The 54,107-nt window shown below is 38.9% G+C and overlaps 1 protein-coding gene across 9 annotated transcripts; it reads right to left on the reverse strand.

Moving 5' to 3' along the window:
• Positions 1-740: 740 nt before the first annotated feature.
• On the reverse strand, positions 741-43,952 carry LOC119527911 (protein DDI1 homolog 2). 9 transcript variants are annotated; one of them, XM_037828436.1, is made up of 10 exons: positions 43,644-43,765; positions 38,749-38,867; positions 34,267-34,396; positions 30,802-31,041; positions 25,504-25,630; positions 21,913-22,040; positions 18,957-19,085; positions 9,708-9,811; positions 8,075-8,264; positions 741-3,185 (listed from the first exon to the last, which is right to left on the reverse strand). In XM_037828436.1, exons 2-10 carry the CDS (start codon positions 38,794-38,796, stop codon positions 1,291-1,293), a joined length of 2,991 nt encoding a protein of 996 aa, XP_037684364.1. In that variant the 5' UTR covers positions 38,797-38,867; positions 43,644-43,765; the 3' UTR covers positions 741-1,290. The 9 variants fall into 9 exon arrangements, with proteins under 9 accessions (XP_037684364.1, XP_037684363.1, XP_037684365.1 ...); XM_037828442.1 differs by lacking the exon at positions 38,749-38,867 and adding an exon at positions 5,767-5,829 and having other exon boundaries at positions 3,049-3,185; positions 43,644-43,952; XM_037828435.1 differs by lacking the exon at positions 38,749-38,867 and having other exon boundaries at positions 43,644-43,951.
• Between the last annotated feature and the right edge of the window lie 10,155 nt (positions 43,953-54,107).

A 54,107-nucleotide genomic window follows, 5' to 3' on the forward strand; every position in this document is an offset into this window, starting at 1 on the left:
GCACAGTGGGGCCCACAGGACAATGCTTTCCAAGGGCCAGTCCTCATATAAAAGGCCACAATAAATACACCCATATACCACGCCCCACTCTAACTCTACACGGTAAGCACAAATGTGATGAATCTTGCTTAAGAAAGAAACTCCTGAGGAAAGAAGGGATGGAAAACTCTACCAAGGCCACGTGAGTCAGAAACTGGAATTACTATTTCCGTTGCCGTGAAGGACACTCACCCAATAGACTGACCATTACAAGCACAAAGATGAACCGATGACAAGGTTATCACACAATATTTCACTCAGTTCACAGTTTAAAACTGGGAGTGTGAGGATTTCCTAGTAGATGAGTTTAGAAAGGAAATAAATTGTGACAATCAATCCTTTAGCTGAACTTGAAGTTCACTGTTAAGTCATTAAGGGTTGAGGTGTTATCAATCAGATGCTCGCAAACCCAATCTCTAATAAATTCCAGTGTGTAGGCCATTAATTTTCACTTACAGTTCTTGAAAATCACCAAGACATTTATAAATGGAATTAGTTTTCTTCTTTAATTTGGGTAGCACCATGTTTCACTCTAACGATAAATTCCCCAACAATATCCGACCCAGCGTATTAAGATATTTGGCAATCCATGCAGCAGACTGTGATGCAAAACGTAGCCCAAGTTTTAAACATCCCCATCACACTCATTCCATTAAAATATCATATTCTAAGCACACAAATAAAAACATACCACTCTAGGAGATATTATTCAATTATTCTTCAATTTCCTGTTATAATCGACGAGTCATAATACATAGGGCACTGAGTATAATTCCAAACACCAAATTAATGTGGTCAGAAGTTTGTAACTTGACAACTGAGTCAACAAGCCATACCTTGCCTATAGCATAGACACACAGCCAGTGTTAAGTTGATCCACTTTTAGCTGCATGGGTGGTGGGATTTTTCACTCTTATTCTAAAATGGTATGCCATACACAAAACTATCAATTTTATTCCAGAATCATCATCTTAATGAGAATAAAAAGCTTTTGTATGCACATACTGCCAATACATTTAAAAAGGCCCAAATTTTAACAATTAGAATAGATAAATTTATCTGACAAGAGATCACAAATTACTTTGGCTGAAAAAAATCTTAAAAAAAAATCTGGCTCAACATTCTGCTTGCAGGTTTCTACATATACCGTGTGTGTGTGTGTGTGTGTGTGTGTGTGTGTGTGTATGTGCACGTGTATGTCTACAGCTTTTCTTAAGGGAATGGAGTATGGTCTAGCCCACCTTTCCATGGTTATGTAGGAACTACAATGTTCTTTGCTAACAAAACAAGAAGAGCAAGGTCTGCATTTCCACCAACTCGATGCAAAGCCCCAAGAGCTTCCTGCAAAGTAAAGCCTGCACGGAGAATCCGGTCAATGTCTGCAGCAGGAAAAATTAATGGTGGAAGAATGGAGGGATTTGATGATGGATGGCTGATAGGTGGTTCAAATTCAAGGAATGGCCTTGCCGCTTCAGGACAGACATTTTCTCTGGTTACAGGTCTGTCTGTCATTGGATTCTGTATGCCCTGACTCAAGTCTTTAACCAATATGAAACTGGATGGCAAGGACTTAGTTTGCTCAGAAGTCTGATTGAGTGCATCTTCCTCACCTGCTAAAAGTCTGGGCGAAATTTCTGCACCTAAGGTGCAATGTAGCTGATCAGACATTTTAGCTGTGGTTGCAGTGACAGAACCGCTCTCATTTATTGACTCCCTAGACTTGGGGACATTTTCTTTATCAGTTGACATGCCATCACCAGTGCCCCTATAGTTAATATTTTCTATATCTTCTATTTCAGCACCATGTGAAGTACCTGTTAATTTTTCTGTTTTCACTGATACATGTACGGCTTGATGAAGGGAGACTTGTGGACACTGTTCATTCTGAATAGGTGTAAGATGCTCATTTTGGATCCATCTTTCAGAAAGGCTTTTAATACCTGTTTGGCCCTCAGCTACTGTTTCTGATTGACAGAGAACTTCTTCAGATGTATTTTCTGAACCTGGTTTATTACTAATGACCAAAAGTTCATGAAGTTCCTTCAAGGCTGCTGTTATAGATGAACAAGATTCCTCTGTTGACTCCACAGATGGCTGGCAATTGCCACAGATGCTTAAAGAGGGGGAGCAATTGCCATATTTTTTATTTGTTCCAGACATTTCAACATTACTGTCTGGGAGCTGTAAATCCTGAGTGAAAATGGAATTACTTAAACTTTCAGATGAAGGGTCACATTTTGATGCTTCTATTTCCATCAACGGATTATCCAAGGTGAGTTCAGTTGCACCAGTGTTAACCTTGGCATTCTGACTATCTGCTGACTTAAGCCCATCAACTAGGGATTGTTCAACTATATCTACTTCCATAAGTGTTTCTGAATTTGAGCAGCCCAAGCATCCTGAAGGTGGATTATTTTTCTCTATACCTGGAAGGTCCACATTCTGCTGTAGCCTGTCTCCTTTCATCTCAGCTTCTAAATCAACAATTTTTTGTTGGTTCTGTTGACTTTCTCCAAGAAGTTCAAGGTCCCCTGTGTTAAACAGATGTCCTCGGTCATGTGGAACATTCTGTTGTGCAACGTCATGCTGTTCATTCCTTGGTTCTTCGCACTGCTGCAGTCCATTAACTTGAATCAGATTCTGATACTCTGGATGCTCACCATTTTCACCTGGAAACATCTGTGACTCGTGCAACCTAGTAGTTGTGATGGATAAACTAGCTTCCCATCTTGTCTGGAGATGAAATTTGGGGTCCTGGGTGCTTTTTTCAGCAGGAATTTTCTTTAGATTGTCTGCAACAACTGCTTCTTCTGATGAATTCTGCAAAGGCATAGCTGGACTCTGGTGTGCTTGAGCACTGTCTGCTGAAGAAGCACAATCCGAAAGATCCCGTAGAGGAAAATGTTCTTTCCTTTCAGAGGTTATCTGGAATTCAGCTGAAGCCTTCGAAGCCTTGACAGCTTTAGGTTGAATGCTACCTGGGTCACTGGGCTTGATAGGGCAGACTGAAGCAGAGACAGAGCGAGTAAGACTCGTAGGATTACCAATCTCAGGACTTTGTCCTGAAGGATGGGCTGGATGGTTACATCCATCTGAAATTGGTAATGATGACATTCCCAGTGAGGTAGTTTCTTTACCACTTTTCTCTATTTGGAACAAAAGGGAAAAGAAAAAGATTAATTAGTTGGTAACAAAGGCCACTAAATTAGCAGGGGGATACAAATCTAAACAGGATAGAATAAAATCAGGTCCTTAAAGCTTCAGGTTTGTCTTATACTTGTAGACATGGTTAAAAAAATGCAAGAACCATTCTCATTGTGATGGACCATTCAACATTACAACACTGGAATAAAAGGTAGGCATGTTCTTAATAAAACACTTAATATTTAATTCAAAATAATTGTTCAGGTACAATTATAAACCCACATACTGGCTAGGTTAGTGCTCAGGAATGAAGGACACTTATGTATCTTTATTCCCCATGGATTTGGAACTCTAAGTAATGTTTCTCCAAGTGTGTTTTCTCCATCATTTGCTCTAAAATCACCTGAGATGCTTGTGAAGCGTACAGATTCTGGGCATCATTCTTGGGAATAAACCCATTAATCTGTCTTTTCAATAAACTCAGGTGATTCTTAAGCACATTGTAAATTTTGAGAGAATCTCTTCACTAGAATGATTCTCATGCCAAAGTACTTTTCATGTTTCAAATGTGAATAATGAGGTTATAAATGAGAAGTCTAAAATCAGGTATACCTGGAGAGAAAAGGAATTATAAAGAGATATAAGAATGTAATGCTCAGGGCCTCTAGAAGACAGACATGCAAGACATGCAAACATTCTATTTATTTTAATAATTTCAAACCAGGCTTCTCCCAAATCATGATAAAATTGCATGTGACTTAGAGAACAAAAGTAAGCTAAAGATCAAACAGATTAAATCTCAATCATCATCCTACCAAGTAATGCAACTTTAAAAGGATTATCAGTTACTTTATCACATTAAGAAAGAACACTAAGAAAGAACATTTAGGCACTTTAAGAACAAGGGAAGGTGGGGGCAGCAGAAAGAGACAGTTCATAAAAGGTATACAGTTCATAAGAGGTATTCAATAGGCAATGACTATTTCAATTCATTGCAACTTACTGACCACTACTCATACAAGATGGCAGGTGTAAACACTAGCTCAGTGTAAATATCATAATGATGTCATTAAACATCAGTTATATCTTTCCATTTTTCCATCAATCCAGTTAAAAGTTGCCCTCTATGCACTTATAAGATATTCAATGAATAAGTCAAGGCTGGTAGCAAAAATGATTTCCCAGTAGACTCTATTAGGTCACACGCAACTCAAATGCTTTGTGCTGAATGTTAACATCCAACATGGGGCATAATCTTGACTTAGGCAGTCATGAAGCAACGCAGTTAAGATTCAAAAGGCTCCAAATCATTCCAACCAAACACTAGTTAACAGCATGAAAAGATAAAGCACTATGTTAGGAAGTTATTGACTTTTTGTGAAGCAATCTTACCTTACTTTTAGTTCAGGGGTAAATAAGAAAACAGCACTTATCTTAGTTTAAACCATAGCCATTAGAGTCTAGACATAGTTTGTTTTATTTACCAATCCCTAAAGCTGACTTCCAAAGAGGTTAACTTTTAAGCTGATACTCACAAAAAAATGCATCACAGTGAAATAGCCACATTAGCAACACAGCAGGGCCTGCTAATGGCCTCCGGCATTCACATGTCAGTTTAAAGCAACCAGGTGTGGTCAAGGTGAACATGGCCTCCGTGGATTTTGTACTCACTATGAAAACAGCAAATAGTCCTCCTGTAGCTGAGATGGTCAGTTTCACTGGCCTAAGTTCTAAATGTGGGGGAGGACCGAGTCAACACTACAGGATAATTGGAGAAGAGGATGAGGGTAACGGATATTAAAAATAATTAAACTATGCCTGCTTTTAACCCATCCTTACAAGGAAAAAAAAGAAAAAGAAAGAAATTAAATGCTATGTATCTAATTACAACCAGCCTGCAAGCCTCTATGAAGTCTTAGGTGGACAGTTTTAAAAGACCACCTTTCCTCCTCTTGATAGATCAGCCAATATACTTGGGCTGACATTGACCATATTTACACCACACGGAAACAGAAGCAAAATGCTTCCTGTGGAAAAACTGTCAGGCCAGGGAGAGAGGGAAGAGCAAAGTCCCAGTTCTTGTTGTTGGGATAAAACATAAGTTAGTCTATGCAACTGACTCTATGACCATGGACAAGTCACATGTCCTCCTTGTCTTTCAATAGAATGGAAATTTCTGCCCCTATACAACTCCAAGTAGTCATGGGTAGTAATGTGACTACTTGGTTTCATCAGTCCAACTCATAGCAGCACAGTTATCTCCAACAACAAAATGCTATGGTGCCAATATTCTTGATTCGCTATTCATAATGGTGAGATGTAATAAGGATAACAGGAACTCTTTTTACTGGGATTTTTTTCCCTTGAAATGATCTAATAATGGATAAAATTTTAAAAAGGAAATTATACTTACATATGTATGTTTGCCAACATACAAATATATATACAGGCTAATTGTAATCAGATTAAACAAGGTGAAATGGTGAGTGGCAGAAGCTAAATTTCCAAACTGCTGCATGTACAGAGACTTTCCGACCACAGATGATGACTAGATGGAAGGCTTAACGTGGTGTCTATAAATACCTGGTCTGGGGCCCACTCCAGCTGCAGTACACACACACTACATGCATCATGGCTTCTGACGCTCTGTTTGAATTAGGAAACAGACAAGCAAACTTGGGTTAACAATGCAAACCACAGAGCATGCAGGGTTATAGTCTCCATTCCTTTGCCATCTTTAAAATCAGCAACTGATGGAATCGAAGTTGAGGAATGTTTCTGCAGTTTGGACATCAAAAGGTTTGTCAGTTGCTTCAATTCTCTCACCGTACATAAAGCAATGTGTCAACTTCAACAGATTTCAATAGAACTTGGAAAGAAATTAATTTTACACACCTACAACACAGAGAATTCATGGGCAAACACGTAAGACAGGTGAAAAAAGGGCCTCAGTAGACCTACCAGACAGAATTACGTGATATGAAAATATTCTTATGGAGTAAAGGTGAATGAACACATGTAGCAGTTATTTTCCAACTTTTTTTCTCGATTCAGATTTATTTTTAAAAGAAAACCCACCAAACCTGATTAAATTCTATCCTGGCTTATCTTTTTTATCCTGTTTTTATCTTCTTTACATTTTAAGCAGTTTTTAGAAAACATTTCAAATACAGCTCCTTTCTGAATTATTTTTCAATTTATAGAAAAGATAAAGACACTTTGATGTAAAGTATCCACTAAAGAAACAGCTTTCGGGAAAATACTTCCACCTACTAGGTCCAGAGTTTTTATTCTGATGATACTGAAAGTCAAGGTTCCCAACAAATAAGACCTGACAGTGTAGAGTTATTTCACTATTTATATATTTCAAAAATTAACCCAAGCCATACATCTCAGTAAGAAAAGGTCACGTGGGGAAAAAGCGACTTCCTTTTAATCCTTTAAAACTGGTACACCCCTTCACTGAGCCTGAAAATATCTAATTTAATCACCTAAACTTTTTATTGAAAGGAGGTAATTACCCAAAGAAGATAAATGTTAGAAAATATTACTAACATCAGCTAGTGGTTCTCAAATAAAAGCACCAAGACTATGGGGGGGTGGGGGTGGGGATGGAAGTCTCCCCCAATGGGCATATATCCTTGTTTTATTAACACAAAGTATTAGGATTAAGATGACAAATTGCAAAAAAAAAGGGGGGGTGGGGGGATGAGGAGAGGTAGTAAAACCTTGTAAATAGCTACATCAAACTTACTCAAGCTTACCTTACCTTGCAAAGATTAGAACTATTAAATTAGTTTCTCCCTGTCTGGTTGTTCAGAATTTGTCTCTTCCTACCAAATACTTAAGTCACAACCAAAACTGTACTTCATATATAAAACTGAGCCAAAAGGTGGTGGAGTAGATTCTGAACAAGGTCAGCTTAAAACACCCAAAGCTGTCCGTGCCCATTCTACAGGGTGTCAAGAATGGATGTTCTCCAGTAACAAACAAAGGTAAAACCTGGCTGCTTATTTTTAAAGACCATATCTCTTTTATCTTTAGAAGAAAGATATTCCCTGAACCTGTAACTCTAATACCTTTTATTCTAGCAGAAAAAAGCAATGTGTGATGTTAGTCATACTGATGATGAGTAATTCCAGCTCAAGACTTTAAAATAACCCAAACTTAGAAGTTAAATTATTTTCAGCTTCTAGAAAATGCATCCCAGAGTCTCCATTCTGTAACAGATGGGGGGAAAGTTATTCATGGAGGTTGCTCCATTTTATCCAGAAAACTTGGCTTAGTCTTTAGCTTTAAACAGGCCATAACAATCAAGACTTAAAACAATGTATAAGTAGCTTAATTTCAAGTTTATACTGTTCTAAAATGGCCCAATGATGCAGTACTGTGATCTCACTAATAGCAAAAACACTGCATTTTGATTAATGTTCAATTATGCTTCCTTCTTACTGTTGGTTCGTCTGTCTTTGGTGCATTTTCAGTAAATATTAAAAAGGTTAAGGCTGCTATCCTTTAAATAAATGGGTCTAAAAGAAGGAAAGAAATTTTCAAGGAAATACTGCTGAACTCAAAAGGAAGTGTGTGCTTACTGTCTTTAGATAACTTTCTTTAGGAAAAAAACATGATTGTTAGGAAAAGAGTCTATCAAAATGTGCCTAAGCGAATAACTCCCAATCTATTTTGCTCACAGCAATGGATTGTAGTCTCTTGATGTTATAAGGTTTTTCTTTATTGCATTAAGAAACAGGAGAGGAGGTAAGAGGACAAACAAAGAACATACCTACCACTGGACGAGACTGATTACTGTTTACCCCCTTCTGAAGTGTGCATTCCTGGCTCAACCACCAATAACACAGGTTTTACCCAAGAGTGCAGCCATTCCAAATACCTGCATCCTCTACAGATTTTTGAAGGGCTTCTGCTAATTCTTGGTCTGCGATATCTTCTGGCCGCATCTCTTCTCGCCCGGCACCATATGCCAACCTGGCACACTCTGGTAGTTCTCCTTCAGGGAGGAAGGTGGTCTGTGAGCCCGTGGTGCCGATCACGAGTACATTTTTTTTGAGGTCAATGGAACACTTAGATGGAAGAAATCAAAGAAAGATGATAGCATATAAAATGCCATGCAAAAATTATTATGATCCTGAATTTATTATACCATTCACATAGAGCAACACTGACAGGGAGAAAGTGAAAAAAAAACAAAACAAAACTACTTTATCTAAAAGTATTAAGACAGTAACCAAGTGATACTGTTAGTTTTGAATTTTTTTAATATTAAAATTTATAGTAGAATAAGCTTTAGAGGATATAGTTTAATTTGTCTTTAACAGATATTTTCATTTCTGATCATAAATTTAATACATGTTCATTGTACAAAATTTAGAAAAATGCCAAACAAAATCAGTAACTCCATCTTTTAGAAATACGATTTTTTTCTCACAAAATTGAGACCAGTGAATTTACAAAGCTTTTCAATTTGCTTCTTCCACTTATCATGTAAACTACAACTTAATATTTAAACTTTAAACCAGTAGTCTCTAAAGTGGTATATATACAAGGTAATCTCTAAAAAAGTATTTTTTCATATTTATGCTACTCTCCTTTTCTGTGTATTTTTATAATTACTTAATATAGGACAGTTGCAAACATAAGGGATTACATCTATAAAGCTGGAGACTGCTGGTCTATACATGACTGAAAAAGGATGCCCTGGGGAAAGATAGCAACAAGTTAATAAATTAAGTTTTACTGAGTTTCATTTATATATATATGCACTCATTCCTTCTATTTAGAATGCTGTACTTTGATTAAAATATCGATATAATCCATGTTATTTTACAGGAATTTAATATTTAAAAATTTTGAGGAGTATAAGTGACTTAAAAATACTGACTAGATATGAAATCTTGCTGTGAAAAATTTTATTGCCCCATGGACACTAATTGCTTTTTCAATGAGGGGGGTATATCTTAAAATAAAATATTATCCTTCAGAGAAGAAATATAAACATGACCACAAATTAATATATTTACAAATCATTCCCTCTGTACTAAATTAGACATTTTCACTCCCAACATCATATGCACATCTTCCTTAATTTTGAAGGTCTTCCTCCCAAGTAATGTTTGACCAGTATTAAGGATTACTAAGGATTTACTAAATCTAACACTTGCAGTAAAATCATCATTACGTATTATCTAAAGCTCTCTACAAATCCATCACCAAACTACTTGAAATCATCAGAATCTAAAATTAAAATTGCCCATTATAATTAATAATCTAAAATTGTCCATTACAATTTTGAAACAGACAGCAAGATTTAACAGATTCACAGATTTCACAAAAACAGATTCTATTTCTATTGATATATAATTTCAACCTTTGTATGACATCATAATCAATTAAGGACCTTTCCAGGTTTGAAAAGTTGGAAATTATGCAAAAAAACACAAACAAACCATATAACATACATCCCTCTCCAAAAAAAGGTGCAAAAAGAAAGTGAAGCTCAATATTACCTGATGCCGTTTAAGCATGTCCAGTCCCAGAAGCATGTCCATGGGTTGTTCCTCAAGTATAGAGAAGGAACATGCCAGGAAATCTCCTTCAATTTGAACCTGAGCTAAAGCATATGAAAAAGAACAGAGGTTACTGAGTTTTGCTTCAAGAGCCCCAAGCAAGCTTTGGAGGTATATCAATCATTCTGTCCTGCCCTCTGCAATCAGTCAAAGCAGATGCAAACCATGCAAACAGGTAAGCATGAAAATCCAGTGAGACCAACTAATAGTTTAAAAGCCAATGAAGGCACCACCTGATCTCATAAAGTGAATCTGGCAGAACTACTACCCAGGATGCCTGGCTTAACACATGCCCTTAGGACACATGCTCAGCTGGTGGGGAAAGCAAGCATTAAAAGATGAAAAAAAAAAAAAAAAAAAAAAAATCCAATATTAACTACTTATTTCCTACACATTCACAAGACGTTTTCTAAAAGATAAGTAAAATCTATTCATTTTGAACCTTTTTTATTAACTCCAAAAGAAAATCTGTTTGTTATAGCCTGTTATAATCAAGTTCCTACTTGCTAAACCAGAGTCAATCCCAAGGCCTGTGTTTGCCTGAAACCACCTGCCTTGCTTATTTCATCAAACACTCTTATTCTACATCAAAATTTTAAAAATTACTGTCTTATTACTAAAGATATCTTACCAACAGAAGATACATAAAATGCATGGTTAGTTCAAAGCATAATAAACAAACACCCATGCGTCTACTTCCCAGGTTAAAAAACAGAAAACTAGGAGTCCCCTGCACGCCTTACTTATTACCACTTATTCTCTGCCTCTTCTCAATTCTGGCTTTTGTATTAATCATTCCCAACTTTTCTTTACGATTTTTACCAGTTTTTGTATGTATTTTTCTAATAACTTCTTTGATTGTGTTTTGGAACTATGACTTGCTTCTTTTACTCAAAAAAATTCTGATACATCCTTCTAGATGCATGTGGCTAGATTTCTTTCACTTTACATCACCCCTTAAGAGTATTACAAGGTTTAATACACCACAATTGATTTATCCATACTACTACTACCGGACTTCTGACTTACTTCCAGTTTTTGCTGCCACACACCAGACTATCATGAACATTCTTGTACATGTCTCCCCAAGTGTCATCCAAGTGTCTCTAAGGTATATTGTAGTAAGTGGAATCACAGAGTGATAAGGGTATGCTCAACTCTGCTGGGAGATGGTGAATTATTTTCCAAGATTACCAGCAGTGTATGAGAGTTCTCACAGCTCCACAATCTCACCAACACTAGAAACTATTATATTTAACAATCTTTGCTAATCTTATATCTAATTTTGTATTTCCCTAATTAATAAAGAGGTTAAACAACTTTTCATATATTTATTACCCACTTGAAAACTCTGAGAACTCAGCCTGTGAAGCAACAAGTCTGTGGCATTCCTGCCCAAATCTCAGTTCTAATGTTTACAGGTAAGTATGAGTAAAGTACTATTTAATCTATCCTATGCTACACAAATCAATAAACACAATCCAATTAATAAATACACAAATATATTACAAAAAAAACAGAGAAAGAAAAAAAGGCAAATGGATTAAAAAAAAACCATCATTTGCTGTGAAAAAAAAAGTAACTTAAAATAAGAAAATACATTTTACCTGAAAATTAAAGGGGAAAAAACCAGTAATACTGAATGATAGTATAAGGACATTAAGATGAATAGTCATTCAGTGCTGCAGAAACCAGATGGGTACAATGTAGCAAAAGATATCAGGAGTCTCAAAGTATTACTGATCCTTAATTTAGTAATTTCACTTACAGGAATCACAGTTAAAGAATTAGGTCAAAATGTACACAAAATTACATGAAAATTCAATGCCATGTTATAATGACAAAATATTAGGGGGAAAAAATTCCGAAAGTTGGTTATTAACCCCACACTAACAGAATGCTATGCATTTATTTACATCATGCTTATGAAATTTAGTGACCTGGGGGAAATGTTATGAATGTCACTAAGGTATAAAGGCAGAGTATAAGATTCTATACATCACAAGACTACCTTTTTTTTTTAACTCTTCATTTTATTGAGATATATTCACATACCACGCAGTCATACAAAACAAATTGTACATTCAATTGTTCACAGTACCATTACATAGTTGTACATTCATCACCTAAATCAATCCCTGACACCTTCATTAGCACACACACAAAAATAACAAGAATAATAATTAAAGTGAAAAAGAGCAATTAAAGTAAAAAAGAACACTGGGTACCTTTGTCTGTTTGTTTGTTTCCTTCCTCTATTTTTCTACTCATCCATCCATAAACTAGACAAAGGGGAGTGTGGTCCTTATGGCTTTCCCAATCCCATTGTCACCCCTCATAAGCTACATTTTTATACAATTGTCTTCAAGATTCATGGGTTCTGGGTTGTAGTTTGATAGTTTCAGGTATCTACCACCAGCTACCCCAATTCTTGAGAACCTAAAAAGGGTTGTCTAAATTGTACGTAAGAGTGCCCACCAGAGTGACCTCTTGGCTCCTTTTGGAATCTCTCTGCCACTGAAGCTTATTTTATTTCCTTTCACATCCCCCTTTTGGTCAAGAAGATGTTCTCCATCCCACGATGCCGGGTCTACATTCCTCCCTGGGAGCACATGACTACCTTTTATACAAGAACAAAATGCACAGAAAAAAAAGACTAGAAGGAGATATGCCCACATGCTAATGACTGTTGATTCTTACTGAAGGGATTTAAGGTATTTTCACTTCTCACATTTCCATACTTTCAAATTCTCTATAACAAGCATCTATAAATGGATAATGAAGAAGAAAACAAAAAGAAAAAAAAAACTTATTGATCAGAGTTGAAGGACTAAGCACATGTATTAATCTTTATTTACTCCCAAGAAATTACAATAAAGTCTCTCTTTTTTTAAGGTCACAAATCATTAAAGGCAAACGTAATGGAAGATCCTCAAAGGACATACTTTTTGGAAGGGCTGAGGAGGGCGAGAGATGCACGAACAACTGTAATGCAATGGTTTAGAACAGACGTGATTTGGGATTTCAGTGGGAGTTCAGAAAAGGGGCTGATTAGTTCTACCTTGCGACAGAGGCAGGTTTTCAAAAGGAGAATATTTAGCAGGGACTTCAAAAATGAGATCTTTGCCCCATCTCCAGGCAGGGGAAAAGAATGAAAATACTAGTACGCCTTGTGCTCCTTCATCAAGCCCTCTAAAACTTGTCATTTCTAGAAATGTGAGAGTCTTATTATAACAAATCTAAGATTTTAGAATTTCCTTCTTTGTTTCTTTACATGACCATGAAGAAACCTAACAGCTCAAAAGCCTGAGAGGTGACATATTTTACACCAGATGTGTAAAACTGAATTAGAGCCTGGATTATAGCTGATAGCATATCAACAGTCTCCTCAACTGTGTGTTTTGTTCCCAAAACTTGTTATGAATTAGCAAAATGACTATTTCACATCTTTTGTTTAACACCTGCCACAGAAAGCAAAGAGTGAAAGGAAACAAAAAGTCTGCATAATTCCAGACATCATAAATCCCTGTTAAATTGCAATGAACTCAGATAATGTCTCCAGTTAATTGAGCTAGTGCCATTTGTGAGCCGGAAGACATTTCATGAATTGCTGTTGAAAACTGCACAGAATTACCTGTTTATTTGCAGAGATCATTTGGAAGCAAAAAACAATAACAAGTAAGAATAAAATAAGGTTGTTGGTGTGACCTTACGAACTCATGCATTTATGTAAAAGGAAACACAGAAGTGAAGATTGTTGTTTACTTTGCTGTTGTTGTTTGAAGAGCACATACAAGGAATTTTCTTTTGAAGGCAGAAATGTGATATCTGATGGTTTTACTGCCATGCACATACAAGCCTGCACAGCAGTAGGGTGATGCCATAAACTGGTTTAGCAGTTGCATTTCCTTACAAATGATATCATTATGACTATTTGCTAAATAAAGTTCCTCTCTTTTACTTCAGGTTTTGGGGAAGAAAAAAAATAATAATGAAAGAGTCAATAGAAACAAAATTATGGAAATAGAAAGCAGATGACAGTGAGGAAAACTGAGAAGCAGCCCAAATTACATCACAGAATTCCCAAGAGGTATAGAAATTGGTCACAACTACTTCTGCAAATAGGGATAGAGGCAGGGCCAAACAAGAAGGCTGGCTAGAAGTCTATGTCGGTGCATTTAGGCCCTGGGGTTCCCCTCCTGATTCTGCTCACCCAGGTGACTACTCCCTTCGCCCCAGCAGAAAACCTACAGTTATTTTCTGTAGAGGGGAAAACAGAGGCTCTCCTAATAGAGGGGGTTATGAAGAAAGACAGGGACAACACAAGCAGCGAAGGGAAACCAGGGGGATTAAGTAAAAGTTTACAGAGTCTCTCGCCTTTTTCTCCCTCCCAAGCCCCAGATTACCCTACGTGAAGACCACGATCAGTGTGGCTGCCCATCCAAGTGGTCTTTCAAACAGACTTTGGCATCACACTCTTTAGTCTAAGCAGACACTGAGGATTACCAGACATTTGAGCAAAACATTGAAAATGAAAGACAAACAAGTACAAATCAACAGAAAGCATGGAAAACAAAGTTGAGGAAATTTTGCTAACAAACACACATACACACCAGAACAAAATGAAAGGAAGAGAAAAGAAAATTAGAGAACAAGAACAGGATAGACGATTATTCTACATGAATAACAGACATACTAAAGGGGAGGAAATCATTATCAGAATAATTTTTAAAAAGTCCCCAGAACTGAAGGACATGAGTTTTCAGAATGAAAATGTTACCAAGTACCCAGCACAGTAGATGAAAAGAGATCCACACCGAAGTACATCGTTGCGAAATTTCAAAATCAAAGAGAAGATGCTATAAGCCTCAGGGATGGAAATCTTTCACATACAAGATCAAGAATCAGATATCACCCAGCTTCTCCCCAGCAACAATTAGAGTAAAAGGTTAAAGGGTAATGCCTCAAAATTGTGAAAGAAAGAGATTTCCAACCTAGCTAGACTGTAGAATGTAGGGAAAAAAAGACGTTCTGATATTTAAGGTCTCAACTTACTCTATGCACCTTTCTCAGGAAGTCACTGCAAGATACACTCCAGTAAACTGAGGAACAAAACAAGAAGGAGGAAGGCATGGGATTCATGCAATTCAACACAGGACTAGGTGAAGGGAATCTGCAGGACACAGTCAAGGGTGATTCTAAAATGACAGCTGTGAAGCAGGCCTATAGCTAATAGTCCAGGTTGTGGTAGGACAGAAGGTCCAGGAAGAAGTATCATTAATAGGATGAAATGTATAGGATACCTGATGTGTTTGAAATTGTTGAAAGGAGATTTACATAATTAGGGAAATGTCTGGGAATGAATAAGCACATAAAAAAAAAAGACCAAAAAAAAAAAAAAAAGAGAGAGAGAGAGATGACTACTAATTACAAGAAAAAAAAATGCTAGCCATGAAAGGAAAATCAATACATTCAATTAGATGGCTCACCTCTCAATAGCATTTAAATAAGCATATCAGGAAATAGAAATATAAACATGTTATTTAGAAATATGGAAGAAAGTACCAAAAGAAATCATCTAAAATAGTTGAAAGGCATACCTCTGAGGAGCAGAAATGGAAGTATGTAGGGAACAGAAGTTTTTGGGTAACCAGCTAAAACATACACACGTATGACTCTGACAGAATATAGTACTTAAATTTCTAGGAATTAGGCTTGCTAGAACAGATGAACTACCCTAAAGAAATAATAATTTTAAGAAAAATTTAAACTATTACCCTAGTAGGGAGGACTATGGGAAGATGGTGGAGAAGGAAATGCCAGGAATCAGTCTCTCCACCAAAACAACCAGTGAACTGGCAGGAGCTGTCTGGATCGACTATTTTGAAACTCTGGAATCCAGTGGAACTCTCTGCAGCATCTAGGAAGACCTGGAGGAAGAGGCTGGTAAACTGCAGTAAATATTGGTGAATTTCACCCTCCTTACAGTGGCTACCGTCCCCTAACCCCCAGTTGCATGGTAGACAGCAGCTGGGAATGCTGCCTGGGATCCTGGTGCAGCTTGTTGGCGAGCCAGAAGGACACAGAGACTCCAAAATCCAGATGTGTATAGTCTGTCTGAACAGGGATCAAGGCTTTCAATCAGCTACTTCAGATCACTGGACGGCCAGCTTTGAAAGGGTTACTGTTCCAACCCCCACCAGGCAAAAGGAGCAGAAAAGTCTTAAAGAGGCAGTAACTGTTTTGTTTTTTTCTCTTTCTATTCCTATTTGGGAGCAAAAATAGTTGGGGAAAGTCACAAATTGACAGCACCAGACCTCATCACCACTACCACCAACAACAAAAAACAGCAATCACAGAGGAGTGGGAGAACTAGATTTCCAAAGTTATAACAACATGATACTCAGCATGTCCAGGGCACAACAAAAACATACAAAATACACAAAGAAACAGGAAAATATGGCCCATTCACAGGAAAAAAAAGAATCTGCTAGAAATCATCCTTGAGGAAGGTCCTACATTGGAACTGTTAGTCAAGGACTTTAAATTAACCGTCTTAAATATGTTCAATGAGCTAAAGGAATTCATTTACAAAGAACTAAAAGCAATTAAGAAAACATTGTCTGAACAAAAGAAAGAGACAGAAATTAGAAAAAGGAACCAAACAAAAATTCTGGAGCTGTAAAGCAGTTACTGAGATGAAAACCTCATTAGATGGATGGATCAACAGCAGATTTGAACAGGAAGAAGGGCCACAGAACTTGAAGACAAGACAACTGAAACTATCCAGTGTGAGGAGGAGAATGAATTATGAAGAAAAATGAATCGAGTCTGAGTAACCTGTGGGACCCCATCAAGTGGACCAAAATATATATCAGCGGAGTCCCAGAAGGATGTAAGAAAGAAAGAAAAGGGGAAGAAAAAGTATTTGAAGAAATAATGGCTGAAAACTTCCCAAATCTGATGAAAAACATAAATATACATACCCAAGAAGCTCAATGAACTCCAAGCAGAATAGACTCAAAGAGACTGACACCAAGACACAGTATAGTCAAGCCATCAAAATCTGAAGACAAAGAGAGGATTTTGAAAGCAGCAAGAGAGAAGCAATTTGTCACATACAAGGAATTCCCAATAAAATTAACCACGGATTTCTCATCAGAAACCATGAAGGCCAGAAGACAGTGGCACTGGCCTTAAAGGAAACAAACAAACAAAAAAACTGTCAACCAAGAATTTTATATCCAATATTGAAAATTATTTTTCAAAAATGAAGGATAAGTTAAGATATTTACAGATAAACAAAAGCTCAAAGAGTACATTACCAGAAGACCTGCCCTAAAAGAAATGCTAAAGAGAGTTCCTCAGGTTGAAATAAAAGTATACTAGGGGACAAAAAATCTCAAACATCCTTTTGTTACTCCTTAAATATAAACCCAAGTATCTTAACCGGGAAAAAAAAAAAAATTACTAGGCAGTAATTCAAAGCTCTAAGAAGAAATAAAGACCATTCATTTGTAAAGGTAACTACATAGGTAAATATAAAATCTTGTTATTTATGTACTTTTGGTTTGTAACTGGCCCCCCCCCGCCATATGATTTAGGCAAATGTATCCAATAACATTTAAACTCTATCTTAATGGGCATATAATGTAGAGATGTAATCTGAGACAAGAACAATATAATGGTGAAGGGTCAGAGATACTTAGGAATAGACAGTGTGTATACTACTAGGGTGATACTAGTTGAACTAGGTTGTTGTCAGTTTAAGATGTTAATTGTAATTACAAAAGTAACCACTAAGGAAAGAACTAAAAAGCATACAGAAAAGGAAAGAAGAAGGGAATCAATACAGTGTACTACAAAAAAGCAACTAAATACAATAAAAGGCAGCAATGTAGTAATTGAGAAACCAGAAACATACAAGACAAAGAGAAAACAAACAGCCAAAGGCAGAAGTACACTCTTCTCAGTTATTACCTTAAATGCCAATGGATTAAACTCCCCTATTAAAAGGCAGAGAATGGCAGATTGGATGAAAAAGCATAATCCATCTATATGCTATCTATACAAGACATACTTTAGCTACAAACATAAAAAGAGGCTGAACTTAAAACAGTGGAAAAAACATTCTATGAAAACAATAACCAGGAGAGCAGAATGGCTCTATTACTCTCAGACAAAACAGACATGAAGTCAAAAAGAGTATAAGAGATAAGGATATTATATATTGACAAAAAGCTTAATCCAGTAAGAAGAGATAATTATACACATACATGCACCTCACAACAGAGTCCTAAAATATGAAGAAAAAAATTGACAGAATTGAAGGGAGAAATATATAGTTTACAATAACCTCTGGAGATTTCGAGACAACACTCACAGTAATAGATAGAATAGCTAAGCAGATCAATAAGGAAATAGAGAATTTGAACAACCCTATTAACCAATTAGACCTAAGGGATATATACAGAACACTCCACCCAACAATAGCAGAGTACATATTCTTCTCAAGGACACATGGAACATTTTCAGGACCACAAATATATTAGGTCACAAATCAAATCTCAATAAATTTAAAAATATTGAAATCATACACTGTATCTCCTTGGACCACAACAGAATAAAGAAAAAAATAGAAAGCATGGAGTTGAACAGATATCTGTACACCAATGTTCATAGCAGCATTATTCACCAGAGCCAAAAGATGGAAGCAGCCTAAATGTCCACCGCCAGATGAAGGGATAAACAAAATGTGGTACATCCATATAATGGAAAAATATTCAGCCATAAAAAGAAGTACTGGAACATGCTATAACATGGATGAACCTTGAAGACATCATGTTGAATGAAATAAACCAGAAACAAAAAGGCAGTAATTTCTCTCACATGAAATACTTAGAATAAGCAGATAGAAAGCAGAATAGTGGTCCTGGGGTAAGGAGAGGGAGGAATGGCGGGGTTATTGTTAAATGAGTATGAGTTTGTGTTTGGGGTGATAAAAATAGTTTGGAAACAGATAGTGGTGACAGTTACACAGTATTGTCAATGTACTTAATGTCAAAGAATTGTTCACTTAAAATGGTTAAAATGGTATTTGTTAGGTTTATTTTACCACAATTAAAAACAATTTTTTAAAAAATCTATTACTCTACAAAGATACATTAACTTGCAGTGTTTTTCACTCACCTAGATGTACTCTTCCAATAATCTTCTGGGTGCCCACTCCTTTGGCAATCCCTGCCCACCGACGGTCTACCAGCCTCATTATATTACACCTTTCTGCACAAGCTTGGCTCATAATAGTCATCTGTGCACCTGCATGGGGAGGAAAATATCAGATAATAAAAATAAAATCCACATTTGTGGTACAACTCAAATTACAGCACTAAGAACAGGGCAGAAAGCAAGTACACCCCAAGGCTTTTTCCGTCTAAAATCATTCCTACCTGGCAGGCTTCCTGCCATGCTTAATTCAACTTTTCAGTTCCACGTTGGGATCTGAAGCATAGTGTGGAAATTTGACATTGGGAGAAAGAATATTTTGTTGCAATATTATTAAATATTTTAAAACTTTACCAAAAGAAAACAAAATGACCTGGAAAGGACTTTCCTAAAGTTCAAATGATGAACACTTTGTCTATAAATGCAATGCTAAATTAAGCACTACTTTATGCTCAGAGCAGTTTTTACTGAGTATCTCTAAACATTTATCAAGTCATTTTTATTTCAAACTTAGGGGCACTATAGTCTACTAATCAAAAGATACAGTGGGTTCCCCATTCTCTGTTCCAACAATTCAACCCTCTTCCCTGGAAGGGTGAGAGCATTTAGGTAACCTCTCTCCCAGTTACATGTACTCACTCACACAGAAGGAGTCAGCCTTTGCAGAAGATGACACTTCTCTAATCTTTATCCACAGTCCCAACCTCTTCGTCAGACTTGAGTTCCACATTCCCAAGTATTGGACATTTCTATCTCAAAGTCCACAGAATAAAACTCTTTATCCCCCAATAATTCTCACTTGGGACTTTTCTATCTTTGCTGTTGGAATCAGTTTCTCAGAATTGTAAAACTCAGGTAGTGTTCACTTTCTATTGCTCTTCTCTTAGCCTTCTCCCTATTCTCAAACTCTGTCCCAATTCTGTTAATAAATTCTATCCAATTTCTGCCATTTCTGACCTTCCTTCTTCTGACGATAGCAACCAGCCTAATCTCCCTGTAAGAGGACAATTTCTCTGGCTTCTAAATCACCCTGTGGATGTACAATTTAAAGCAAGGAAATCGTTCTGACCCTTAGGGGTAAGGAATTCTCCAGATATGTTCCTGTCCTCAGTCTTCTCTAAGGTATCACCTTGTTTAGGTCACTTATTCATCTGCTCACAAATTTTCAATAGGTCTCAATCTTTATAACATCAGTTTCAAACCACATCACCACAGCTTCAGATCCCACCTATTTCTGGCCCCACTGTTTATTCCCAGTCTTACATTCTAACTACTCTACACCCGTCACTTTAGCAAAAGGAATGCGTACCCTTCAACTCTTACTCACTTAGACACAGACCATGCCCCTCCGGTAAACTGCCCTTACCCCCTCCACTTTCTCTGAATTTCTCCTCAGGCTCAGCTCAAGACCCACTTCCCCTATGACTGACTGTCCTTTCCCAGTGATCTCTCCTTTAATTCAAATCCAAATCATATTACCCATTAGGCACCTAATGAGTAAAGGGCACTGAAAGCTTTTAGCATTTGAGGAAGGTTAGATTCAAGAAGGCCCAGAAATAATAAAGGAAAAGGGAACTTGGAGAGGCGATTCTTTCTTTTCTCCCTCACCCCCCCCCAACTCCAACCACAAAAGTTGGCTCTGATGTAATTAAAGTAATTGACCAGGATGAAGGGCTTCTTTCACTGCTTTCCTGTCTTTTCTCAAGCCTTAGCTTGAAGCCCCAATCTCTGTCTGTGAAGGCAGCTCAGTTCAAATGCCCTCTTGAGGGAAGCCACTCCTGAGCACCCTGTCAAAGTGATAATGTGGCCTCTGTGTCCATCTAACATTCATCTGATTTTTGCACAGTGGTTGAGAGTTCTGGCAACAAGCGAATATGGGGCTGAATCCGAAGTCCTCCAGTCATGTCTCTGCTTACCAGGAAGTGACGTCACCTATCTCACAGAGATGTGCTGAGGACTAAATAAAACTGAGTAAGATGGTGTATATTAATCACTACTTAGCATAATGCTTAGCACACAGTGAGTGCTCAATAAATGCAGAGTGCTGTATTAGGGTCTCTTATGTATTTGTCTTTCCCACTGTTGTAAGAACTGTATGAAGCCTGAGGTGCCCAGAACTAGACACTGTCCTCAGAAATGAATAATTAACAGATTTATTTCTCCCAGGAATACTCTCATCCCAAGACACAAACTCAAAGACGGTTGAAACCTGGCATGTACTCAAATATTTGTGGATGAACAAATAGAAAAAAATATTATTTGACTGGAGAGCTTTTTCTACTCTAGGAAACTTACCATATCTTACAGCCGCAAATAAGAAAAAGATATCCAGAATAAACACACATAAGACCACTCAGTCACACACCCTCTACCATCCACTGTGTTCTTACTCAAAAGTAAAGAATTGTTACTGAAAGAAGAGGTACATTATTAGTTAGTACAGGGATTTTCTGAATCCTCAAGTGGAGAAACTACTTGTCTCCTTACCTGGACATTATGTTCCTTAAGGGCAAGAACCATACCCCATATATCTTCGTATTCCTCATAGCTCCTGGCAAAGTGCTGGCACAAAGAACAGGCTAAACAGCTGTCTGATCTATACTCCACACAACTCCTTCTTATAGCTCCTTATTCTAAACCTATTTATTCCCATTTTTTACAAAAGTATTCTAGAAATCCACGATGGAATATAAGAAGTAGGAAGAAAGGAGAGACCACAAAATATAAAGCTGGGTAAAAAGTGATTACCGAAAAAAAACCTATTACAAACAAGAGAAGACTGGCAAATAAAACAATAACCCCCAGGCTTGTTAGCAGTCCAGAGGACAACCACTATCCTTAATGGACACCGGAGAATTTCCCCTTCCACCTGTGTCAGATCAGAAAGGGGAGACTGAGACACAGAAGATGGATGCATCACCTGAGTCAACAAAGGCTTTCACGGGATGTCCGTTCACTTTGCAGTTAATATAAAGCATCACTACTTGGCCAAAACTTTCCGGAGCCTCTTCCATAGCTATTGTCATATTTTCCTCAATGTTCTGTTGCCTGTAACAAACCAAAATCAGGTACTAAAAGCATTATTTCCACAAGAAATCTGTTTTAACACCATAACATTAAAAACAGATCTGGGCATATCTTTTGTCCCCATTACAGCTGCTGAGTCATGGGAATGGAAACTGGTGCTCCATCCTACAATAGGAGACTTAGCAGGAGGGTAAGGAGACACAGTTGCAGAAAGCATCAAGGGACAAAAATTATCCTCGGTAAAACCATGATGATCCTTTACAAGCTCAGAAATAAGCAAATAAACTTGTGGAGAGCAAGGGTCATGATTCTTTTAATTATGTAGAATGTCAGAACTTCATGAAGACTCCAATTTTAATTGAGGATTTTCTGAATATCTGGGTACACTTCTATGTTTGGCATAGAAAATAGTTGCAAACATAATATGCAGATGCTTCAATTGCTTTTGTTTAATGAAATCACATGTACTTAATATCAAGATGTCAAAGGAGCTCTAGTGTAAAGGTAAGGAACGTGGGTGCTAACATTAGACTTGAATCCTGGCTCCACCAATTCCCACCAACATGATCTTTGGCAAATGACTTAACCTCTCTGTGCTTCTTTTTTACCATACCCACATAGGGTTGTTGTGAGGATTAAGATAATATTTGTAAAGGTATAAGAACAGTGTCTGGCACACACTGATTAATAAATGTTAACTGCTTTTATATTAATGTTATAAAATAACACTTGAAGTCAAATGCATCCGCCATTTCATCTCCAAGACTGGGTTTTCAAATCTGTGAAAGGAGGATAATAATTTGTATTATAGGGTTGCTGAGAGGCATAAAGCACCACATATACAATGCTGATGTAAGAGGAGATGCTCAAAAAAATGCACAGGTCTACCTATCTACCTAACTTAAATTTATACACACATTTATCATAGTTCACTTGGTCCATCAAATCATTTCTTAAAAAATTCAACATATTCTAAACCTTATACAACAAAAGCATATAAAAGGAGTATTAGCTAACTCAAACATTTCATGTCTTCATTACCAAACTCTTTTTAACTATCCAATACCCCTAAAAATAAAATATTACCAACATGTATTTGTGACCTATGGAGACTAAGGTAGAGACTGGGCAACTTGCCTGAAGCCTGAGACAATGACAGAACAGGGTTGAAGACCTGGGGTAAAGGACACTGTAAACCAGAGGCTGGCAGACTACAGCCCACCACCTGCTTGTGTAAATTAAGTTTAATGGGAAAACAGCTGCCCTCATTGATTTACATACTGCTTCTGGCTGCTTTTGCATTACAGTGGCAGAACTGAACCCTGGCAACAGAGATCACCTAGCCTGCAAAGCCTAAAATATTTACCACCTGGCCCTTTACAGAAAAAGTTTGCCGCCCCCACTCTCAACTACAGTGCCTGACTTTTTGCAACAGTATTCTAGCTCAACTGGATTGATGGCTTTATTAGCCTTGCTGTAATAATATGTCTCAGAAAGTCTCAGAAAGGCACACTTGTTTAATTTAGTCAGGCAAATATGCAAGCTATTATAACTCAGCATGCATATAACCTGTGTAATCACTGGTGTGATGCACCAAATAAAACTTTGACAGGCATCTGATAGAATTACACAGCTCTGTGCCAAAGCTACAGGATGAAATTTAGAAATAACCTAAAATTAGTTCTGCAACTCTGACCTAGCAATGACTCCAACCAAGATAAATTTCAGTAAAAAGTCCTCGGGAATAACACCAGTCACTTTAGAGGCACGAGGTTTTCTCTTTTAAAAGAATGGATGCATTATCTCCACTCTAGGGAAGAAACATGAGCCATATGGGTATGCCCTGTTTCACTTCTATTCTTCCAAAGATTCAGAATCATGGTTTGGCTATGATGCCCCCCACTGCTTCCTGGAAAGAACACAACTAATCTTGAAAAGTCTGTCACTTCTCCCTTATAGCAGCTGTAACAGGATCTACTTCAGTGCACACAAATATCTTCCTATTTCTCTGGGTAGATTTAACTAACGTGATGTTTCTCCAAGATATTCACTAGTATTTGACAGAAACACTTAATCAAAAGGAGCACAAGTGAATGGTTTAGGCTGGCGATCGATTCTGGTGTACAATTTATAGTTCTCTGATTTAAAATGCAGTCAGACAAATAAAAAAAGCATGATTTGATTGCCAGGTTGATAGTGTAAAATAATGACCAAGTTAGGCTTCATTTAAGTAACCACAAAGATGTTGACACGGTCCCTAAAAGGCTACTAAGGCTAAAAGTAGTATCATCACAGTTACATGTTCATCTTAGTTATACTGAGGCCTTCACGATCAGCAACAAAATTTGAAAGGGGGGGTGGTGGAGGTGGCAGCTGTTCTTTTATTCAAAGGGACTGACAGAACAAGTTCTTGCTTATGACTTTTATACTGACCAAGGTTGGCATTAGAATCATTGGATTTGCTTAGGCCCCAAGCCTGAAGATTCTGATTATTTCTAAAAGCTTCTCACGGGATTTTAATGCAGCCCCAGGGGAGAACTGCTGCATCACAGAAAGTGGTGCTGAAAACGTGTTTAACAACGAGTTTACCCACAGAAGGTGGTACAAATACTGTGGAAGGCAGACACCATTCATGGACAGCCGTTTCTCTAATCCAATCATTCCTGAGCCCTGGATTTAATCAGGACTCACACACCCTATCTAAGGTAAGAGAATCAAATCAGCCTATGTAGTCAGCCTAACTGTCTCACCGGACAGAAGCTTCTGCTCAGTCTTGGAGTCCTCTACCTGGAGCTGCTTTAATCATGCTCTCTCTGCTTGTCAGGGAGTCCTTTATTAAAAATTTTGGGAGAATGGAAAGTCATTAAGTTAGGTACCTATATCTTTGTAATGTTGAATTGAAATGTGAGGAAAATGGAAGAGGAGAGAATAACCTAAAGACTGAAGTCACTATCCCATCGCAAAACAGAGAAGCTACCTCAAAGCAGATTCCCACCTAATGCAAGATTATCTGTAGTTTGGGAAACCTGCATTGTCTGAGTCTTGCTTGGCTGAAGGGGTCTGTTATGGGTTGAACTGTGTCCCCAAAAAGATATGCTGAAGTACTAAACCCCAGTACCTCAGAATATGGCCTTACTTGGAAATAGGGTGGCCTTTACTCCAGTATGACTGCTGATCTTATAAAAAAGGGAGAAGAGGCACCGCACATGAACGGAGAACACCATGTGACAGCGGAGGCCAAGACTCAAGTGCTGCAGCTGCAAGCTAAGAAACAGCGAGAACTGCTGGCAAACCACCAGAAGCTAGGAAGAGGCAAGGAAAGATTCTCCCCTACCACTTTCAGAGGGAGCATGGTCCTGCGAAAACCTTGATTTGGGGATTTCTAGCCTCCAGAACTGTGAGACAATAAATTCCTGTTGTTTTAAGCCACTAAGATTGTGGTACTTTGTTATGGCAGCCACAGGAAACTAACACATGTCATTACCTTATGTCTTCTTCTATCTTTGCCTGAGCTTCAAGATCAAAAGGGTCAGCAGAAAAAAGACGAATCCTTTCTTGCTCTCTCCGGGCTCGATCCTGCTGCTGTTCCACCAGGACCCTGGAAAATTTCTCTGCAAAAGTAAAGGGGAAAAATAACTAAGTACTACCCTAATTTCATTCTTTATTAGTACTTTTCCATACCAAACAATTTCTCAAAATGCAACTTTTAAGCGGTACAGAGAGGATGCCTAAAATTTATTTGGAATGAGAAATTACATTTAATTTCTATTCTATGAGGCAAGACTATTTCATTAAATGCAGTGTAAAAAAATAAAGTATTTGCAAAGATTCTTTATTCTTTTAAGTTACCCATATTATTTCTACTCAGAGATAATGACTTTGCAGTTTAAATCAGTGCGGCAAATAAATATCCCCCACTCCTCTCCTTGCCATTGCCCTCCATCATCCTATTAACTAGGAAGAAAACAGAGCACTACAATACCCCCCTTTCCTCTTCTCATTTCCCTTCTTTTATAACACTGTCTGACTTAAACCAGACTAACTAAATGCAAACTACCATTAGCCTATATTTTGCGTGTCCTGATGGACAATAAGTAGTAATATTAGTAAGGCAAAAACCCTGCCTGCTATATAAGATAAACGTTACAACAAGAATCTTTTTTTTCTTTTAAAGAAATTTTGAGATAAATTCAAACTTACAGGAACAGTTGCAAAAACAGTACAAACCCCATACATATAACTCCAGCATACCCTGATCCACCACCTTTAACATCCTGTCATACCACCATTTCTTTCTTTCTTTCCCTCCCTCCCTCCCTATCATCCATCATCTACTGCTCTGACTTCTGAACATACGAGAGCAAGGTGCCCACATCCTTGAAAAAACAATATAATTCACATATACATTTCCCATGAACAAGAACATTCTTTTATGCAATCCCATTAAACGCAGCTAAGAAGTTCAAAAAATTCAACCTTGATACAAAGCTTACATTCTATATTCCCCTTTTTTTTTTCCCCCTTATGTCCCATCTGTGTCCCTTTGAGCCGCCTCTCCTCCATCCTCAGATCCCATCCAGGATCATCCTTGGCATTCAATTGTCATCTATTTAGACTGTCTTTTTTTTTTCAGCTGTGGAAACATATATACAGCCTAAATCTTCCCATTCCACCCCCTCCCTAGCATTCCATTAGTGGGATTAATCACATTTAGAATGTTGCAAAGCTATCACCTTCCCACCATCCCTTTCTAGAAGTTTCCCTTCACCCCAAACAGAAACCCTACACTCATTTCTTAATTCCCCATTGCCCCTTCCACCACTTCTCGGAACCCCTACTTTACTTTTCATCTCTATGGTCATATTCTCCGACACTTTCTTTGTGTTTACCATGGGGCTTAAATTTAACATCTTAAATCTATAACAATGTTGTTTTTCTTTGAAACCAACTTAACTTCAAAATGACACATAAACTATGTTCCTATACTCCCTCATTCCCCCACTTTTATGTAGTTCTTGTCAAAAATTACATATTTTACATTGAGTCCAAAACCACTGATTTATCATTACATTATTATTACAGATTATGTATTTTAGATCCTGTAGGAAGTAAATAGTAGAGTTACAAATCAAAAATACAATAGTATTGGTATTATATTTACCATGTGGTCTTTAGTGGTACACTTTATTTCTTCATGTAGTTTCAGTGAATTGTTTACTGTCCCTTCCTTTCAGCCTGCTCAACTCCCTTTAGCATTTCTTATAGGACTAATCTACTGGTGGTGAAGTCCCTCAGCTTTTTTCTCTGTCAGTAGGGCTCCCTTTAGTATCTGAAGTAGGGCAGGTCTTTTATTAGCAAAATCTCTCAGCATTTGTGAAAAATTTAAGCTCTCCCTGAAATTTGAAGGAGAGTTTTGCTGGATAAAGTATTCTTGGTTGGCAATTTTTCTCTCTCAGAGTTTTAAATATGTCGTGCCACTGCCTTCTCACCTCCATGGTGGCCGCTAAGTAGTCATTACTTAGTCTTATGTTGTTTCCTTTGTATGTGGTGAATTACTTTTCTCTTGCTGCTTTCAGAACTTGCTCCTTCTCTTCAGTATTTGACAGTCTGATCAGAATATGTCTTGGAGTGGGTTTATTTGGATTTATTCTATTTGGAGTTCGCTGGGTATTTATGCTTTGTGTATTTATATTGTGTAGAAGATTTGGGAAGTTTTCCCCAACAATTTCTTTGAATACTCTTTCTAGACCTTTACCCTTCTCCCCTTCTGGGACACCAATGAGTCTTAAATTTGGACGTTTTCTTTTATCTATCATATCCCTGAGATCCATTTCGATTTTTTCAATTTTTTTTCCCCATTCTTTATTTTGTTCTTTCATTTTCTGTTCCGTGGTCCTCGAGGAGGCTGAGTTGTTGTTCAGCTTCCTCTAATCTTGTATTATGAGTATCCAGAGTCTTTTTAATTTGGCCTACAATTTCTTTTATTTCCATAAGATCTTCTATTTTTTTATTTACTCTTGCAATTTCTTCTTTATGCCCTTCTAGGGTCTTCTTTATGTCCTTTATATCCTGTGTCATGCTCTTCTTCATGTGCTTTATATCCTGAGCCATGCCCTTGTTGCCTGTCCGTAATTCTTTGATTAATTGTGCCAAGTACTGTGTGTCTTCTGATCTTTTGATTTGGGTGTTTGGGTTTGGGTTCTCCATAACGTCTGGTTTTATCATATGCTTTAAGATTTTCTGTTGTTTTTGGCCTCTTGGCATTTGCTTTACTTGATCCCTAATTTGACAGAACTGCAGTTTGGTGGCATACACTTAGTCTCTAACTAACCAGCAGATGGCGTCCGTGAGTCACCTGTTCCCCTCAAGTCAGTTCTCCCCCACTTTGTCTTTGTGGTGTGTGGCGGTCTGATTCTTGTGGGGTCCGATTGGTGCACCAAGTTTGGGTGTGTTGCTGGTGCTGTCTGCCCTGAATGTGGGGCGTGTATCTGGGTGGTTAGAGAGACAGGACAGCTTTAATAATCAAACCTCCCAGGTGTTTCCAGAGATTTAAGGCTGTTACCGGAGCCTAAGCCTTCATTTCAGTCTTTCCACTGATTGTCTCTGCTGCTGACCCACAAGTGCTTGGTATTCGCATAGGGTCCCTGGAATTTCCGAGCAGTTCCCCCTTCCCAGCTGTGCTCTTCCAGGACCTCTGCTGAGGGAGGGCCGCGCCATGTCACTAGTGCGTGCCGGCCCGCCAGGGAAGCCCTGGGTCGCTAGGCCGTGCAGGGGTGCTCCCAGCTCGCTTCAAAGATGGTTGAATGGGACGCGTTAACTTCCCCCTTTTCGCACAGGTCCGCCCTCCCAGCTCCAGGACAATCAGCCGTGGGTGTATTAAAGGCCACTATCCACGGCCGATATTATGGCTTGTGTGTAGTGCTGCGGGAAAGATTCCCTGTCACACTGGGTTTCTTGGCGCGGTTCTGGGCTGTGGGTCTGGCCCTGGGCAGGAGCGTCCCCCGCCCGCTGGGGAGATGCCTGCAAGGAATGCAGTTTTTTTCTCCTTTTGGCTCCCCTCTGCTCCTCCGGTCTCGAGACAGTCAGCAGCAGGTGTGGGAAGGGGTATACTTCACACCAGACACCGAGCGTTAGCCCAGCCTGCTCCCGCCGTGCTTCATTGAGCGGCTCTACCCGTCATATCTGCAGCCGCTCCCGGGTTTTTGTTTTTTTTTTAAAGAACTAGTCCATCTCCAAACGCCAGTTCACTGTTTCCCCACACCGCAGCGTGGCCGCGGGACTTTCAGCCGACTCACTCACTTGTTTTAGAAGACAGTCTCCTGGTTTCACCAAATGCACGTTCCCTGTAGATTTAGCAGACCTTGTCCGGCTGATGCATCACTAGCAGTGGTGTTCTGGGTCACTTTCTGGTTTTTATCTAGTATTTTTCATGGAGGTGTTTTTTTGCCCTGTCTCACTTAGCTGCCATCTTAGGTTCTGCCCAACAAGAATCTTTATTGTAGTATTTTTTAAATAGTGATGTATTTAAGTGTGTAAGCTTAAGTGTGCCATCATCACAGTCTTTGGAACCAGAAATACTAACATAAGAAATTTAAGAAATCAAGATATCAGTCATATGAACTGCTAATATATACAGCAAGAATAAATAAAAAAAACACTATGTTAAGTGAAAGAAGCCTGACACAAAAGAGTACCTCCTATATAATTCCATTTATATGAAGTCTAAAAATGGGCAAAACTAATGTATAATGATTATCTGAACAGTGGTAGCCTACGGGGGAAGAAACTGACTAGAAGGAAACATAATGGAACTTTCTAGAGCAATAGAAATGTTCTATATCTTGACTGGGCTGGTAGTTACTTGAGTGTTTATGTTCATCAAAAGTCATCAAACTGTACACTGACAATTCTGAAAGTACAATCTGTGGGTAAATATTATCTCAATTTAAAAAAAAGGTCAATTCAGAAAAGAATTGAGTGTCTGTTATCTTTTAAAATAGTCAGTGCAACCAAAGATGATTGTATGGTATGTGAATATATCTCAATAAAACTGAATTTTTTAAAAAAAGGAAGAAACAAATCACAAGATTAAAAAAAAAAACCAACAACCTTCAGTATAATATAAAACACAATATGTTAATTCTATAAGCTACAGCAATAAAAATTGGGAGGGGGAAAAAAAAAAAGTCAGTACAGCATCATAAATCCAAGAGTGAAATGGGAGACATTTACAGAGAAACCTTTATCCATAAAGATGACTAGAAAAATAAATGTTATGTTTAATAAAAGAATGGCTCAAATGCAGCTCCAAACAAATTGCTGGCAACAACCTCATCATCATCTTCAAAACCAAGGTTGGATGAGAATAAAGGAGCTCCATTTTGCCAAACAGGTTGATGGTACTGGACCTATTTCCTGCAATAAAAGCATTTCAACTGGCATCAGCTGGCTTACTGGTCCTATCTTTAATTAAGGCTCAACTGAATAGGCCAGAAAATTAGTACCTGGGTTGTGTGCTAAAAACAACTAGAAAAAGATGTAAAATGAGGGGTTGTTCTACATGAATTTGAGGGATCTATGCAGTCCTAAAAGTCTATCACTGTCACCAGTTAACTCAGCCTTTGACATCACCTCTGATTTACCACTCACAGACCAACTGGTATGTTCAACAATCACATGACAGTGAACCGAATACACCAGTTGCTTGAGTCTCTCCACATTTGTTGTGGCACAATTACTTCACTTCAGGTCAGCCTGACAGTCTTCCAAGTTTATAGCTTACCAAGATCTCCACTGAGCAGAGCTTCTGCCAGGGGTGGATTGCGTTCCTTCAGCAAGGACAGCTCGTGGGGGTTGGCCAGCAACATGTCTCGGAGCAAGGCTGGATTGTCCAGGCCCTGAGGAGAAGCAGCGATTTCTCCAGGAGATGGGTGGGACTGCTGTGCGCCTGGTGGCTGGCGCTGCTGCTGGGAGCTCGATGTGCCAGGCACAGCTATACTACTGAAGTCTATTCGGGGTAAGTCTGTTGGGGAAAATCAATTCAAAATTTATTCCAAATGACTCTTTAAAAACAAACTTTTGAAAGAAACAGCGCATGTACTCATAGAAGAACCCATGATATTAAACAGTAATCGTTGACACTCTAATGCCTCTCCCCTTGCTTTCTCAGTACCCTTCTCATGATGACTTAAGAGTATAAAGATTGGAGTCTATGTGAGTGAACCGAAAGGAAAGGACAGAAAGGGACGGAAGGATGGTAGTAACCCTAAATTTTTGGCTTATAAAATATCTCAGAATGGACATTAACTTTCAATTTTATTTATGTTGTTAAAAAATTAAACCTAGTTTCAATGAACCTAATTTCATAAATCTGGATGTGGTTCTTCAGAAAACACCTAGTCTGGTTTGCCATATACCTCAAAAAGCCCTGATATCTTAAAGAATACTACCCTATTGTTGGAGACTGAATCATACACCCCACAAAAGGCATGTTCAGATCCCAATCCTTGGACCTGTGGGTGTGAATTCATTTGCAAAAAGGAACTCTGAAGATGTTACCAAGGTGTCGTCAAACTGAATGAGGGTGGGCCTTCATCCAAAATAGTTGCTTACAAACAGAAGAAACTGGACACAGAGAGAGAAGCCATGGGGAACAACCAGAAGTTGGAAGCCAACGGAACCCAGAAGAGAAAGGAAAAGCTGCTGCTGTATGCATAGCCATGTGACAGAAAAGCCAAGGATCCCAGAGATGGCCAGCCAGCCAGAAGATACTGAACCAGGAAGAAGGAAGCCTCTAGCTTTTGAAACTGTGAGCCAATAAATTTCTGTTGTTAAGCCAATTCATCGTATGGTATTTTTCTAGCAGCTAGGAAACTAATACAACACCTATCAAGTGAGCAGCACAAATGCTAGATGTTAAATTCTGTAAGGTTCTGAACAGTGCTTTGAAAGGGCAACTTCCATCTGTGCATCACTGCACATGCTCCTGGACAGAGCGGGTGCAATCATGTTACAGGAGAGAATGACAGAAGAGAAGGGACTAGCAAAGGTTCTTAGTGCTGAGTGCAACAAAAGCCACAAAAGGTTTAGGGAGCTACAACTCCCAGATTCTATAATCCAGGCTGAGTTGATCTTATTACAATTAAAGGAAAATAAAAGGAAGTTTTGGTCCTTCTAAGAGTTTTATTACACAAAGGACCACATACTGTATGATTCCATTTACATGAAATGCCCAGAATAGGCAAATACATAGAAATAGAAAGAAGACTGGTGTTTGGATGCCTAGAGCCAGAGGAGTTGGGGGGAAATGGGGAATAGGTACAGGATTTCTTTTTTAAGATGATGAAACTGTTCTGAAACTGAGTATGGTGATGGTTACACAACACTGCAACTATATTAAAAGCCACTGAATTGTACCCTTTATATGGATGAACTGTATGGTATGTGAATTCTATCTCAATGAAGCTGTTATTTTTAAAAGTGTTTCTTTTCTTTTCTTTTTTTGGAAAAAGAAAAGTAAACAATAGAGCCAGAGTAAGAGGCTAGGCTTGAGTGAATCCACATTCCTTCAACCTCAAAAAATATATGCTTGATAGTCACATTTGTCCCACATCTGGGGCTAGCCTAAAGCCTTTTAGACCTCAAATAGAAGGAAATGCTTAAACTCAGGTGTAAGGTTACTGCCTCTTGCATGGGTTTAAACAGCCTCTTTCTTCCAAGAGACTTCAGCGAGCAGCTAGTATATACATACGAACTACCAACCAGTGGAAAGGTGACTTGCACGGCATGATCTCTCTGAGGTAATTATTTGATACCAACCAAGGGCAGGCATTCTTTGCTGGTTGACAAATTTTATCAGTACCCCTGTTAACAATTATCTTGAGAGTCCATTCACTTCAGAATAATTCTGAAAAACTTGTTTACCTTATAAATCAAGTTTTTGTTTTTGTTTTCACCTACTGGCTCTCTTGTCTGTAACGAACAGTACAGGGGGAAAAAGGCAAATCCCAAGAACAAACAAGCTCACTAAATTAAATAGTGGAAGATTTGGTTACCACCTCTGCTAGTCTTTATTTATTGGCATATTTTCACCACTACTCTTTCTAAAGTTTAGCAGCAGCCCCAAGAGACTAATGTAATGCAAACCTGGTAAGATGGGTGCTTGATGGTCTCTTATAGCTCCAGTTTTAGGCTGAATAGAAGCACTGTGTTATAGCCGAAGCCTGTCATCACCCAGACACCTATCATCTGTTACTATAAACTTTAAAACCAGGTGACCTCGAAACTAAATACTGTTTAAAGAAATCTACCAGAATCTGGTAGGGAATGGAAAAAAGAATACATTTCATTAAGTAGTTACACATTAGAAACTCATAAACTTTTTGTGGATGATGAACCTGTTTGAGTCTCTGAAGAAATCTATGGGCCCTCTCCCCATCACTCACATCCACACACACACACACACACACACCTGCAGATTACTTCAGGGACAAGGGACACAGACCTCTCAAATCCTAATGCACAGATTCTAGAGTATAAACATCTGTTCTGGATGGAACATTGAATACATGTAAGTTTCTTTTTTGCATGATTAACACAGCTGAAAGGGAAGAACAGGACATTGGTGGTTCAGCTACTTAATATTCATGAAGTTCAGTGCAATGGAGAAAGCAGCAAGAATGAATTCCTGTGCTATTACTTGTTGGCTATTTAACTTCAAAGACATCATTTAAAACCTGAACTTCATCTGTTAAATGATAAAAAAAAACTGTAAAGCAGAATCTCCCCATAACAGGTATGACATCACATGAAATGTGGGTCCAAGTGTCTGGCTGATGAAAAAATGCACCAAAAAGGCCTGCCATTGAGGGCCAGACACAAAGTAACAAAAGTTGTCAGTCAAAAGTCAGGCATTTGTAACTTGCAAATTCTTCCCAAGGATAAAGATTATTGTATAATTATCATCGATAACACAGAAGCTAACATTATGAGGGCTTTCTATGAGGTAGAGGTTTTTCAAGCATTATTCCTCACAACAAAGGTAGGAGTTGGGGTTAATTATGGTCCCAACCTTACAGATGAGGAAACATTTATTTAGAAGTTAAATAACTTGTCCACAGTTTCACAGCAGGAGTCAGGATCTGTCCCTTGGTAGTCTGACTCCAAAGCCCTGCACTCTGCACCACTAGGCTGTGCTACCTATGGATGTCTGTGTTAGGAGCTGCTAACCGGTTATGAGATATCTTACTTGGGAACTGTACTGGAGGTCGAGGGTCTGCATTCTCCTTCTGTCGTAAAATCACAACATCCCCATCTTTCAAGCCATAAGAAGCCAGTGATCTGTGGTTGTCTGTGAGAGGTCTTTCAGCATAGACAATCTACAAGAAGAAAAAACATAATAGCATAAAGCACTGAGAAATAACATGGTATAAAGCAGAAAGACCACAGGCTTCTTCTTAATCAGATGTCACTCCCTGCTCAAAAACCTTCAATGGTTTCCCGTCACACCTAGAATAAAACCCAAAGTCCTTCCCAGCACCTACTAATCCCAGGTGATTTGGCCCTGGCTCCCTCTCTGACTTCATCTCCTACCATGATTGCTGTTCCTCAAATAACAGGGCTGTCAGGGCTGTTTCACTTGCTCTCCTCTCCACCTGAGGACGGTGCTTTCCCCAGTCATTTTTACTGATCAAACATTACCTCTTCAGAGCCCTTCCCTAATTTGAAATGTATCCTCACCTGACATACTATGTATTTATTTGTTTGTTTATTGTCTTTCTGCCTCACTAAAATGTAAGCTACTTGAGGACAAGGACTTTGTTTTGTTCACCATATCCCCAATGCCTAGAACAAGGCCTGTTATATAACTGATACTCAAATATTTGTTGAATTAAAAGATAAATGAATCTATGCAAGTAGTGGCTGTAACTTTAGGCTTTTATTTTGAGCAGGCAGGGAAATGAGAATGCTTTACTCTGGGTATGCTAACTACGGAAATGTTAAACAACGTGTACAGTTTTAGAAGGACAAGTATATAGACCAACAGAAGAGAGTTCAGAAATAAACCGAAGCATAATGGTCCATCATTTTTGACAAGAGCGCCAAGTCCACTCAAATGGGGAAAAACAGTCTCTTCAACAAATGGTGCTAGGAAAACTGGAATCTATATGCAAAGGAATGAAAATAAGACCCTTACCTCATATCATATGTATAAATTAACTCAAAATGGATCAATAACCTAAATATAAGAGCTAAAACTATAAAACTCTTAGAAGGAAAACACAGAATATCTTCAGAATCTTGTATTGGGCAATAGATTCTTAGATTTTACACTAACAGCACAAGCAACAAAAGAAAAAAGAAACTAGATTTCAACAACATAAAAAACTTTGTGCATTAAAGGACATTATCAAGAAAGTGAAAAGAATCTATAGAATGGTAGAAAATATTTGGAAACTATATATCTGAAAAGGGTTTAATATCAAGAATATATAAAGAATTCCTAAAACTCGACAATAAGAAGACAACTCAATTAAAAAATAGACATTTCTCCAAAGAAGACATACAAATGGCCAATGAGCACAAGAAAAGATGTTCATCATCATTAGCCATTAGGGAAATGCAAATCAAAACCACAAGATGCCACTTCATACCCACCAGAATGGCTATTAAAAAAGAAAAAGGAAAAAAAAAAGAAGTGCTGTCAGGATGCAGGAACATAGGAATTCTAGTACCTTGTTGGTGGGAATGTAAAATGGTACAGCTGCTGTGGAAAACAGTTTGGTGATTCCTCAGAGAGTTAAATATAGAATTACCATCTGACTTGAAAATCCCACTTGTAGGTTGTTCTAGTTTGCTAATGCTGCAGGATTGCAAAACACCAGAAATGGATTGGCTTTTATAAAAGGTACCTTCAGGAGGATGGCCAATGGTGTCCGGAAAACCTTTGTTAGCTGGGAAGGCACGTGGCTGGTATCTGCTCCAAAGTTCTGGTTTCTTAATGGCTTTCTCCCAAGACATTCCTCTCTAGGCTTCAGCTTTTCTCCAAAATGTCACTCTCAGTTGCTCTTGGGGTGTTTGTCCTCTCCTAGCTTCTCTGGAGCAAAAGTCTGCTTTCAACAGCTGTCTCCAAAATGTCTCTGTAAGCTGCAGCTCCTCTCTCAGCTCTCTGCATTCTTCAAAGTGTCCCTCTTGGCTGTAGCTCCTCTTCAAAATGTCACTCTCAGCTGCACTGTGTTCCCTCTGTTTGTCAGCTCATTTATATGGCTCCAGTGATTTAATTCAGACACACCCTGAATGGGTGGGGACACACCTTGAAACTATCCAATCACAGTCATCATCCACAGTTGGATGGGGCACATCTCCACAGAAACACTCAAAAAATTACAATCTAATCAACACTGATAAGTCTGCCCACACAAGACTACATCAAAGAATATGGCCTTTTCTGGGGGACATAATACATTCAAACCAGCACACAGGTACATACCCCAAAGAACTGAAAGCTTAAACAACAGATACCTGTACACAAATGTTCACAGCATTATTGACAGTAGCTAAATGGTGGAAACAACCCAAATGTTCATCAACAGATGAATGGATAAACAAAATATGGTCTATCCATACAATGGTGTGTTATTCAGCCATAAAAAAGAGTGATGTTCTGATACATGCTACTACATGCATAAGCCTTGAAGCTATAATGTTGAGTAAATAAGCCCAACACAAAAGGACAACTATTATATAATTTCACATATATGAAGTAAATAAAATATGCAAAGTCAGAGACAGAAAAGGTATCACAGGTTATGGGTGGTAGTGGTGGGGAACAGAGTTAATGTGTAATGGGTGCACTTTCTGTTTGGGATGATGAAAAAGGTTTGGTAATGGATGGTGGGAATGATGGCACAGCATTCTAAGTGTGATTAATGCCACTGAATTATACAATTGAAGGTGGTTAAAATGGGAAATTTAAGTTTTATATATATATGTCACCACAATTAAAAAAAATGTACACTTTTAAATGATCTTTGCACACTGACAGGTCCAAAATGTTCCCAAATACCACTCTTCCTACATTCTTCCTTCTCTTCTTCCACCCCCAAAGTTTTATTACTCTTATGTGTATGACTGAAAGAAAAAAGTGGAAGAAATCCAGAAAAATAACGATTAAATACAGATGCAACAGGATCAGGAATGTACTACCGATAAAATATTTTTATGATGTGTAATCAAACACTGAAGAAAAACCAAGAGCATAAACATAGATGAAATAATGTGTTGTGAAAAGAAAAAAAGAGAACATAAAAAGGCACACTATAATTCTACCATGAAGGAACATAAAACCTGCCCTGCATTACCATATGCTCCAGAGGGGTGTTCACAATAAACCTCAGGCTTTGAAAGGTTTTCTTCCTAATGATTCACTTTTTTAGGGTATAGAACACCAGGCCACATGCAAACCAAGGAACCTGAGTTCCATCCGGGCTCTGTTACTCAGCTGGTCCAGGCCTCACATTTCCCCGTTTTTCAAACAAGCAGCTGGGGCTAATCATTGCAGTTGTCCTTTCCAGTTCTTTTTGCTATACCAGCATTCCACAGTGTTTCTTCATGTGTCCTCAAAGATCTCATAGCAAGGTTGCCTGGCACAGAACTGAAAATGCAGCATTTAAACTGGAAAAAAAGTGACTCTGTCTTATCTGTTCTCAGGATTTGCACTAACACGAAGAACAGAACAGGAAACTGAATTTAGTTCCCTCCAAAATTGAATCCTTCTGAAGATGAACAAAAAATTGATTTGCAGAGTTTGTAGGTCCAACTATACTTTACAAGGTCTATACGTGACTAGAAAAGTATTATTAGTTCTCACCTTCAATTTACACCAGTCGCTCCACCATCCCAATCACATGTCCTTATTTAAGCACCTATCTCATAGCAAAACTACACTATAATCAACACAGATTTTTGCAAAGCAACAAGAGTCACATTATAACTTGGGGGCTGCTTTGGAAAAAAAATCCATAAATCTCAAGTGCCACAAGTTGAGGTGTGCAGCAAGAAAGATGACACTGTAATGAAGTCACCAGTAGTCCAAGTACTCCTTCATTTTCCAAGTTCAGAAACTCAGCTATCAGTATATTCAGAGATACATGACCAGTCTCTTGGGGAATGACATATTCTAACTGTACTTATGAGAGAGTGTCAATTTATTTATTTACAACAAGGAACCAAATTTGGGAGAATGAGAATGTTCCTACCACACGACCAGTGAATTCTCTCCATGCAGGAAATGCAACATGGACAACCAAATTCAAATAGCAACCACCATTAGTGAGCCAGGACCCTACCAGGTTCTTACAGTCTCCCACTTAATCCTCATATCATCTCATTTAAGGCTCACAATCATTATATGAAGTAGGTATTATTAGTTCCATTTTATGGACAGGGAAACTGAGATGCAGAGTTAGGTGACCCAAGGTCACATAGCTATTAAAAGAGCTGGGATGTGGAACCCCTTTGTTTGACTTTAAAGCCCATACTTTTCTAGTACCATGTACAAGTTCCCCAAACATAACCCCAAAGTGGCCTGGTGAATTAACTGGGTGGCTTTAACAAGAGCTATTAAGACATCCATCACCACTAAGGGGCTATATCTGCCAAGGAGATCAAAATACTGTCCACTGCTCAATGCATCCCCTGCTCCAAACGTAAAGAAAGGAATACTACCAACTCCTTGCTGTTGGGACTTCCCTTTTACAGATGCCATACGTCGCTCCATCACAGTTTGGTTGCCACAATACTTTCTCAGCAGACAATATATATATATTTTTTTGAGGAAGGAAGTATGATCTACAAATAAAAATGTAAGATCCAGTTAATCACAAACACCAAACATGTTTTTGAAACATGGAATATTGCTTTCTACCCCCAGTTTCCTAGAAATACTGGGGAGTGTGGATGAGGAAAACACTCTTTATACCGACAAAACACGTGTACTTCATTTTAGTCCAAGGACACAAATGAGATCAACAAAAGCTTAGCTGAAATTATACTTGCCACGAAGAACTGATTTTTGTTAGAATAGGCTTAGACTTTAAGAAAGACAATTAGTTGGCAGCTTAAATGTTAAAATAAATGTGTGGTGATTTTTAAACTTAATATGTGTATCTTTTGAACTAATGGTTTCAAATCTTTACCAATCAAAACATTTGGGAATGGCATTCCAGACTTAGAGGTGACGCTTTCCACAATTCAAATTACCCAACCAAAAGGCTACAATGCTCAAAATTCACATTTTGCCACTTACGAGAACATACAACAAATAGGAAAATTTATACAGCTAGAAGTCTTAATCCGCAGAATTGGCACAACTACTAGTACTTACTCCAGAGGAGGCACCCTAGAGACTGAATTCTAATCTTAATCAACATTTAACAATAGACTGATAAAACTCCAAAATCTTTAAGCATGATGTCAAATGTTTTCTGGCTCTGAATGAGAGCCTTCAATTAACAGAAATCTTAACAATGCATTTCTAGCATTGAGGACCAAAAACTGGTCACAAAACTTCTGGAATCACTCCAAACAGCTGTGTGTATCCACCATTAGCTGATTGTGCTCTGCCTATACTTGCCCATGTAATATAGCCAGGTTCCCTTCTGAAAGGCAATTTCATAATATTTACTAAAAGTCTTTCAAACAGTTTATAACTTTGACCTGGTAATTCCAAATCAAAAAGTTGTCCTGAGAAAATAATCAGAAATGGGGACAAAGCCTTAAGTATATGGATGTCCATGGCAATGTTACTTATAAGTGCTTCCAATTTTCTCCAATTCAAAAAATAGCAACAGAGAAATTGTTAAATAAATTATAGCACACTTACACAACAGAATATGAGGCAGCTGTTAAAAATTATAAATTTGAAGAACTTGAAACGTAATGGGAAAATGCTGACAATGTAGTGTTGCCTGAAGAAAGATAGGACATTGTATATACTATTCAGGCCCTATTATATTTAAGAGTTACATTAACTATATAAAGGGGAAAAGTTTAGAAAAAACACAATAAAAATAACCACATGCATTTTATAGATATCCCTTTTCAGTTATTAGTATATTAGAATAGCTAGAAGGAAATACCTGAAACTGTTGAACCGTAATCACTAGCCTTGATTCTTGAAGACGACTATATAACTATATAGCTTATATGATGTGACTGTGTGATTGTGAATACATTGTGGCCCACACTCCCTTTATTCAGTGTATGGACACACGAATACAAAAGAGGAGGACAAAGAGTAAATGAATAATGAGGGGAAAAGGAGTATGAGATGTTTTGGATGTCCTTTTTTACTTTTATTTTTATTCTTATTTTTATTTCTTGGAGTAATGAAAATGTTCAAAAAACTGTGATGAATGTAAAACTATATGATGATTCAACTGTACACTTTGGAAGATTTTATTGTATGTGAATATATTTTAATAAAATTGCATCTAAAAATATATAAATAAATAAATATTATCTCTGGGTTATGAGGTAGGAAGTGATTGCTGACATTCTTTATACTTTTCTATACATTATAAGTTTTCTGTAATGAATATGTATTATTTATCAGGGGGAAAAAAAAACAACACATGAAACTTACCTGCAAAATAAACATACCAAAACTGGCTACAAAGGAAAATTTCAGTTTCCACTAGTTTAAAATAGTGTTTTACAAACCACAAATCACGCTGTGTGCAGAGTTGCATTTGCAGGATCATACAATTACTGCTATTATTTGACTCTTAAATATGCCTTTCATCTGAGGGTCCTTACATATTCTGCACACATTTTATCACATGCCACCTACAGAATTAAATTATAATGATGCTTCAAAAATTTGAAGACTAATTTAAACTGAAGCCAAATTCTAATTGTTTGAAGTTCACTCAATCAAGTCTGCAGCAAAGCATCAAACAAAGCCATAACTGGCTTCCAAGCCCACACTTGTATTAAGAGATGGAACACTCCCAGCTTTAATCACATGTAAAAGTAGAGATGGTTTCTATTCTAAATGTGTTCTCATGCTCGACACTAAAATCAGACTAGAGCTGTTAAAAATTATCACCTTTCTAAGCATATGCTCAAGCACAATTGACACTGATATGAAAGACTGAATTCTAAACCAGTGAACCCCAATGTGGGGCAGGCATGGAAGACAATTCTTTAAGGGTGGAGAAGAAAATTAAAAATCTTAGAATTTTCAGTTCAATTTATTTTATGTATCCCTCCTTAATTCTATTTTGTGCCTAAATATAATACACATGATGTATTACTTCATGTATATAATGTAATTCATGCATATAGTATATTACATATGCCTATACAACACATAGAACATATTAGTTCATATATATACTGTATTATATATCTAACAAGGATGCATGTTTAAAAACATTTTACGATAGGGGTACATGACTGAAAAACTTTGAAGACCATTGGTCTGGACACACAGTGGCCAAAAAGATTAGCCAAGAGCATAAAAAATATATACTCCTTTGAAGAAAAGGAAGGTGAAGGAATGAGAATGGAGAAGGTGAATGAGAAGAGTGAAATAAAGAGACCAGGGGAATCACAAGAGGAAGGGAAGATGAGTAATGAGGGAAAACCTTGGGAGGTGAAGGGGGGAGGGGACTCAAGTAAGGGATGATATATTTGTGGATAAAAACTATAATGATGTTTACTATTGTGATTTGATGAAAGGAAATGACTCAAGTGTCTAGGATGGATCCTGTTCCTGCCGGACAGGCAAGCAAATTAAAGACAACAGACCACCAGACATCTTAAAATAGATACTGTGTTGTCAGGTTACAATGGAGCCAAAAGTACAAACTTGAAAAACAAGAGCTGTTTACAGCCATGTAATACAGGCCTGAAACTAGTGGGAGCCCATATTTCTATACAGTAACATGGCTTGTGAAGGAAGTCAATACCAAAACATTGACAAAATGACCAAGAATGAATTTGGAGTTATCTAACTGTTCAATTAGTAAGGTCTTCCTATCCTAAGAACTGGCAGTGCCTGCCTTCACCATAAATCATTTGTCTTTCAATCTGACACCCCTCCCCCTTACCTTATTTAAATTTTCTGTTACAGTCATCTTAAAAAGTACAGGAATAGACTATCTCAATCTTTCTTTTTCTAAGCCTCAATAACAAAATCAATTTACATCTTAACTCTCTATTCCTCTTACCAGTAGGTGATTATACCCAGGGTAATACAGCAGCTAGAGGGAAGAAAACAATTGAAAAAGCCACCTTCAAAAATTTAAGAATTGATTTTCTCTCCCTAAACTCATTCTCCATATGAGGGATTCATCAACAGGAACCGGTTCCTGAGTTTTTGTAGACCAACTTTTTATAGAAGTTGCAAAAAAATCCCTTTCAACACTTTTTTGTACCTATTGCCAATGTACCTATTGAGTGACACTTTGTACCTTGAAATAAATTCTTCTTTGATATTTAGCTCTATGTCAAGGTTCTAAAGTTCACAAAGTGTAGTAACACTCACTTCTGAACAAAATATTGACACATCTGTTTACCCTAACACAGGGCAGAACAAGCAGCAGTGGGGTGATGGTTTGGGGAACTATTTCATAATTGCAGTACGAACTCAAGATTTACATTCTGGGGCCTTGGAGGACATCTATAATTTCCCTCAATGTTTAGACTATGTACAAGTCTCACATATCAAGTTAAGATTTAAATGTTTTAATGTGAGGGCTACAGAGTTAGTGTCGCCAATTGTGTTTGACAAAGGCTAGCAGCAGTCTTAGAGCATTTTGTGAATAAATTACTTCACTTATTCAAAATGTGAGAGGAGCTGAACTTCTTTCCAGCAGGGTAGGGAAATGAAACAACCAAATCACACTAAGGAGAAAATACTAGATCACTGTCAAGCAAATATCCTTATAAAGCACCGAGCTTTGAACTGACCCAAACTCTGAACTGTCACCTGAAAGAAAGACGGCTTTTGAACCAATACATATTTTTTAAAGAACTGAGCCAGAAACGCGTGTGATAGGGAAAAGAGAGCCCCTTCAAGGACCTCAAAATGAGGTAGTGCAAGTCTCAAACTTTCCCCTTTATCTAAAGTACAAACCGGGACATTTAAAGGTAAATTACATATACTTAGGCAGCAACCCTCTCCAAAAGCAGATGACCCCATCTATCTGCCACAGTGATCCAAACTGGTATTTCTGGTTGGGGAAGCTGGATGTATGAACCCTTGCAAACTCATGGCTCCTTCTCAGGTCCCGAAAGACATTCCAAACTAAGATTAGAGAGAAGGGACTAAACAGCCAGAAGGTGGGGAGGGCCCCCCAACAGAGTCCACTCGCCCCTCACGCTGCAGTGGGTGCGTCTGCGGCGGGGTTCTCCGCTCCCTCCCCTCGCACTCCACACCACGCTTGGGGTGCGTGGGGGCAGCTACCGATTCCGGATCCCTCCCGGATGCGGGGGCGAGCTGGGAATGGCCAGCCCGCAGGTTCCCCTCCCATTCTCCATCGGTAGCTCAAGGAGGGTTGAGCCCCCAGGCGGGGAGGGCTGACTCCGGACCGAGGCCCCGCCCGCTGCCCAGCGTACCTGGCTCTCGGCTGCGGGGATGCCGGACTCGAGCTCGCACAGCGCGCGGAAGTTGTGCAGCTCGAAGTCGGCGTCGACCTGGAGGGAAAAGGTCACCTCGGAGAGGTCCCTCCGCACACAGTACACGGTGAGCAGCATGGCCCGGGCCCGACCCAGCTCGGCTCGGCCCGGCCTCGGCACGGGGCTGAGGGGAGGTGGTGACGGGGCCTGGCTGGTGCTGCGGACGGACGGCGCGGGCTGGTCGCTCGCCCGCTTGCTGTCTCCTTCCCTCCCTCACACACACTCAGTGACTCCCTCCCTCCCGCCCTCACTACCGAGCAGCAGAGCCACCAGCAGCCTGCAGCTCCGACCGCCTATCTGCCGGCCTGCCTCCCACCGCTGCCGCCAAGCGCGCCGGCAGCCCAGAGCCCCGCCCCGCCGCAACCTGCTGCCGTAAAGCCTGCCCGACCCGCTCGGCCTTCGCGTCGCAGTGGAGGGGCGGGGCCGAGGAGGGGAGGCGGGAAGCAAGGGGAGGGTAGCGGGGAGCGTGGGACAGAAGAGGGAGGAAAGGCGAGAAAAGGGAAAGGGAAGGAAGGGAATGCGGCGAAAGAGAAATCTATTTATTGGTTGATTTAATAACTGATTTCATTGCAGGATTCCACAACCTAACTTATTCATCCAACAGACATTTTATTAAGCGCCAACTATGTGCTAGGCGCTGGGTATACAAAAGTGGCTAAAAATGCAGGTGCTAGCCCTTAAGGAACTCTTTATCTAGTAAAGAAGACTGATAACTAACCAGATAATTCAAAAACATATTTTCCGAGATAGAAAATTGAGACTCAGATTAATTCACTTTCTGTCCAGGTGATTTAGGGTTAAAACCAAAATTACCCTGCCTCCCCTACAGAAGCCTACTGGGTCTAACCCTAGCCTACCTTTCCAGCCTGACTTCCTGAACCCTCCCCTCACACTGTCCTCAGCCACCTTGTCGATTTTCAGTTCCTCCAAGGCTCCATTCCCCCGCCCCCACCTCTTAAATACAGTTTTCTCTCTACTTGGACTGTGTCTGTTTTCTATCTCTCGCTGCCCCCAGAACCCAGCAGAGTGCCTTTATTGGACACGGCTTAGCACCTGCTCAACAAACAGGGTGAAATTCCTGTTCAAGGCCACATAGCTGACTAATGGTAGAGGCCCAGGAGTGAGGATGTCAGAAAACCGAAACTGAAAGGTGAATCTAAAGTGGATGAGAGATTGGCCACCTGCACTGGGAGGGACTCCTTGCCTGGTGTTGTGGTGCTAATTAGAACATAAAGGAGACAAGGATGCATCTTAAAATTAATGAAAGACATTACAATGTAATTAGCTTTCAGGTAATGCTGGCATGTAAGGTAACAGTCTGCAAGGAAGCTTGAAAAATAATGTCCAGAGAATAAAGATCTGTCAGTTCCCCTAACCCAATCTTGGGAGAGTATTCTGGTTCACCTACCAGGCATATCTCCAGAATGTAAAGGCAGGAGAGAAGTAACATTGTCTGTTTTGCTCACACTGTATCCCTATGGAGAATTCATGCTTGTTCAGCTTGATAACTTTGTACAATACGATCAACTCCTTTTCTCCCAAATTCTCAATCATCACCCCTTTGAGATTAATTTCTTTTCCCAGCTGACGTGTTTTGTGTGTATGTGTGTGTGTATTGTGGTAACATATATACAACATAAAATTTCCCATTTTAACCACTTTCAAGTGTACCGTTCAGTGGCATTAATTATATTCCCAGAGTTGTGCTACCATCACCACCATCCATACCAGAACTTTCCCATCACCCCTGTGGTGGTTCGGAGCAGTATGTACTCCAGAAAAACATGTTCTTAAACTTAATCCATTCCTGTGGGTATTAACCCATTGTATGTAGGACCTCTTGATGAGGCTTCTTCAGTTAAGATGTGGCCCATCTCAATTAGGATGGGTCTTTTTCTTTATTTAATGCAGTTTTATTGAGATATATTCACATTCCATACAATCATCCAAAGTGTACAATCAGTTGTTCACTGTATCATCATATAGTTGTGTGTTCATCACTACAATTTTTGAACATTTTTACTCCAAAGAATGAAATAAAAATAAGAATAAAAATAAAAGTTAAAAACAACACCCAAAACATCTCATACCCCCCCCCCCATAATTCATTTACTTTTTGTTCCCATTTTTCTGCTCGTCTGTTCATACTCTGCTTAGAGGGAATGGGAGCCACAGGTTTTCACAATCACACAGTCGCACCATAAAGCTATATAGTTATACGATTGTCTCCAAGAATCAAGGCTACTGGATTGCAGTTCAACAGTTTCAGGTATTTCGTTATAACTATTCCATTACACTAAAAACTAAAAGAGGGATATCTATATAATGCATAAGAACAACCTCCAGAATGACCTTTCAACTCCATTTGAAATCTCCTAGCCACTTGTGCTGGTTTGTATATATTATGTCCCTCAGAAAAAGCCATATTCTTTAATGCAATCTTGTGGGGCAGACGTATTAGTGTTGATTAAATTGGAACCTTTGGATTAGGTTGTTTCCATGGAGATGTGACCCACCCAACTGTAGGTGATAACTCTGATTAGATAATTTCCATGGAGATGTGGCCCCGCACATTCAGCCTGGGCCTTGATTAGTTCACTGGAGCCCTGTAAAAGCTCAGACAGAAGGAGCTCATGGCTAGCTGCAGCTGAGAGACACATTTTAAAGATAGCCGTTGCAAGCTGACACTGACATTTTGGAGAACTCCATTTTGAAATGCAACCTGGGAGCAAGAGGACACCAGCCATGTGCCTTCTGAGCTAACAGGTTTTCTGGATACAATAGCCTTTCTCCAGTAAAGGTATCCAATTGTTGATGTCTTACTTTGGACACTTTATGGCCTTCAGACTGTAACTTTGTAACCAAATAAACCCCCTTTATAAAAGCCAATCCATTTCCGTTGTTTTGCAAAAGGGCAGCATTAGCAAACCGGAACACCACTGAAACTCTATTTTGTTTCATTTCTTTCCCCCCTTTTGGTCCAAAAGGCTTTCTCAATCCTATGATGCCTGGTCCAGGCTCATCCCTGGGAGTCATGTCCCACATTGCCAGGGAGATTGACACTCCTGGGAGGCATGTCCCACATAGCGGGGAGTACAGTGAGTTTACCTGCAGAGTTGGCTTAGAGAGAGAGGCCATATTTGAGCAACAAAAGAGAATCTCTGGAGGTGACTCTTAGGCACAATTATAAGTAGGCTTAGCTTCTCCTTTGCAGCAACAAGCTTCATAAGGGCAAGCCCCAAGATCAAGGACTTGGCCTACTAAACTGGTACTCCCCAATGCTTGTGGGAATATCAGGAAATCCCCAGGTGGTGAAGTTTAATATTTCAACATTTTTCCCTAGTTGCAGATACTTTTTATTCTCTGCCCAAATTATTCTGGGATGTATCAGGGCTTCACACCAATCAGGATGGGTCTTAATCCTATTACTGGAGTCCTTTATAAGCAGAATGACATTCAGACAGATGGCGGGAAAACCACAGAGGGAGCAGCCAGAAACTGAATATCAATGGAGCCTTGAAGAGAAGGAAGAGAACAGGAGACACCACCACATGCCTTGCCATGTAGCAAACTAAGGACCAAGGATTGACAGCAGCCCCAGAACACCAGTTTTCGGGAAGAAAGCATTGTCTTAATGATACCCTGATTTGGACTTTCTTTTGGCCTCAAAACTGTAAGCTAAAAAATTCCCATTGTTTAAGCCAACCCATTTCGTGGTATTGGTTTGAGCAGCGGAAAGAAACTAAAACAACCCCAAATAGAAACTCTGCACCCAAATAAGCATTACCTTCCCATTCCTGGAAGATGAGTTTCCAAGCAGAATGACTAGGAAATGCAAAGACCCCTAGGTGAGAAAGAACTTGGCATCATGTTAGAAGGAGGCTAGTGAGGCTGGAGCGAATGGGAGAGAGGGAAATGCTAGCTAAAGAGGAGAGGTCAACGCCTGGCTTCAAAGCTTCAAAGGACAGGCTGACTCTCTTGCTAGGGGCTAATGCAGCTGGTGACTTCAAGTTGAAGCCAATGCTCATTTGCCATTCAGAAAATCCTTGGGCCTTTAAGACTGATGCTAAATCTACTCTGCTCATGCTCTATAAATGTAACAGCAAATCCTGTATGACAGTATATCTCTCTACAACATGGTTTTCTGAATATTTTTAAGCCCACTATTGAGAACTACTGCCCAGAAAAGAAGATTCCTTTCAAAATACCACTGCTCATTGACAATGCACCAGGTCACCCAAGAACTCTGATGGAGATGTCCAATAAGATTAACATTGTTTTCATGCCTGCGAACACAACATCCATTCTGCAACCCATAAATCAAGGAGTCATTTTGACTTTCAAGTCTTATTATTTGTATTAGTTAGGGTTCTCTAGGGAAACAGAATCAATGAGAGGTGTCTCTGATTATCAAATTGTAAAAGTGACTCACACAACTGTGGGTATGCACAAGTCCAAATTCTGTAGAGCCGTTAACAAACTGTCAACTCCAAGGAAGATGTCCGATGAACTGCTCAGGAAATGAACCAGCAACTTCGACGAACTCCTCAGGAAATGCTTCACTGGGCAGCCGAAGAAGAAGTGAAGGTCCTCTATCTGTCTTGCTTATAAGTCTTCAACTGATTAATTGGATTAAATCCAACCAATTGCATTCTCTCATTGTGGAAGGCACGCCCTTTGATGCGTCATCAGTCACAGCTGCAGTCAATTGACTGATGATTTAATAAACCAGCCTGTTGGTTTATTAACCAACCTCAAACATCCTCACAGCAATTTTTAGGCCAGTGTTTGCTTGACCAGACAGCTGGGTCACCTGGCCAAGTTGACACATGAACCTAACCATCACATTATTTAAGAAATACACTTCATAAAGCTATGGCTGCCATAGACATGGATTCCTCTGATGGATCTGGGCAAAGTCAACTGAAAATCTTCTGGAACAGATTCACCATTCTAGATGCCATTAACATTTATGATTTGTGGGAGGAAGTCAAAATATCAACAGTAAGAGGAGTTTTGAAAAAGTTGATTCCAACCCTCATGGATGACTTTGAAGGGTTCGAGACTTCCGTGGAGAAAGTAACTGCAGATGGGGTGGAAATAGCAAGAGAACTAGAATTAGAAGTGGAGCCTGAAGACATAACTGAATTGCTTTGCATATCAGGATAAAACTTGAACAACTGAGGAATTCTTATGAGCAAATGAAGTGGTTTCTTGAGATGGCATCTACTCCTTGTGAAGATGCTGGGAACATTGTTGAAATGACAACAAAGGACTTAGAATATTACAAAACTTGGTTGATAAATCTGTAGCAGGGCTTGAAAGGATTGACCCCAATTTTGAAAGAAGTTCCACTGTGGGTAAAATGATATCAAACACACCACATGCTACAGAGAAATCTTTCATGAAAGGAAGATGTTCCAGTTTGCTAATGCTGCCATTACTCAAAATACCAAAAACGGATTGGTTTTTGTAAAGGGGGTTTATTTGGTTACAAATTTACAGTCTGAAGTCTATGAAAATGCCCAAATTAAGGCATCAACACAAGTATACCTTCACCAAAGGAAAGCCAATGGTGTCCAGAAAACCTCTGTTAGCTGGCAAGCCACGTAGCTGGCCTCTGCTTGCCCCCAGGTTGCATTTCAAAATGGTGTTCTCCAAAATGTCAGTGTCAGCTTTCAATGGCTGTCTTAAAATGTGTCTCTCAGCTACAGCTTCGTCTGGGCCTGTGTGGCTCTTTTCAAAGTACTCCAATAACCAATCAAGACCCATGCTGAATGGTTGGGGCCACACCTCCATGGAAATAATCCAAAGATACTACCCACAGTTGGTGGTTCACATCTCCATGGAAACAACCCAATCCAAAGATTCCAACCTAATCAACACTAATATGTCTGCCCCCACAAGATTGCATCAAAGAACATGGCTTTTTGGGGGACACAATACATCCAATCCAGCACAGAAGAGTTGATTGATGTGGCAAACTTCGTTGTCTTATTTTAAGAAATTCCCTCTGCCACTCCAATCTTCAGTAACCGTCACCCTGATCAGTCAGCAGCCATCAACATTGAGGCAAGACATTCCACCAGCAAAAAGAGTATGGCTCACTGGAGGCTCAGATGATGGCTAGCATTTTTTAGCAATAAAGTATTTTTTAATGAAGGTATGTACATTGTTTTTAGACACAATGCTATTGCACACTTAATAGCTACAGTAGAGTATAAACGTAACTTTTATATGCACTGGGAAACCAAAAAATTCATGTGACTCTCTTTATCGTGATATTTACTTTATTGTGGTCTTCTGGAACTGAACCCACAATATGTCTGAGGTGTGCCTGTAAATGGCAGAGCCCAGGATTCGAACCAGGCAATCTGACTCCAGAGTCCATAGTCTTTACTATTTTACACTTCTACACATCAAGACCTCATTTCATCCTTCTAAAAACCCTCAGAGGTAGGAATTATTAGTATTCATTCCCATTTTGTGGATAAGGAAACTGAGGCATGGGGATTTTAATGTACTTGCCCAAATTCACACAGCCAGTGAATGGCAGACTCTTCAAATTAGAAGAAAGTATAATAGTGAAAACATCTATTTCCAAGCTTTAACCAGAGCACTTTTTTTAAAAGCAGGTATGTATTGTTCTTTAAATCCCTCCTCATCATCAGATACTGTTTAGGTTGTTCAAAGAAATCTATCTCACCTTTTGCTTCTGGTATGTCAAGGAATAACAGATGTGCTTCATTATACTCATTTTACCTACACATAAAAACTCCTATTTCCCAGGCCAGGATCATGTGCATGTGTATAATGCAACACCTCCTCCCTCCCTTTCCTTCTTGTCTTGCTTGTCTTTCCTAAGATCTGACAACATTTCGGTCCCACAATGTTCTGGGTCAACTCTTCTTTATTTCCAATGTACCTTTGCTCATTGAGCTATCAAAACCTTTCAGGTAATTATGGTCTTTTTTCAGCTCTAATTTCAAGAGCTGTAATTTGCCTACTCAGAATTTTGGGCTAGAGATCAATGTGTAGCTTGATTCCCAGAGTCAGCCCTGTATAAAACTATGAAATAGAACAAAGTTTGGCAAGTTCTACATTGTCCCCTTTCCTCCACTCCTAGACTTTCTCTCTGCCAGCTTTCCTGTGTGCTTCTACTTTCTTCAGCTTTCTTTGCAATATATCCTCTCAAAACAGGATCCGGAATAACTCACTCTAAGGTACTGACTACCAAAACTCAATATTATCTCTCTTAGGGTATTTACATTTTTAAAACTTTTTATTTTGAAAGTAATTTCAAATTTACAGGACAGTTGCAAAAATAAAATCCTATACAGAAAACTCCAACATAACCCCCTCCCCCAATACCCGGAATCCACCAATTTCAACATCTTGCCACCTTTGCTGTATCATTCTATCATGTATGCATGTATGCATCTATCTTCTAAACACTTGAGAGCATGTTGCACACATCATACTCCTTGACACAAAATACTTCCATGCATGGTTATTTCAAACTCAAGAAACATTTATATAAGCTTATGTTCTATATTTCATTTTTTATGTCCTAATAATTTCCTTTTGAATTTTTTCTCTTTCATTCTTAGATCCTGTCCAGGATAATGTATTGCATTTAATTGTCATTATCTCTTTAAAAAAATTTTTTTAGAAACATATATATAACATAAATCTTCCTATCCCAACCCCTCCCAGTCATCGTGGTCAGTGGGATTAATCACATTTACAATTTTGCAGTACCCTCACCTCTATCCACTATTAACTTTCCCTTTACCCCAAACAGAAACGCTACACTCATTTTGCATCAACTCCCATTAACACTGCCCACTGCCCCTGGTAACCTGTACTCTAATTTCTGTCTCTATGAGCTTGCATATTCTCGTATAAAGGACTTCACAGATAGAGGACCTCAGAGCAACTGAGAGTGACATCTTGAAGAGGAGCTGCAGCTAAGTGAGGACAAAATGCCTCAAGAGCAACATTTTGGAGAATGCCATTTTGAAATGCAATCTGGTAGCAAGCGGATGCCAGCCACACGTCTTCCGAGCTAACAGGTTTTCCGAACGCCAATGGCCATCCTTCAGTGAAGGTACCATTTGTTGAGGCCTTACCTTGGACACTTTATGGCCTTAAGACTGTAACTTTGTAACCAAATAAACCCCCTTTATAAAAACCAATCCATTTCTTGTATTTTGCAAAACAGCAGCATCAGCAAACTGGAACAGGGCTAAAATTCAAATCCTAAATCTGTAACAATCTTATTTGTTTTGATACCAACTTAACTTCAATAGAATACATGAACTATGTTGCCATACACCTCCATTGCTCACTTTATATAGTTTTTTTCACAAATTATGTTTATAAAGTATGAGTCCAAAGCCCTTGATTTATCATATTTTATAGATTTGCCTTTTAGATCCTGTAGGAAGTAAGTGAAGCTAAAAATAAAAAATACAACAATACCAGTATTTATATTTACCCATGCCACTGTCTTTATTGAAGATCTTTATTTCTTCATGCGGCTTCAATCTGTTGTCTATTGTCCTTTCCTTTCGACCCTCAGAACTCTTTTTAGCATCTCCTATACATCTAGTCTAGTGGTGATGAATTCCCTCAGCTTTTGTTCATACGGGAATGTCTTAATTTCTCCCTCATTTTTGAAAGACAGTTTTCCTGGATATGGAATCCTTGGTTGGCAATTTTTTATTGTCAGTATTTTCATTGTTTTCCCACTGCCTTCTTGCCTTCTTGATTTCTGATGAGAAATCATCACTTAATCCAATTGAGGCTCCCTTGTATATGACATGTTACTTCCTCCATGGGTTTCAGAATTATCTATTTTTTGTATTTGACAATTTGATTATAACATGGCATGGTGTGGGTCTATTTGGATTTCTCCTATTTAGAATTTGCTGAGCATCCTGAATGTGTTTATTCATGTCTTTAAATTAGGAAATTTTCAACCACTATCTCTTTGAATATACTCTCTGCCCTTTTCTCTTTTTCTTCTTCTGTGACTCCCACAAGGCATACACTGGTATGTTTCATGGGGTCCCACATGTTCCTCAGTCTCTTTTCACTATCCTTCATTCTTCTTTCTGCTCCTCAGACTGGATGATTTCACTTTTCTTATCTTCACGTCCACTGATTCTTTCTTCTGTTAGCCCCAATCTGCTGTTGAACCCTGCAGGGAAGTTTTAATTTCTGTTACTGTGTTCTTTGGTTCTGTTGGTTCCTTTTCATAATTTCCAACACTCTATTGGTATTCTTTGTGTGTATCTATGGTTTTCTTGATTTCCTTTAGTTCTTTGACTATGTTGTTTTCCTTTAACTCTTTGAGCATGATTAGGACCTTTTTTTAAAAGTCTGAAATGTTCCAAGTCTGATCCTCCTCATTGCTAGTTTCTAATGCATTGTATCCAGCTAGTATTGTGACAGAGCTTTCCTTGAATGTTAGGAGCTAAAAAAAAAAAAAGTAAAAAAATAAAATTAAAAAAAAAAAGGGGTGGGGGAGAAGAAGAAGAAGAAGAAAGAAAAAGGAGAAGGAGGAAACACCTTTCCCAACCATTCCAGTCATGGCAATTTGACCTGTGCTAGTGCTCTCCTTCAGAGCTTATCCCGTTTAAGTTTAGAGAATAGCTCCAGGCCAAAGACCAGGTTCCTCTCTGTTCCTTTCTTCACAAGAGCCTTGTCTTGGGCATGCACATTTAGCCCTAGGAATCCCCCCATTTACATAGAACTAAATGTTCCCTCTTCTCTAGGAAACAGTTTCTACAGTTCCAGGCATTGCACTGTGGTCCTACATCCAGCATTCCCTTGCCCCAGGCAGCATAACTTGACTGCTCTCCCAAGCATTCTGTAGAAGAGTTGTCTGGGCCGCCATCTACACCAGGGCACATGGTTGGACAGTGAGTCTCTCAAGCCACTACCAGACAGATTGGGGCAGATATACATGCTCCCACTATGTGCACAAGGGTTACTCTGCTCCCTTTGGAACCAGGACCAGAGATCTATACCAGGAGCACAAGTCAGCTCTGCAAGGAGCAGGTAAGGGAATGCGGAAGGGCTAGCCAGGGCACCATGGAATCTTACCACTTTAAAGTGGCCTTTTTCTTAATTTGGTGCTCACCCTGTTACTGAAATCCTTTAACTGTTTTCTAGAGCTTTGAGAAAGATGTTTCTGCCAGCTCATGCTGGTTGTTCAAAGCTTCTGTGGGGGGACAGAATGCTGAAGCTTCTTACTTGTGGTATTTGCATTTTATAGGGATAAAGTTATCAACCTTCATCTGCAGATTTCTAGATTTCATGGAACTTGGTGGGGGAGTCCTTTTTTCCAAGAATCTTCTGGACTGTCACAAGTCTATTTCACCTAGTCTGTTGACA

Source organism: Choloepus didactylus, chromosome 2 (assembly GCF_015220235.1).
Source record: "Choloepus didactylus isolate mChoDid1 chromosome 2, mChoDid1.pri, whole genome shotgun sequence".
NCBI lineage: Eukaryota > Metazoa > Chordata > Mammalia > Pilosa > Megalonychidae > Choloepus > Choloepus didactylus.

What these genes read in the sequence shown, in the direction of transcription:
- LOC119527911 (XM_037828435.1), bottom strand. Translation starts at nt 43,781, where the DNA reads ATGCTGCTCACCGTGTACTGTGTGCGGAGGGACCTCTCCGAGGTGACC. An exon ending in GAAAGCCTTTGTTGACTCAG is followed by an intron (nt 19,086 to 21,912) that starts GTGATGCATCCA and finishes CTCCCCATGCAG; the next exon opens with GTGCACAGATGACTATTATG. An exon ending in TATTGGAAGAGTACATCTAG is followed by an intron (nt 9,812 to 18,956) that starts GTGAGTGAAAAA and finishes CATATGCTTTAG; the next exon opens with CTCAGGTTCAAATTGAAGGA.